This window comes from Bos mutus, chromosome 4 (genome assembly GCF_027580195.1).
Source record: "Bos mutus isolate GX-2022 chromosome 4, NWIPB_WYAK_1.1, whole genome shotgun sequence".
Taxonomy (NCBI): domain Eukaryota; kingdom Metazoa; phylum Chordata; class Mammalia; order Artiodactyla; family Bovidae; genus Bos; species Bos mutus.
Genome location: NC_091620.1, coordinates 107,208,253 through 107,280,341, shown reverse-complemented (window position 1 = coordinate 107,280,341; position 72,089 = coordinate 107,208,253). Strand labels below are relative to the sequence as shown.

The 72,089-nt window shown below is 38.8% G+C and overlaps 1 protein-coding gene across 1 annotated transcript; it reads right to left on the bottom strand.

Annotated features, from left to right (window-relative positions):
* Positions 1-39,174: 39,174 nt before the first annotated feature.
* On the bottom strand, positions 39,175-53,743 carry BET1 (Bet1 golgi vesicular membrane trafficking protein). Its single transcript, XM_005909694.3, has 4 exons — positions 53,569-53,743; positions 48,319-48,443; positions 41,775-41,831; positions 39,175-40,374 (listed from the first exon to the last, which is right to left on the bottom strand). The coding sequence occupies exons 1-4, from the start codon at positions 53,585-53,587 to the stop codon at positions 40,219-40,221; spliced, it is 357 nt and encodes a 118-aa protein (XP_005909756.1). The 5' UTR covers positions 53,588-53,743; the 3' UTR covers positions 39,175-40,218.
* Between the last annotated feature and the right edge of the window lie 18,346 nt (positions 53,744-72,089).

The following is a 72,089-nucleotide window of genomic DNA, read 5'->3' as shown; positions in this document are numbered from 1 at the left end:
TGATATTCAACAAGAGGCCGTGATCAAGACCATCCCCAAGAAAAAGAAATGCAAAAAGGCAAAATAGTTGTCTGAGTAGGTCTTTCAAACTGCTATGAAAAGAAGAGAAGTGAAAGGCAAAGGAGAAAAGGAACGATGTACCCATTTGAATGCAGAGTTCCAAAGAATAAATAGCAAGGAGAGATAAGAAAGCCTTCCTCAGTGAATCAATGTGAAGACATAGAGGAAAGCAATAGAATTGGAAAGACTAGAGATCTCTCCAAGAAAATTAGAGATGCCAAGGGAATTTTTCATGAAAAGATGGGCACAATAAAGGACAGAAATTTTATTGATCGAACAGAAGCAGAAGATATTAAGAGGTGGCAAGAATACACAGAAGAACTGTACCCAAAAAAAAAAAAATCTTTATGACCTAGATATTTACGATGGTGTGGTCACTTACCTAGAGCCAGACATCCTGGAATGTGAAGTCAACTGGGCCTTAGGAAGCATCACTACAAACAAAGCTAGAGGAAGTAATAGAATTCCAGTTGAGCTATTTCAAATCCTAAAAGATGATGCTGTGAAGTTCTGCACTCAATATGCCAGCAAATTTGGAAAAGTCAGCAGTGGCCACAGGACTGGAAAAGGCAGTTTTCATTCCAATCCCAAAGAAAGGCAATGCCAAAGAATGCTCACCCTACCACACAATTGCACTCATCTCACATGCTAGCAAAGTAATGCTCAAAATTCTCCAAGCCAGGCTTCAGCAATACGTGAACCGTGAACTTCCAGATGTTCAAGCTAGATTTATAAAAGGCAGAGGAACAAGACATCAAATTTCCAACATCTGTTGGATCATGGAAAAAGCAAGAGAGTTCCAGAAAAACATCTACTTCTGCTTTATTGACTATGCCACAGACTTTGACTGTATGGATCACAACAAACTGTGGGAAATTCTTCAAGAGATGGGAATACCAGATCACCTGACCTGCCTCCTGAGAAATCTGTATGCAGGTCAAGAAGCAACAGTTAGAACTGGACATGGAACAACAGACTGGTTCCAAATAGGGAAAGGAGTATGTTAAGGCTGTATATTGTCACCCTGCTTATTTAACTTTTATGCAGAGTACATTATAAAAAATGCTGGATTGGATGAAGCACTAGCTGGATCAAGATTGCCAGGAGAAATATCAATAACCTCAGATATGCAGATGACACCACCCTTACGGCAGAAAGCAAAGAAGAACTAAAGAACCTATTGATGAAAGTGGAAGAGGAGAGTGAAAATTTTGGCTTAAAGCTCAACATTCAGAAAGCTAAGATCATGGCATCTGGTTCCATCACTTCATGGCAAACAGATGAGGAAACAGTGAGAAACTTCATTTTGGGGGGCTCCAAAATCACTGCAGATGGTTATTGCAGCCATGAATTTAAAAGACACTTGCTCCTTGGAAGAAAGTTATGACCAACCTCGACAGCTTATTAAAAAGCAGAGACATTATTTTGCCAACAAAGGTCTGTCTAGTCAAGGCTATGGTTTTCTAGTAGTCATGTATGGATGTCAGAGTTGGACTATAAAGAAAGCTGAGCACCAAAGAACTGAGGTTTTTGAACTGTGGTGTTAGAAGACTCTTTGAGAGTCCCTTGGACTGCAAGGAGATCCAACCAGTCCATCCTAAAGGAAATCAGTCCTGAATATTCATTGGAAGGACTGATGTTGAAGCTGAAACTTCAATAATTTGGCCACCTGTTGCAAAGAAATGACTCATTGGAAAAGATCCTGATGCTGGGAAAGATTGAAGGCAGGAGAAGGGGACGAAAAAGGGTGAGATGGTTGGATGGCATCACCAACTCGATGGACATGAGTTTGAGTAAACTGAACAACTGAACTGAACTGATAGCTGATTGACGATGTTGTCATAGTTTCAGCTAAACAGTGAAGGGACTCAGCCATACATAAATATGTATCCATTCTCCCCCATACTTCCCTCCCATCCAGGCTGCCACATAACATTGAATGGAATTCCATGTGCTAAACAGTAGGCTTAAACTTTCATTTTGATGTATGGATACTATTCTGAACTAAGCTGCTCTCATCACCCAGCTGGAGTGGGTGATACTTACTACTGAAGTAGGTATCTTCCTTATTTGTTTAGCCACATGTACTCTGGTCCCTTTCATTCATTCTCCATGGGGTTGCCAGAGCATTAATCTCATGATGCTGGATCTGGTACCAATATGGCTACTTACCATCATTTTCTACCTCTCCTTCTGGGAGTCATCGAAAGGCAATGTATTGTCAGGGTTCTCCAGGGAAACAGAACCAATAGGATACACACACACACACACACACACATGATTTGTTTTTAGAAATTGGTTTATGCATTATGGGTGCTGACGTTTCCCATGATCAAATCATCCCTGGTATAATGTTTATAAGGAAAAACTGGCTTCTTGAACTTGCAACGTGTGTAGCTGTACAGAGTCCCATGTCCAGAAGGGCACATTTGGTTTAACGCTCTGCTAATGACATCTTGAAAAGCTTAATAATTTTATCTGAATTTATGTTTTGTAAGTGATGTCTGAAGAGACAATCTGCAAATATTTCACACATACACATAAATAATATGGTTGACAATGAACAGCAAATTTAAAAAATAGCATGGAAAATTCAGAAAGTGTCCTTGGAAAAAATGGAAAAAGCATTATATTTTATCACCTTTAATGGTATTTTTTTTTTTCTGTGTGGAGCACTATATTCTCATATCGTACAGAACCCTGCAGGTTAAGTAGTCAGTCCCCGAGAGGGAATTTTACAAAGGTATGAATATCCAGAGGTGGGAATTGTTTGAGGATTTCTTAAAGGCTGGCTACTTCACTAATTAATACAAGAGGATAATCCTCCCTGATGAAAAAAATATTTTTAACCTTGTATTGAACTTATATGTGCATACGTATATGTGTTGTATGTATGTGGTGGTTTGGTGGTTTAGTCGCTAAGTCATGTCCAACTGTTTGCGACCCCATGGACTGTGGCCCACCAGACTCCTCTGTCCATGGGATTCCCCAGGCAAGAATGCTGGAGAGGTTTGCCACTTCCTTCTCCAGAGGATCTTCCCGATCCAGGGATCGAACCCAGGTCTCTTGCATTGAAGGCAGATTCTTTACCCACTTAGCTATGAGGGAAGCCCTGTGTGTATATATTTACAAAATGTTGACTTAGCAAAATATTGTCACCAATAGGTACCCAACTATGGAGGAATGTTACCAAAGTAGATTTCAAAAAGGTTATATGTTTTTCACTGGAGTATATGTGTTTTAAAAAGTCAGTTTCTTCTAAAAAATTAGTTTCTTAATATTAGCATAGCTCAGTGGTTGTGGTCAACATAGTTTTGTTATAAAATATCACACTGTAAAATTAATACGGGGCCCTATGGAAATAATTCCAGTTCTAGTGCAAATGCTAAGAACTTCTTGCTGCTGCTGCTGCTAAGCTGCTTCAGTCGTGTCCGACTCTGTGCAACCCCATAGACAGCAGCCCACCAGGCTCCCTCGTCCCTGGGCAAGAACACTGGAGTGAGTTGCCATTTTCTTCTCCAATGCATGAAAGTGAAAAGTGGAAGTGAAGTTGCTCAGTCATGTCTGACCCTAGGTATTTCTAATTCATGCAGAGATCATTTCATACTGATATAGTCCTCAATGATCAATCTCCTAGTATTTTTATAGACTAGTTATATGCTGCTAGGGTTATAACAATGTTTTACATACGAGCCTTACTTCACGTATGAAAATGTAATTCATGGTCTGTATTCTGGATTTATAGTTTCCATAGCAGTGGATTTCTAGTCTCATTGAAGAGTTGTCATTGAAAATAGACCATAATAAAAAAAAAAAGTCAAGGGGAAATTATGCAAATTCAGTCATATTTTTTAAAAAATCTAAGTCTTCGTTTCGGGCTTCCTAGTAACTCAGCTTTTAAAGAATCCATCTGCAGTGCAGGAGACCCCGGTTCTATTCCTGGATTGGCAAGATGCCCTGGAGGAGGGCATGGCAACCCACTCCAGAATTCTTGCCTGGAGAATCCGCATAGAGAGAGGAGCCTGGTGGGCTACAGTCCACGGGGCCACAAAGAGTTGGACGCGACTGAGCGACAGTGCAGTCTTGGTTTCACTGTTCTTCTCTGTTCACTCGTAGTCTTAAACTACAGCTGACCGCAGGACAACACATAGTTCTTCCGTCCATAGTTCTTCAGGCAGTCTATCGGATCTAGGCCCTTAAATCTATTTCTCACTTCCACTGTATAATCATAAGGGATTTGATTTAGGTCATACCTGAATGGTCTAGTGGTTTTCCCTTGTTTCTTCAATTTCAGTCTGAATTTGGCAATAAGGAGTTCATGACCTGAGCCACAGTCAGCTCCCGGTCTTGTTTTTGCTGACTGTATAGAGCTTCTCCATCTTTGGCTGCAAAGAAACATAATCAATCTGATTTCAGTGTTGACCACCTGGTGATGTCCATGTATAGAGTCTTCTCTTGTGTTGTTGGAAGAGGGTGTTTGTTATGACCAGTGCATTTTCTTGGCAAAACTCTATTAGTCTTTGTCCTGCTTCATTCCGTATTCCAAGGCCAAATTTGCCTGTTACTCCAGGTGTTTCTTCACTTCCTACTTTTGCATTCCAGTCCCCTATAATGAAAAGGACATCTTTTTTGGGTGTTAGTTCTAAAAGGTCTTGTAGGTCTTCATAGAACCATTCAACTTCAGCTTCTTCGGTGTTACTGGTTGGGGCATAGACTTGGATTTACTGTGATATTGAATGGTTTGCCTTGGAAACGAACAGAGATCATTCTGCATTTTTGAGATTGCATCTAAATACTGCATTTCGGACTCTTTTGTTGACCATGATGGTTACTCCATTTCTTCTGAGGGACTCCTGCCCACAGTAGTAGATATAACGGTCATCTGAGTTAAATTCACCCATTCCAGTCCATGTTAGTTCACTAATTCCTAGAATGTCGATGTTCACTCTTGCCATCTCTTGTTTGACCACTTCCAATTTGCCTTGATTCATGGACCTAACATTCCAGGTTCCTATGCAATATTGCTCATTACAGCATCAGACCTTGCTTCTATCACCAGTCACATCCACAACTGGGTATTGTTTTTGCTTTGGCTCCATCCCTTCATTCTTTCTGGAGTTACTTCTCCACTTATCTCCAGTAGCATATTGGGCACCTACCGACCTGGGGAGTTCCTCTTTCAGTATCCTATCATTTTGCCTTTTCATACTGTTCATGGGGTTCTCAAGGCAAGAATACTGAAGTGGTTTGCCATTCCCTTCTCCAGTGGACCACATTCTGTCAGACCACATTCTCTCCACCATGACCCACCCATCTTGGGTGGCCCCATGGGCTTGGCTTAGTTTCATTGAGTTAGACAAGGCTGTGGTCCTAGTGTGATTAGATTGACTAGTTTTCTGTGATTATGGTTTCAGTGTGTCTGCCCTCTGATGCCCTCTTGCAACACCTACCGTCTTAATTGGGTTTCTCTTACCTTAAACATGGGGTATCTCTTCACGGCTGCTCCAGCAAAGCGCAGCTGCTGCTCCTTACCTTGGACGACGGGTATCTCCTCACCGCTGCCCCTTCTGACCTTGAACGTGGGATAGCTACTCTAGGCCCTCCTGCACCCACTCAGCCACTGCTCCTTGGAGGTGGGTTTGCTCCTCCAGGCCGCAGCTCCTGACTTCCGGCGTAGGGTAGGTCCTCCGGGCCACTGCCCCTGGCCTCGGGCATGGGATAGGTCCTCCCAGCCGCCTCCCCTGGCCTCGGACGCAGGGTAGCTCCTCTTGGCCTCCGCCCCTGACCTCGGATGCGGGGTAGCTCCTCCCAGCTGCCGCCCCTGACGTCAGACATGGGGTAGCTCCTCTCGGCCATTCCTGCACCGTCGCAGCCTGGCACTCTCGGCGGCTGCCCCTGACCTCGGATGTGGGGTAACTCCTCTTGGCCACCTCCTCTCCGGCATGGGGTCCTCCATGCTTCTGCCCCTGACCTCGGACGTGGGGTAGCTCCTCTGGGCTGTGCTAAATGTGCCCCTCGCAGCCGCCCACGCTAAATAGCTGTGAAAAGAAGAGAAGCGAAAAGCAAAGGAGAAAAGGAAAGATATAAGCATCTGAAAGCAGAGTTCCAAAGAATAGCAAGAAGAGATAAGAAAGCCTTCCTCAGCAATCAATGCAAAGAAATAGAGGAAAACAACAGAATGGGAAAGACTAGAGCTCTCTTCAAGAAAATTAGAGATACCAAGGGAACATTTCATGCAAAGATGGGCTCGATAAAGGACAGAAATGGTAGGGACCTAACAGAAGCAGAAGATATTAAGAAGAGGTGGCAAGAATACACAGAAGAACCGTACAAAAAAGATCTTCACAACCCAGATAATCACGATGGTGTGATCACTGACCTAGAGACAGACATCCTGGAATGTGAAGTCAAGTGGGCCTTAGAAAGCATCACTACGAACAAACCTAGTGGAGGTGATGGAATTCCAGTTGAGCTATTTCAAATCCTGAAAGATGATGCTGTGCAAGTACTGCACTCAATATGCCAGCAAATTTGGAAAATTCAGCAGTGGCCATAGGACTGGAAAAGATCAGTTTTTGTTCCAATCCCAAAGAAAGACAATTCCAAAGAATGCTCAAACTACTGCACAATTGCACTTATCTCACACGCTAGTAAAGTAATAGTCAAAATTCTCCAAGCCAGGCTTCAGCAATACATGAACCGTGAACTTCCTGATGTTCAAGCTGATTTTAAAAAAGGCAGAGGAACCAGAGACCAAATTGCCAACATCTGCTGGATCATCAAAAAAGCAAGAGAGTTCCAGAAAAACATCTATTTCTGCTTTATTGACTATGCCAAAGCCTTTGACTATGTGGATCACAATAAACTGTGGAAAATTCTGAAAGAGATGGGAATACCAGACCACCTGACCTGCCTCTTGAGAAATTTGTATGCAGGTCAGGAAGCAACAGTTAGAACTGGACATAGAACAACAGACTGGTTCCAAATAGGAAAAGGAGTTTGTCAAGGCTGTATACTGTCACCCTGTTTGTTTAACTTATATGCAGAGTACATCATGAGAAACTCTGGACTGGAAGAAGCACAAGCTGGAATCAAGATTGCGGGGAGAAATATCAAACACCTCAGATATGCAGATGACACCACCCTTATGGCAGAAAGTGAAGAGGAACTAAAAAGCCTCTTGATGAAAGTGAAAGAGGAGAGTGAAAAAGTTGGCTTAAAGCTCAACAGTCAGAAAACTAAGATCATGGCATCTGGTCCCATCACTTCATGGGAAATTGATGGGGAAATAGTGGAAACAGTGTCAGACTTTATTTTTCTGGGCTCCAAAATCAGTGCAGATGGTGACTGCAGCCATGAAATTAAAAGACACTTACTCCTTAGAAGGAAAGTTATGACCAACCTAGATAGCATATTCAAAAGCAGAGACATTGCCAACAAAGGTCCGTCTAGTCAAGGCTATGGTTTTTCCAGTGATCACGTATGGATGTGAGAGTTGGACTGTAAAGAAGGCTGAGCGCCGAAGAATTGATGCTTTTGAACTGTGGTGTTGGAGAAGACTCTTGAGAGTCCCTTGGACTGCAAGGAGATCCAACCAGTCCATTCTGAAGGAGATCAGCCCTGGGATTTCTTTGGAAGAAATGATGCTAAAGCTGAAACTCCAGTACTTTGGCCACCTCATGCGAAGAATTGACTCATTGGAAAAGACTCTGATGCTGGGAGGGATTGGGGGCAGGAGGAGAAGGGGACAACAGAGGATGAGATGGCTGGATGGCATCACTGACTTGATGGACGTGAGTCTGAGTGAACTCCAGGAGTTGGTGATGGACAGGGAGGCCTGGCGTACTGCGATTTATGGGGTTGCAGCGACTGAACTGACTGACTGACTGAAGATAAAGTTCTAAATTTTATTTCTTTATACACAAGGTTCAAACATTTCATGATTTACTGGTAAAAGTAAAACAGGATTCATTGTTTGAAATTCAGAATCTTGACTTAATGTGTTCCCTTTAGGTTACATCAGGGCTTTTCTGTTGGATCAGAGGTTAAAGCATCTGCCTGCAATGCGGGAGACCTGGGTTCGATCCCTGAGTTGGGAAGCTCCCCTGGAGAAGGAGATGGCAACCCACTCCAGTATTCTTGCCTGGAGAATCCTGTGGAGAGAGGAGCCTAGTAGGCTACAGTCCACGGGGTCTCAAAGAGTTGGACACGACTGAGCGACTTCACTTTCTTTTAGGTTACATCACAGAATAGCTAATCAGATTAAAAACACCTTGACTGAGATTAAAACTGGATATATTTGATTCTTTAACTATATCCCTGATACTTATTTCTATTTCTACAGAGCAACAACAACAACAACAAACAGATATTTTTGTACATTCACTTCCACACAAACAATTCCTCTGCAACTGATCTGATCTGATGTCAGAAAAACAGTACCTCAATCAGTATTGGCTGTGACTTTATCAATTATTTTCAATCAGTATTGGCTGTAATTTTATCAAGCTTGTGTCAAAGATGTTTATTCTCTAATAGGTCAAAAGAGGTAGTTACTATTGATAGAAGGGCCAGAAGGCAGTTAAATATTTAATATTTTTTCTTCTCCAACTATAACATTAATATAGTGATAGCACAGAAATGAGTAGACATTTTCTAAATCTCTTAAAGTTTAAAGAGCAAGCCAACATATTGCATGCTGAATCTATTCATCAGAATTTTTCTTCCATAGCACTAATTATCCCCTGACATATATATTTATTAGCTATTTTACTTATTTGTCTATTTTTTTGTTTCTTCTTTTAAAAGTTAATCATTCTCCAATGAAGGCAGATACTTTTTTAACTACTGTATCTGCAGAATTTAGAATAGTTGTGGACACATGGTGTGTGCATGCTAAGTCACTTCAGTCGTGTCCGACTCTTTGCGACCCTATGGATTGTAGCCTGCCAGGCTCCTCTGTCCATGGGATTCTTCAGGCAAGAATACTAGAGCGGGTTGTCATGCCCTCTTCCAGAGGATCTTCCTGACCCAGGGATCGAACCCAGGTGTCTTACATCTCCTGCATTGGCAGGCAGATTCTTGATCACTGAGCCATTTGGGAAGCTCTGGGAACACAGTAGCCATTTAATAAGTATTTATTGAATAAATAAATAAACCAATCTTTAAGTTGTCTTCGTTTTACTAAAAGATGATTTTTTAACTGTCTTATGGGCAAGAAAAGGCAGCATGAGCTTTTATATGATGACAGATTTCCTTTTAGGCTTCTACCTTGATTGTTTCTGTTGCTCTGTTTAAAATTAGCTTTTTAAAGACTTTCCTATATCTAAATGTAATAGAAAATTGTGTTAACAGTCAGTCAATATATTAATGTTAATAAGACATGTGAGGAGCCACATGTATTGGTTTTTTGACATTGGATTATAGTCATTTTACTGGGTTGCTTCCATGTTTAATTTACTTCAAGTTTCTAGGAACCTAAATGTTGATCTGTATACTTTGAGGAATTCCAGATTTGGAAAGGACAATTCTGGAAACTTCTATAATTTTTGAATAATAGAAAAAGTATGATGCTGATAGTGATGCTGTTTTTTCTAGACTAGACTCAATAAATCAGGATGATAGTATGTACTATCTTATGAATGCTATCTTCCAAAGATGAATATGTAAGTGATTTTAATGGTGATAAATAATGTGAGAAGGATAGCCACTATTGTATAGAACTGTGACTATTAGCTACTTTGAATGAATTAGGAGAAAAGTGTTCCTAATCTATGAATACCCATTGTGATTGTGAAATAAGTAAACACAAAGGCTCCTTGAGAGATTATGAAGATGGGGTGGCAATGGATAGCATTCCAAAAGTTGCCGTAAGGTTTGAGAATGCAGATATTTTTCACTAAAATACCTTCCACAACCAAAAGTGATTATTATAGAACATTTTTATATCCTTAACCATTTACTATGTATCAGCTAAGTCAGCTAAGTCACTTCAGTCGTGTCCAACTCTGTGCAGCCCCATAGACGGCAGCCCAACAGGCTCCCCCATCCCTGGGATTCTCCAGGCAAGAACACTGGAGTGGGTTGCCATTTCCTTCTCAATACATGAAAGTAAAAAGTGAAAGTGAAGTCACTCAGTCATGTCCGACTCTTAGCAACCCCATGGACTGCAGCCCACCAGGTTCCTCCGTCCATGGGATTTGCCAGGCAAAAGTACTAGAGTGGGGTGCCATTGCATAGAAGGTTACTAAGAATCAGAAATGGTTACTATTCCAGCTGCCATAATGGAAGGGCTGCAAGTGAGTCCATCCTTGAAGCTTTCCAATTCGTTGATCCATTTTTGGAACACATTTGGAAATCGAATATTTAGGAAAGTGAGAGACATATCAGTTCATAGATACTTTTGAATAAAATAGAACCAATGCACACACTATTGACCCAGAGTCCAGAGGTCAAGAAGTTCCAGGGATGTCTGATTCAGTTGTTCAAGGATGCCAACAAAAACCCAAATCCTTTCCACATTGCCAAACTGCCAACCTCATTGACTTGATATACCCCCTGTCCATGCCAGAGCACAATACTTTTCAAATGGCTGCATAAGCAAACCATAACATTCCCACCAAATGTCAAAAAACTAGAAGATAGTCTGTTCTTCCACCCCCACATCCCACCACCACCCCACTTGGTGGAACGTTCCCAGGTGCCTTTATAGGATTGTCATATCACATTGGCCAGAATTGCTTCATATGCCTATTTCTAAAACAAGCGCTAAAAGGGGAAGTGGGGCAATCTTAATTTGACTTTTGGAATCAAGAGTTGCCCCCTAAAGGTGGAGAGGGGTTCAAGTTATTCTGAAGCAGAGGGTGATCTGAGACCTGAATGCAAGGTTCTAAGAGTAAGGCATAAAGGAGAGGAACAGCTATTGTTGACACCACACAGTCTGTCCCTAGGCTGAAGTGGGATGAGCCCTTGATAGTAATGGTAAGGACTGCTTGAGAATTCACTTTGGGCCCGACGTTGTACTAAACACATTGCAGCTATCTGTTTTAATGACCAAACGTTGTTTTACTGCTGAGAAGAGAGGAGAGGTCAAAAGGAGAGTTGAGAAGCATCCCATTCTCTCTACTCCTTTTACTTGGGACCAATCAACCTATTGTTCATAACAGAGGAGGCGGTTCTTTACAAACATGAGAATCAGGTTAGTCATTTTAGCCATTGCAGGTAGTTTAACCTACTTCTTTTCAAGGCCAGTGATGAATGTTAATAGTATCCCTTTGGCTATTTTGACCATGTTCAACTGGTAAAAAAATATTTTGTTAATTATTCAGTAGTGGCTTGGCAAGCCAGGCAGGTGAGAGTCCACCCTAGATATAGACAGTAAAATTAGATCTTAGCTGGATGATGATGGGTTCTGGAAATCTAATGCTCAGTGTAGCAATGATAGTGAACAGTACTATATTATATACTTCAAAGTTACTGGGAGCCTGGATCTAAATGTCCTCGCCACAAAAGAGAAATGATAATTATGTGAGGTGATGGAGGTGTCAGTTAACTATGATGGTAATCATGTTGCTGTGTATAAATGTTTCAGGTCAACATGTACACCTTGAACTTATAAAATGTTATGTGTCAGTTGTATTTCAATTAAAAAAAGATTAGGCACCATCTGTAAAAAAAAATCTAAATAATAAAATCAAGTTAAGATTCATCTTACTTTTGTTAACACCATCCAGTAGCAGTTTTTAAAAATCAGTGATAAAATATTCTTTCTAGGAAAAAAAATCTTTTGTTGATCTAGTTTCTAAATTGCTTTTGTTACTGTTGGGTTTTAGTAATATATTAAAAGCCTCAAATTAGAATATTTTCATTATTGATATTTTGATAAGTATTGTATTTTGCACAAAAGTTCAGAGCACTCCCTGACAGTCAATCCCAACACCCACAGACTCAAAGACACACACTGTATACAAGAATCTGTTTGTGATGGTTCAGAATTATCTAAGGAATTATTCAAACTTGCTTTGGGTACCGATTATATCTCCAGTCTTTGTGGCACCCTATATTCCTGCTTTTAAACAGTAGATTAGAAATGAACAAAGATGTTAAAAGTATATTCATGTTTATATTATATATTTTGTAAACACATAATATTAATATATAGTATATAAATTTATATAACATATAAAGTCTTATATTTTATTAATGTTATCAATGAGTAGATGAATTATAATTATACAGGAATTCTCCAGGCAAGAATACTGGAGAGGGTAGCCATTCCCTTCTTCAGAGGATCTTCCTGACTCAGGTATCAAGCCCATGTCTCCTGCATTGCAGGCAGATTCTTTACCATCTGAGAGCCACCAGAGAAGCCCCAGATTACATCATAAAGATGAGGAAATACAACTTGAATTAATTCCATTCTGTTACTTTATATGACAATTTGGAGGGGTTTTTTTGTGTTTAAATTTTAAAACAGTGAAAGAGTATGAACCAGAGATGACATGGAGTTTCATTAATATTGTTGTAAATGTAAATTTTAATTCATACATGAAGTATTTTACTCAATTTGAATAATATTTAAATAGAACTTAAAAAAGTTATCTATGTGGGTATAACCACTTTGTAATGTCAATAACTAAATAGCATTCCATTATAAGTGTATACCATATTGTATTTAACTACCTCACTATTGAGAAATATTTAGCCTAAGTCTATCAACTTTAGCTGTCAAATTCCTGCATGACATATTACTAGTAGGGCTCAATTCTCACACAAGAAGATCTAAGAATTAATGAAGCTAGAGGAAAATACTTAGGATATATAAATGATATGTTTTTGCTTTATAACTGTTAAGAAGCTGAAACTAAATTTTATATCCATTTTTCAAAGCAGACTTGAACATTGCATTATAAGATCAATTAATAACTCAAAATTTCCATTTGTCTACAAACATTTAACAGTTTCTAATAAATTATCTTTCATTAAAGGAAAAGATGCTGTGTTATTCATAGAGGATTAAGAGCTGCCTTATTTTAGTTTAGTATTTTCCATTCCACAGAAACCAACAGAAAGAACAGAATCCAGTTCTATCTGTGACATCTTTGCAAAATAATCACTATATTCCATGAGTATTTGGAAAACCAAAGTAATAGTATGCATTTCCATTAAGAGTTTATTTGCCTATGAAGAACACAGCAAAATTTACTTATGGCAGAAACTTGTTTGACACATACTGACCAGAATATATTATCAGAGAATTGTTTGCATTGTGTGGAACATTAAAATGATATCCTATTTGATCTATTTCCTTAACAATAATAAGTAAGTGAAAGTCATTCAGTTGTGTCTGACTCTTTGCGACCCCATGGGTTATACAGTCTGTGGAATTCTCCAGGCTTTCCCTTCTCCAGGGGATCTTCCCAACCCAGGAATTGAACCCAAGTCTCCTGCGTTGTAGGTGGATTCTGTACCAGCTGAACCATAAGGGAAACCCAAGAGTACTGGAGTGGGTAGCCCATCCCTTCTGCAGCGGATCTTTCTGACCCAGGAATCAAACTGGGGTCTCCTGCATTGCCGGTGGATTCTTTACTAACTGAGCTATACGGGAAGCCCTAACATAATAATGAACACATTTAATTCTTGCATATTTCAATTTAGTGTTGAACCATTTCCTCCATGTTACTCTGGCCACCTCCACTTCAAACATACCATAACTCTTGGTGAGTTACATATCAAATCTACAAATACTGGTAAACATGATTGACCAAATATAATTTTTTTACTTTACTGAAATATAATTGACAAATAAAAATGGTACATCTTGAAAGTATACAGCTTGATATTTTGATAAACATCCTTTTTTCTTTTTTTGTGGTAGTGAGAACACTTCGGATCCACCCTCTTAGCAAATCTCAAGTATTCATTACAATATTGCTAACTATCACCACCATGTTCTACATTAGATCTCTTGATCTTAGTCATCTTTCATCAGTGAAACATTGTACCCTTTGTCATAAGCCTTCCATTATTGTTAAGAACAATTAACTGCAAATGCGCTTGCATAATTTTATGAAATACATCTAATTTGTAAAGCAGATTATTCCTAATTCCCAAGACTGGAGTATTCAAACACTAAAAATATACAGCTATGCCAAAATCATTCATATAAAAATAGTATCTGTTCAGTAGTGGCTCTCAAGACAGGTCAGCTGGAACTTAATATTCATTGTCATTTTACATCCCTGACAAAGTGCAGAAAACCATGCTACATACAGAATTCAAGAGATAACAAATGCCTTTTATGGGGCAAAAATACAAATGTCAGTGTGTCTAATGCACACTTAACATATATTTTATGTGAATTATTATTTGTATGCCCCATCCTAGGAGTTATACCTTTATATAGATAGATAGATTTTATAGATAAAGAGGCAAGCCTCAAAAGAGTTAATAACTTAGCCAAAGTCATGTACTCAGCTCAGTGCTCAGTCACTCACTCAGTTGTGTTGGACTATTTGTGACCCTATAGACGATAGCCCACCAGGCTTCCCTGTCTGTGGAATTTTCCAGGAAGGAATATGGGAGTGGGTTGTCATTTCCTTCTCTAAGGGATCTTCCTGACCCAGGGATCGAACCCACGTCTTTTGCATCTCCTGCATTGCAGGTGGATTCTTTACCACTGAGCCACCAGGTCCTATACATGGTAAATTGCAGAACTGGAATTTATACTCAAATATCTGGGAACCTAAAGCCCATATGCTTTTGCTGCACTATACTGTCTTCTTTTTGGAACTTATAATCTGTAACTGGAGAAAGATGACAGACACGTGAAGCATTTAAGTAACAGGAAAGTAAAAGATGACTTTGTAACAGGATGAGTGGGCCTGTGTGTGTCTGTGTGTGTGTGTGTGTGTGTAGCTAGAGAAAGTCATGTAACCTAGACAAAGGTAGTTGAAGTTTTTGTCTCTTATTGCCTTTAGTTTGCATACTGCTACATCGCTTTAGTTGTATCCTACTCTCTGCGACTCCATGGACTGTAGCCCACCAGGCTCCTCTGTCCATGGGATTCTCCAGGCAAGAATACTGGAGTGGGTTGCCATTTCCTTCTCCAGAGGATCTTCCTGACCCAGAGATCAAACCCGTGTCTCTCATGTCTCCTGCACAGGCAGGTAGGTTCTTTACCACTAGTGTTACCTGGAAAACCCAAAGATCTTTATTTTTTCTCACCTTCTGTAAGGTTGACCATAATTCCTTCTCATTCTTCCCCACCTGTTCACCAGTGACTTCAGCTCTCTGTGAAGGGTGAGACAGGACCAGCTCCTTTTCTTACAGAGGATGATTTATTTATCTAGCTGGTGTGTTAGCAAAAGCCCAAGAACTATACTGGTTTATGTCAAGAAAAATTAAAGTGTAAAATGTAGGGCTTGTGTTTCACTTGGCTTTCTGTCATCTTTCCTTCTGATCTTCTCTTGGCTCCAATTAGGAGTTCACATGTCTCACTCTCCTCCAAATGAAATGACCAGAAGGGAAGGCTTGTCCTGATGAGATGAAGCCTACAGATACTTGGCCCCACAACTGGGTGAATAGCTGGGCTGCAGAGAAGGAAGAATTAGAGGCATATTTTCATTCTTGGGCTCAAGAGAATGCTCTCATCTAGTTTTAACGAAGGGCTTCCCAGTGGCTTAGCAGGTAAAGAGTCTGCCTGCAATGCAAGAGCTAGAGGAGACACAGGTTCAAACTCTGGGTCATGAAGATTCCCTGGAGAAGGGAATGGCTACCTACTCCAATATCCTTGCCTGAAAAATGCCATGGACAGAGGAACTTGGGGGCTAAGTCCAAAGGGTCACAAAGAGTCAGATACAACTGAGCATAGCATAAATTTAATGAAATTTCAGTAGATAGTTTAATCACTATCTGACTTTCGAGTCCATTTTTCAACTCCTTGAGAAAGGAGAAGTATGCCATTATTTGGTAACACACAAGGAACTCCCGCACTGAACAGCTTTAGGAAGGAAGGATCGGACTCCTCTGGACAAAGTCCTTGTTTCCCTAATGAATAGTTTTTCCCAGGTAAATTATTATAAGTTGATAGTCACTCTCTAACCATCAATATAACAAGTAAGCTTATCAATTTGTCTATTATAGTGTTGGTGTATATGAGTGACAAGGAAGGAGTTACAGATGCTAGATGCTTGGATGCAAAGACTTATTTATGACCTGCTTTTATCTGAAAAGCTGAAGGAACCCAAGTTATAACACTTAAGGCAGTTACCTGAGGATATGCTAACTTCATATAGATATTTCCTACTTTCTCCAGTTCATAATATTTACTGACATTTCACACAGTGTATCTTCCTATTTTATTTTTGTGGTCATTTAAATTATTTTTATGCTTATTTTTCATATTGTTTCTATCCTTGACTCTCTAAAATAGTGGAAATGACCATTTGTTCTATTCCTACTTGGCTTATGATGGTTTTCAATGCCCTAGTCAGTTTCAGTGAGTTTATCTATGGATTTAAACATTGAGCTGCAGATATTTAATAGATATTATTTAAATCAACTTTAGATAATAATAATTAGCCAAATATTTACTAATTTGATGAATTTCTGCAAGATTTCTTTTGTCTTCATGGGAGGAGTATGAATTACTAACCATTCTCAGTCAGTGGTTCTTTATAAATGAAATATCTAAATTCATAATCGATCTGTTACATGAAATTGGTGTTTTATACGCACCTTTGTAGTAAAGATCTTTCACTCCAAAATTAAATTTTGTATAATCTAACATTCATGAAAAAGGTAAATACGTGTATTTTTCAAAGACTGTTTATCAAAACCTTCTTTTAATAGATGGATAAAGAGAAATAATTGAGTATTAGTGGATAATGGGGTTTCCCCCTTGGGAAATGCATTCATCCTGACATCACCCAGAACATTCAGTAAATTTAATACCTTCTCTTGTCTGTGTGGAGTGGCTGTGTGTGGAGAAGTTAATGAATGCATGACCAAATTGAACCTCCTTGGTTGGCAGATTTTCCTCCATCTCTATCAGCTCTTGAGAAGAAAACACTTTTCTTGACCTTTTAAATAGCTAGACTTCAAAATCATTTTAGAATTTGCATATTTTGAACATTTTTTCCTGAACCCTGGACACCTACCATCCAAAATATAATCTTTAGCCTGTCATCTTTCTCTAAATAACAAAAATGAGAAGGGGATAGTGCTTGCCTTGGAACAGGACACATGTCTTATTCCTTGTCACAGTGATAATCATGCTCAGCATGTAGAAAATGGTTCAAAAATACTACTTGGGTTATAAAATGAATGTCATACAAAAAATAAGAGAAAAATAAATTTACAAATGCAGTTGGGGATAAATGTGTTAAATAATATGTAGTAGCTGACTTTCAACAAAAATAATGCTAATCGCTGTCAAAATCCAATCATTCATTCTTTTTTCTAAACCTTTTTAGTGTCTCCAATAATGTATTTTATGATGAATTTTCAAAGTGAACATAGAAAGCTTGAAAAGGACAAACATAAAATAAATAGACCTTGTCTGAGCCCTAAAAAAGGCAAGATGCCATTATCAAAACATTTTGAGTAACTGTGAATTAGTTATAATAACTGCTATAGATATTTTTGTTATTATGTTATTTAGAAAATGACTTCGCAGAAAGAACACTCATGGTATTAGCAAAATTCCCAGTATACCTAAATGATAAATCTAATTTTATTTATACTTATTATATTTATACAGACTCACATACATACTGTATATTCTGTGAGTAATATTTAAACAGAAATATCTACAAAATCTAATATATACAGAGGTAGTTCTGTTTCCCCTCAAGGTTTATCTAAAAGCCCAGAATTGTCTTTTAACCATGTATCCTCACACCTGTAGAAAATGTGTCCCTTCATAGGGGAGGACGAGGGAGGTGCCATACAATGAGGTTTAAATCTAATAATCACAAAATTAACGTACTATCGCTAATACATTAGCAAACACTAGATCAAAGTCCAGGACATCAATGCAGGAGATCTATTCCTTCTTTGAAACTTGGGGACAATTTAGGTATACAGTTTTTCTTAATGTAACAGTTAATGCTCAAGCTTAAATGACATGCAAACATTCCATTCAGCACCAAAGAATTGATGCTTTCGAACTGTGGTGTTGGAGAAGACTCTTGAGAGTCACTTGGACTGCAAGGAGATTCAACAAGTCCATTCTGAAGGAGATCAGCCCTGGGATTTCTTTGGAAGGAATGATGCTAAAGCTGAAACTCCAGTACTTTGGCCACCTCATGCAAAGAGTTGACTCATTGGAAAAGACTCTGATGCTGGGAGGGATTGGGGGCAGGAGGAGAAGGGGATGACAGAGGATGAGATGGCTGGATGGCATCACTGACTCGATGGACGTGAGTCTGAGTGAACTCCAGGAGTTGGTAATGGACAGGGAGGCCTGGCGTGCTGCGATTCATGGGATCGCAAAGAGTCAGACACGATTGAGCGACTGAACTGAACTGAACTGAACTGAAACATTCCATTTCATGGGGGAAAAAAATTACAAAATGCTTCTGCTAAATCTAAACAGCTGCCTCACTTCTGCAGGACTCTCAGATACCAGTAATCAGACTAATCAATCTTTCCGGAAAGTTAGAGTGACCTTCTGTCCAGGTTTTTTCAAAGCCATCCCTAACTATGCTTCATGGTCCCAGCATAATTATTAATGAAGTGTACTTTCCCTCCCAAGTATCTCATCCTGGATAATAAATTATAGAGTTACCCTATTTTAGGTTAAAGCAACAAATAGGAAATTTTGTTAAAGATATGGGCTGGTTGCAAATGATATTTAAGTAAGAAATCTTTTCAATTATATACTAACTTTTTATGAAGTAAGTTGACTTTTAAAGGGGCAGATAAAAGCTTTATTAAATAAAAATTTTAAAGATTTTTTTAGCTCTTTTTAGCAGCTGCAGATTTTTTTTTTAAGTTCAATTGGAATTAAAAAAAAAAAAAAGAAGTCTTGAGAAAATTCCTAAGAGGCTTTGCTTTTCTTAAAATAGAGCTCTATTTGAGGTATAGGCTATGGTTATATTTCTTTCTGTCCAGAGAACAACACTCTATATATCAAGTCTTTGGCCATAATTCTACTGTAGACATTAGTGTATCATCCTGTCTGGGTGTGATTGAGTGTGAAGTATTAACTCTAGAACATGAGCTGTCAGAGACAAATTTTGTTCCTCCTGTGCTATGGTGTCCATGACAGTGCCTAAGTAGCCAGGCAACAAAACCAGTACACGCAAAAGGCAGAACGTGCTGACCCAAGGTTGTTTTCTGATTCAATTAACTTTTATAGAAAGCCTATTATGTGCCAGGCCTTTCGACACAACTTTTTTTATTTGATCCTAATAACAACGTGTGAGGTATGTGTTACATTACAGACAGGGAAAGAGAGCCAGAAAGATTAAGTGACTTCCTTAAAGTCACTTAGTTGGTAATTGATGGAAAGTTGATTCAAATCCAGGCGGATTGATTTAGTCTGTGTGCTCTTTCTGCCCCACCTCTGCTTATACCTCTGGCTCCAATCTTTGATGGTCTGGCTGAGAAGAGTTTTCAGATGGGTGGAACACCACTTCCTGCTACACTAACATATAATCCCTGCATGGAGGTAAAACTGAATATTCCTATTTAACTTGAAAATTTTTCAACACTTGCCTTTTCTTCTAAAATGTTTTCTGATGAAAAAGTTTTAAAACCTGAAACAAAATTTATCAGAGTATTAAAAGCAGTAATCTTTGGATGATGAAAAATCAAGATTATTTTCTCTTTTGTACTTTTCCAATTTCTACAATGAGTATGTATGTTCAGAAAAAGACATGTTTTTATTTTTGGTCAGGAAATTCCTTGTGTGTGTGGCTTTGATTATGGGCTTCCCTGGTGACTCAGACTGTAAAGAATCTGTCTGCAATGCAAGAGACGCGGGTTTGATTCCTGGGTTGGGAGGATCCTTTGGAGAAGGGAATGACAACCCACTCCAATATTCTTGTCCGGAGAATTCCATAGGCAGAGGAGCCTAAGGGCTACAGTTTTGCACAGACTTTGGTTTTAAAAAAAAAAATTAACGTATTTTTTTATTTTAAAAAGATAATGCAAAAACCTTTATACTACATGTTAGAAAATATCTGAAAACTTTAACAGCAACGCTTTGGCCTTTGATGGGAAAAATTTCCTGCCCATTAACATTGTTTTTGTACAGAAACTGAGATTGTCATTGAGTTCTTTATGTTCTCATTACAAGCAGACACACACCTTTTTTGAAAGCTAAAATGATCCCTGATATAATGAGCATATGTGGAAAATGCTTCAGTCTGTTGAATAGTTGAAGAATATCATGATACCATCTTTCAATATCATGCTCAACTATATCTCCATATACTGTTTCCAGTTTTCAAAGTATTGAGTGTCCACTAAGTACACTTGTTGTTGGTTTGTTTTTTTTAAAAACTTACATCTTCCTTGGAAGTTTTGGAAGGCACTGTAGAATTTCAAAGTGTCTCTGAGCCATTATTTTGACATGTTATTACATAGCTCTGTGGCTGTTGTAGATGGGCCTGAAAAGAAGCCTGTTTCCTTTTAGGCTTCTGGACAAGTGACAAGGAACTGATGAAATTTGCAGAGCCAGCCTTCTGTTGTGATCATTAGTTGGAACCTGAAGGGTCCACTGTGAAAACACCTATATATTCATTTCTAAGTAATTTGAAAATTTTGTTTAAAGTTGAAGTAAATGGAATTCAAGGAGAGCTGCAGAAAAACTGAGCAGACAATCAGTGAATTTATGGAAGGCTGATGGAATGGGAAACCTGAGTCATTCTTTGACCCTTGATCTTTCCCATTCCCCTCATATCCAGAATCATTTTTCACATTGTGAAGGATGGATGTTAAGTTTTTACTTTCAAAAGTGGAGTGAAGAAGATATGACAAGATTATTCTGAGGGCTTGACTAAATGGTACATGTGAAAGGTATCTGTATATAGTATATATATGCATATATATATATGAGACATATATGATATAGTCACAATAAGTGGTGTGATGACCATTTTAGAATTTATTTATTTATTCGCTTTTGGCTGTTCTGGGTCTTCATTGCTGTGCATGGGCTTTCTCTAGTGGCAAGCAGGGGCTACTCTCTAGCTGTGGTGTGCAGGCTGCTCACGGCGGTGGCTTCTCTCTTAAGAGAAGCACTAGTTCTGAGCACCAGTTCTAGGCTGTGGGCTCTGCAGTTGCAGCACATGGGCCTTTATTGCCCTGTGACATATAGGACTTTCCCAGATCAGGGATCAAACCTGATTAGCAGGAAGGTTCTCAACCATTAGACCACCAGAGAAGTCTGTGTAATGGTGACTTAAGAATACTCTGAGGCTATCAGCTCTATCTAGTAGGGGAGATGAATGCAGGCAGGATCTCTGAACAATAGCTTTCCAGATAACTATAAAAGAAAACATTTTTATTATACTTTAAAAATAGGAATTAGCTTATTATTATAGACTTTATTTTGGGGGGCTTCAAAATCACTGCAGATGGTGACTGCAGCCATGAAGTTTAAAGACGCTTACTCCTTGGAAACACAGTTATGACCAACCTAGACAGCATATTCAAAAGCAGAGACATTACTTTGCCAACAAAGGTCCGTCTAGTCAAGGCTATGGTTTTTCCAGTGGTCATGCATGGATGTGAGAGTTGGACTGTGAAGAAAGCTGAGCGCCAAAGAATTGACGCTTTTGAACCGTGGTGTTGGAGAAGACTCTTGAGAGTCCCTTGGACTGCAAGGAGATTCAACCAGTCCATTCTAAAGGACATCAGTCCTGGGATTTCTTTGGAAGGAATGATGCTAAAGCTGAAACTCCAGTACTTTGGCCACCTCATGCGAAGAGTTGACTCATTGGAAAAGACTCTGATGCTGGGAGGGATTGGGGACAGGAGGAGAAGGGGACGCCAGAGGATGAGATGGCTGGATGGCATCACTGACTCGATGGACGTGAGTCTGGGTGAACTCCGGGAGTTGGTGATGGACAGGGAGGCCTGGCGTGCTGCGATTCATGGGGTTGCAAAGAGTCGGACACGACTGAGCGACTGAACTGAACTGAACTGATTGTGCTTTAGTGCGTTTCACATTTTATCCTGGCGTGATCATTTGGCTGGTCTCCTGCAGATCTTCTTTTAATTCATAACATGGATTTAAGACTTGACCACTGGCTTCCATTTTCATTTAGTTTGTTTTCCAATTTCTCTTCTTTTTCCCCTGATGTTCTTTCTCAAGTTTAATAGGAAAACTTTTGTATGCATATATGTATATATAAATGAATATTATGTATAAGTTAGAAAACATGAATTTTTGCTTAGCTAAAAAAATTTATAATATTTTGATTCTACTTGTTTGACTTAGTTTGAAAGCTAGGTTTCTAATTTATATTCACTCAAAACTGATAGAGTTCCATGTATTTTGGCATCTAGTTTTACTACTAAAAGTCTAGAAAGTTTATTATCTTAATGATCTTTAAAAAAAACTTTTTTGAATGAGGCTTGAAACTTCTAATCCAATTCTGAGAATATAAAGAAATGCTATGTTGTTAAAAAAAAAAAAAAAAAACAACTAGCAAGTGATATAGTATTATTATAGTCCAGAGATACCTGTAGTAACAAGCAAGTTTGCTCTTGGAGTACAAAATGAAGCAGGGCAAAGGCTAGCAGAGTTTTTCCAAGGGAACGCACTGCTCATAACAAACACCCTCTTCCAACAACACAAGAGATGATTCTACACATGGACATTACCAGGTGGTAAATACAGAAATCAGATTGTTTACATTCTTTGCAGCCAAAGATGGAGAAGCTCTATACAGTCAGCAAAAACAAGACCGGGAGCTGACTGTGGCTCAGATCATGATAAAGATATTGCAAAATTCAGACTTAAATTGAAGAAAGTAGGGAAAACCACTAGACTATTCAGATATGACCTAAATCAAATCCCTTACAATTATACAGCAGAAGTGACAAATAGATTCAAAGGATTAGATCTGACAGACAGAGTGCCTGAAGAACTATGGACAAAGGTTCATAACATTGTACAGGAGGTGGTGACCAAAACCATCCCCAAGAAAAAGAAATGCAAAAAGGCAAAATGATTGTCTGAGGAGGCCTTACAAATGGCTGAGAAAAGAAGAGAATCAAAAGGCAAAGAAGAAAAGGAAAGATATTGTAATGTAATTAGCCTTCAATTAAAATAAACAATTAAAAAAAAGATATACCCATTGGAATGCAGAGTTCAAAGAATAACAAGAAGAGATAAGAAAGCCTTCCTAAGTGAATAATGCAAAGAAACAAAGAAAAACAATAGAATAGGAAAGACTAGAGATCTCTTCAATAAAATTAGTGATACCAAGGGAACATTTCATGCAAAGATGGGCTTAATAAAGGACAGAAATAGTATGGACCTAACAGAATCAGAAGATATTAATAAGAGATGGCAAGAATACACAGAAGAATTATGCAAAAAAAAAAAATCTTAATGACTCAGATAACCTAGATGGTGTGACCACTCACTTAGAGCCGGACATCCTGGAATGCAAAGTCAAGTGGGCCTTAGGAAGCATCATTATGAACCAAGCTAGTGGAGGTGATGGAATTCCAGTTGAGCTATTTCAAATCCTGAAAGATGATGCTGTGAAAGTGCTGCACTCAATATGCCAGCAAATTTGGAAAACTCAGCAGTGGCCACAGGACTGGAAAAGGTCAGTTTTCATTCCAATCCCAAAGAAAGGCAATGCCAAAGAATGCTCAAACTACTGAACAATAGCACTCATTTCACACGCTAGCAAAGTAATGCTCAAAATTCTCCAAGCCAGGCTTCAACAGAACATGAACCAAGAATTTCCAGATGTTCAAGCTGGATTTAGAAAAGGCAGAGGAACAAGAGACCAAATTGCCAACATCCATTGGTACATAGAAAAAGCAAGAAAATTCCAGAAGAACATCTGCTTCTGCTCTATTGGCTATGCTAAAGGCTTTGACTGTGTGGATCACAACAAATTGTGGAAAATTCTTCAAGAAATGGGAATACCATACCACCTCACCTGCCTCCTGAGAAATCTGTATGCAGGTCAAGAAGCAACAGTTAGAACCAGACATGGAACAACGGATTGGTTCAAAATTTGGAAAGGAGTATGTGAAGGCTGTATATTGTTATCCTGCTTATTTAACTTATATGCAGAGCACATCATGTGAAATACCGGGCTGGATGAAGCACAAGCTGGAATCAAGATTTCCAGGAGAAACATCAATAATCTCAGGTATGCAGCTGATACCACTATTATGGCAGAAAGTGAAGAGGAACTTAAGAACTTCTTGATGAAAGTGAAAGAAGAGAGTGAAAAATCTGGCTTAAAACTCAACATTCAAAAAACGAAGATCATGGCATCTGGTCCCATCATTTCATCGCAAATAGATGAGGAAACAATGGAAACAGTGAAAGACTTTATTTTATTGGGCTCCAAAATCACTTCAGATGGTATCTGCAGCCATGAAAATAAAAGATTGTTCCTTGCTCTTGCTCCTTGGAAGAAAAGCTATGACAAACCTAGACAGCATATTAAAAAGCAGAGACAACACTTTGCAAACAAAAATCCATCTAGTCAAAGCTATGGTTTTCCAGTAGTTATGTATGGATGTGAGAGTTGGACCAAAGAATTGATGCTTTTGAACTGTGGTGTTGGAGAAGAGTCTTGAGAGTCCCTTGGACCTGCAAGGAGATCCAACCAGTCCATCCTAAAGGAAATCAGTCCTGAATATTCACTGGAAGGACTAATGCTGAAGTTGAAGCTCCAGTACTTTGGCCACCTGATTCGAGGAGATGACTCATTAGAAAAGACTCTGATGCTGGGAAAGACTGAGGGCAGGAGGAGAAGGAGACAACAAAGGACAAGATGGTTGGATGGCATCACCGACTCGATGGACGTGAGTTTGAACAAGCTCTGGGAGATGGTGATGGGCAGGGAAGCCTGGCGTGCTGTAGTCCATGGGGTCGCAAAATCAGACATGACTGAGCAACTGAACAACAGCAAGAGTATTATTAACTAAATTTTGTTCAAATTTCACAGAATTTTATGCGTGTCCATTATTTCTTTTCATATCTTATTTGAGACTCCACATTGTATTTAACTGCGTTGAGTAACTTCAGCTGCATGCAACAAATTCTGGGAAATTTCTTTTCATTTTTATTCTATTACAAATATTTACTATTTCCTTGTTATGGCTTCTTGGATACACCCATCATTTAAAGTGGACATTTAATTTCCAAATACATGGGATTTTTATAGTTATCTCTGATATTAATTTTTCTTTTTTTTAAATTTTATTTTATTTTTAAACTTTACAATATTTTATTAGTTTTGCCAAACATCAAAATGAATCCACCACAGGTATACCCGTGCTCCCCATCCTGAACCCTCCTCCCTCCCCACACCCTCCCTCTGGGTCGTCCCAGTGCACCAGCCCCAAGCATCCAGTATCGTGCATTTGACATTAATTTTTAATTTTGATTTTAATTTCTCAATTAAACGCTTTCTTCTCTGCAATTACCCTCCAGTTTTCCAGTCTTCTATCTTTATTGAAGCTTTCAAGGGCTGAGTTAAAGATCTCTCTTGGGAAATGTCACATTGCGTTTGAAACTATGTGGGTTTTTTTCAAATATCTTTTGATATTTATCTCTAACATTATTCCACAGGGATAAGAGAACAGACACTGTGTGATTTCAATACCTTTAGACCGTTAAGTTTTTGCACCTGGATATTTTCAGGGTCTCCTAGCTTATAGTCTATGGGAACTCGAATAGAATTTATGTCCTGCTGTTGTGTGAAAAGTCTATAAATGTTAATTATGTTGAATTGGTTCATGGTGTTTTCAAGTCTGCTATGTCCTTCTACTTTTCTGTCTACTCATTCTATTAACCTGACAGTTTGATATTGAAATTCCAACTGAAAATCTTAATATATCTACTTAAGAAATAATTGTAATATACAGTGGAACTGTATGTAACTTCATTCTGTATTTTCCAAGTCTCCTCTAAATGTGTTATCATATTTTCATAAATTAAAAAATTAAAAAAGAAGCCCAAAAGAGTGCATAGACAAGCCAAAAAAATTTTTTAAATGTCCGTTTTTCATAGGACTTTTAGCTCAAAGGTGATGGAGTAATTGCGCTTGATAGTGACTTAGAATCTGCTTTAATCTAGACAGTAGGATGGTAGTTGGGGTGTGTCTTGTCTTTAATATGTGATTTTTCTCAAAAGTTTGAATTTTATGTAGGTTGAGTCAGGACACTATTGCCTGAAATGGACAGGCATACGTGATGAAACTTATAGAAGGAATTTAGTTGTAGAGCTTTGTTACTGAATCTTTTAAAGTCAGTTTTATTTGAATGGTCTGTTTTATTTGGCTGGCCTCTTTTGCTCAGAGCAATTTTTCAGTAAAAGTAACAAGACATGAAAAATACAGGAACACCTCAAGGGGCATCAAGGTGAAAACTTTTATAAGCAAGATATTTGTTCAGCTCATTCTAGATAATTTAGCAACTTTGTCTACCACCCTCTGAGATCATGTAACTGAATTTGAATGTTATTGAGACTACCAGGAATACACTGTCAGAATATGTATTTTGCTAATGATTTCATACAGAATGACTAACCAGTTAATTAAATTGTAGAAAGAAAACATCCCACTTGTTTTTCTTTGAGTGTTTTAGAATTGATGACCCATTCTGAAATTACACATTCCTAAACAACTGTATTCAAAATTATTTTTTCTCCTCTTTGAAAATATCTCAGGCAACTATGGTAGGCTACCGCCCACGGGGTTGCTAAGAGTCAGACACGATTGAGCAACTTCACTTTCACTTTTCACTTTCATGCATTGGAGAAGGAAATGGCAACCCATTCCAGTGTTCTTGCCTGGAGAATCCCAGGGACGGGGAAGCCTGGTGGCCTGCCGTCTATGGGGTCACGCAGAGTGGGACACGACAGAAGCGACTTAGCAGCAGCAGCCTCAGCAGCAGGCAACTATGCTTAACGTGTTATAGTCAGATTAATTATGGATTTTTTCCACAAGCTTTCATGAGTTGCTATTTTACTCACTAGACTTTGTGCCTTTGGAACTCACTATACCTGTTACCGTACAAGTGTTTGTGTCCAATCAAGTGTTCGTGTGCAAAGCAGAATGACTGTTAATACAAGAGGGTGTGGGTAAGGGGGAGGTGAGGCAGAAGTGTTGGATCGTCTGTAGATGCTTTTTACGAAGCATCTCTATGAGTCAGCCTCCCACCATCGCAATTCTGTCTGCAGCTCCAGTGGCCTTAACCCCAAGATCTTTGCTCCACTGGACTCATCTCTGTTCTCCCAACCTCAGCTTTTCAGTGAGACGGTCTCTGGCCATGCCCTCTAAAGTGGCATCCCCAGTAATTCTCACTCTAATTACCCGACTTATTTGCTTATTTATCAAAATATGCTTATTTTTATTATCCATGGGTTTAGCTTCTCTCTTGCCTGCTCTGTGCTATATTGCATCCCTAACATCCAGCAAAGTGCATGGCATGCAAAAGTGGCTTATTCAGTATTTTGCTAAGCAAATGAATGACAGATCCCTTCAACAGTCCTGGGACGGAGATAAAGGTACCCTCAGTTCACAGAAGAGGAAACAGTGCCAGAGAGATTATGCGACTTGCCACACAGCTAAAAATGGAAAAGCTAAAATTTAAACCTAAGTGTTTCTGACTCAGAACTTTTTCCTGCTCCATTAAAGCTTCAATTATTTGGCTTTTAAGACCTTTGGGTAAATGACATTCTTTTAATTGTCATAATATTATTGCTCTTTGTGCAGGCAATTGTGCTCCTATGTTAACCTCATATAAGCTGCACAGCACCTGAAAGAAAGTTAACGTTTAAATAAGCTAACAGCACATGCAGTTTAAGCAACAGAGGAACAATTTATTTGGCTTTCTTTCCCCTAAAAATATCTAGTGCTTTTAGTGACAATCTTGATATTCCCATTCAGATGTTTAGATCTTCTCTACACCAAGGCTATTTCATTTTTTCTCCATGTACTTCCCTGAAACCATGGTGAGTTTCCAATTGTTGTTCAGTCACTCAGTCAAGTCCAACTCTTTGTGACCCCATGGACTGCAGCACACCAGGTTTCCCTTCCTTCACCATCTCCTGGAGCTTGCTCAAACTCACATCCATTAAAACAGAAAAAATACCTATGGCATAAATTGTCTGCCTTACTTCATTATTAAATTGGGTAAAACGGAATTGAGGGGAAATGTAGCGTCTATGTACAAACTGTTTGTCTAGTAAATAAACAAGTGTGTTTCTGAAGAAACTGAATCTTCAAATCATATGGGTTTTTAAAAACTGGTTTAAAATTCTAGTTGTTACATCTTATATGTTATCCACTAAAAAACATCTATTTAATAACATATTTCATGAAGCAAGTAGGTATAATCAGGTATCAGATTTCATTAGCTGTCTTCTAGTAGCATTTTTTTCGGAGAAGGCAATGGCACCCCACTCCAGTGCTCTTGCCTGGAAAATCCCATGGATGGAGGAGCCTGGAAGGCTGCAGTTCATGGGGTTGCTGAGGGTCAGACATGACTGAGCGACTTCACTTTCACTTTTCACTTTCATGCATTGGAGAAGGAAATGGCAACCCACTCCAGTGTTGTTGCCTGGAGAATCCCAGGGACTGGGCATCCTGGTGGGCTGCCGTCTATGGGGTCGCAGAGAGTCGGACACAACTGAAGTGACTCAGCAGCAGTAGCATTTTTACAGATATAGGAATTATTCGGTATGCATAACGTATAATAAAGTGAATATTTTCCCTGCAAAGCTCAGAGGAATATGTATATATATATTGGACACGGAAATGGCAACCCACTCCAGTATTCTTGCCTGGGAAATCCCATGGACAGGCGAGCCTGGTGGGCGCAGTCCATGGGGTCGCAAGAGTCAGAACATGACTTAGCAACTAAACCACCACTATGTATATATATGTGTGTGTGTGTGTGTATATATATATATATATATATATATATATATATATATATAGCCTTCCCTGGTGGCTCAGATAGTAAAGAATCTGCCTACAATATGGGAGACCTAGGTTTGATTCCTGGTTGGGAAGATCCCCTGCAGGAGGGCTTGGCAACCCACTCCAGTATTCTTGCCTGGAAAATCCCCATGGACAGAGGAGCCTGGCATACAGTCCATGGGGTTGGAAAGAGCTGGATACGACTGAGTGGCTACGCACAGCACATACATGTGTGTGTGTGTGTGTGTGTGTGTGTGTATATAATGTAATCATCACTGCTGCTCACCAAATATTGTTCTTTTTTCTAGGCATATAGTAAGATTTCCCTCTCTGCCTTCTGATATTTGGGTTAGGCTTTGGCAGGGATGTGTGAACAGAATGTCACGTGTTACTGCCAGACCCAGAATAAAGAACTGTTTGCACATCCCTGTTTTCTTCCCTCAGTGATTATGAAGCTCAGAGATGGGGCCTCCCCCAGCTTAAGCAGAGGATAACATAGAGCAGAGCTCCCTAAACAACCTGTAATGGGCATGTGGCAAGGGCAAGAGATGGATCTTGGCCTTTTGAGCCCCTGAGAACTTCCTGTGGTTCGTTAAGCATCATCAAGCCTGTCTTGCCTAGTGTGTATGTTTTTGTTTTTAAACCAACAGAGAAGCCTGCTGTTCACTGTATTTCATCCACATGACAAAAGTGGCTGAAAAACCACATGGCTGAGGGAGAGTCTAGGTGGTGATATGGGTCCAAGCACTTAGTTAAAAGGTAACCTTATCTAGTTTCAATTTTGCCACCACCTACCTACCGCTGGGATCTGGCAACTCAAATCATGTGATGATCTAACTTAAATTAGATTCTGGTGGTTTGGATCCCATTGACCCTGAAATTTCTTTCACAACCATTAGCTTTTTTTTTTAAGTGTATTTTTTACTGTTTATTGTAATAGGAGGAGGCAGATGTCAGAAATAATAGTTTAAAGTTTAATTCTTGTAGAATAAATATTTACCGTGGCTTTAATTATTCTTAATGACATATCTTTTCATGAAATAGTTTATGTGGTTATAGACTTCAAAATTTTAAATGTTGATATTCTACTTATTAAATATATTTATCCTATGAATTAAAAAGTTTTATCAATTTCCCACATATTTTACAGTTCTTAACTTTTAAGGAGCAATTTGCCTTCTCTGGTGGCTCAGGTGGTAAAGAATCTGCAATGCAGGGGACCTGGGTTCGACCCCTGGGTTGGGAAAATCCCCTGGAGAAGGGAATTTCCACTCCAATATTCTTATCTGGAGAATTCCATGACCATAGGAGGCTGGCGGGCTACAGTCCATGGGCTGCAAACAGACACGACTGAATGACTAACACTTTCACTTTATCCAGATAGTAAGATTTATTGGATATTATCAATCCTGAAAACATTCATCTAGCCATTTACAACATCTTGGTATGTTATAGTACCCCATTTCCCAAACAGATCTTAACCAGTTGTTTCTATGTGCCAATTATTTTTTTAATTGTACTGTCAAATCATTATGCATAAGTAATATAAAATAGCTCCAAGTAAGTGGATAAGGGCTTTTGCATGGTAGGAATCATGCAGAAGTTTAATAACTGATGAAGGGCAATTAGGGAGAAGTCAAAGGAGAGACAGAGCCTCCATGCTTTAGATAGAGTACTGAAGCCAGTTAACAATGAATTCTTCCTTGATTAAGGAAAAGACATTCTATTCTCTGTTAGCACCTGAAATTCCTAATTCATAAAGATAGACTGAGAATCTAGTTATAATAAGGAATTTTTTTTCCAAAGAAACAGCAGAAGTAAAGTCATCATCTTACATTATCCAGGCTTATGGAAGACTTGACAGGTAGCACCTTCCCATATTACCTCCTCTCAGAAAGGAACTCCTAGACCTCATAGTTTGTGGAACAAGAAGTCTTCCGTATGACAAAAAATCCTATGGTGTTGCCAATAGGAATCAAGGTCAATATTTTTAATTTGGGTCCTTTGAAAAATAAACATTTATTTGATTACATCTTCCTTCCATTTAAGACTGAGAAGTTTTTGTGTATTTTTTCATTGTTAAAGTTTAAATTCCTCTTGATATGATGATATCTTAATGAATGAGTGAAAATAAATTTATTTCTTTTCAAAAACTCACCATTGAGAGTATTTGTAGAATTAGAATATGTTTATGTAATAGAACATATACATTATGTATATAATTCTTTTTTTTCCTCTCCTTCAGCAAAGGCAGAAAGTTAGATCTTTTGGAAAAGTATTCAGTTTTCTTTTCTAGACCTCTATGAGGATATGAGATTTTTAAATTACTTTAGCATGTACAAGTTAGTTTTTTTTTTATGTTTATGTATAACTCAGAAGGATATTCAAATGATGAATCAGATCGGCATGTTACTAATCAGCTGCTTAATTACTTATAACTTAAAGGCAAATAGCATCAATGTATAGATTAGAAACATCATCAATATCATACTCCCAAGAAATAAGTTACCTGGTTAAAAATGAAAAATGCCTTCGTAATAGGAAAGAATTATCTGAAAGGCAGTGTATGATATGGCAGTCAGATTTTGAGTCAAATATGAAGAGTCATTTGCAGCTGTTATGGTCTGCATTGCTGTCTATATAGATAATAGTTTATGTAGAACCAAGACATCAGGATTACTGCCTAACAAATTAATTAACTCACTGCACAATTATCAGACCTTTTTCTTCTCTGTGAGTTAAGGTGGCAAATATGTAAGGGACCACGTGTCCATTTTGTGTGTTTTCTCTCAGTAATACTAAAATTACTGTCATACATGGATCTGTGCCACAAATGGTGAGGTATATCAGTAAGTTTTATGCCAAGAAAATAGCTTGGGCTAACTTGATGAGAAAATGAACCTGGTTGCAGTTTGCCCATATAATCGTGCTGAAGTCCAGAGGATCAAGAACAGAAAGTGGATATGGACAAATAAATGAAGGCTGGCTAGAGAGCAGGAAGCATGTCTAATCACGACTCATGAACACCCTGGTTGGTGGCCACTGGCATTGCCACTTGTAGATACCAAGGCTGGTTTTTCACTGTCTCTGCCAGACTATTCAACATGGGACATTCAGGTTGCTGCCTTTGGACTGTGCATTGATCTCTGTTAGACAGTTGAGGCGGAGGCTTCTGCCATTAATAGTTTCTCAGCTGCTTGCATCTTTTGAAATCTTGGTTGGTCAAGCTTGGATTCTGAGCCTACGACCTAGTTACCAGAAGGGCAGGAAGAGAGTGTCTTCAGTCACTCTGGCTTCTGAACCAGGAAGCCACACTTACATAACCTGAGAACACCCCACAATAGGCAGTCCCTGGGAGCTGGTTACATAAAACAACCAATGTCCACCAATAAAGCCTACCTGTGTCAATTTTCAATGTAATAGGAAGGACATACAACCAACTGAAAGGTGCATTATAAAAACTTCTACTTAAAAATATGTTTTTATTATTCATCTGAAGACAGTAGTCTTTTCCCTTAAATGTCATGTCATAAATTAATGAACTCCAGCTTAACATGATCTCTTAATTTTCATAAACTCGTCCTCTTCTAATTATGATTACATAAAAATTCAGTAGTTAGATTCCGCTTATTTTAAATACTGTCTTGAGGAAGTATGGTGCATTTTGGAGTGATCTAAATTGCATGTTAAAGTTATAACTCACTCTGTGTTTCAGATTGCATTCATTCTCTCACTCAGTAAATATTTCTGGAGCACCTGGTCACTGGGAATAGACCAGGGCACACAGCAATCAGCCCTGATTCTCGTGGAACTGATTCTTTCCTTTGCTTATAATTATGTCCAGTTTTGGTCTTCCCTGTAGCTCAAACAGTAAAAAATCTGCCTGCAACGCAGGAGACCTGGGTTCGATTCCTGGGTTGGGAAGATCCTCTGGAGAAGGGAATGGCTACCCATTCCACTATTCTGGCCTGGAGAATGCCATGGACAGAGGAGCCTGGTGGGCTACAGTCCGTGGGATTGCAAAGAGTCAGACAAGACTGAGTGGCCAACACTACTACTACTACTGCTATGTCCAGCTTTAATCCTGTGTTCCTTAGACCCTTCAGCCTCAGGCATGGGAGTAAAACACTGCAGAGTCATTTCCATCCATTGCTGGGGAGTTTACTTCTTATCTGGGCAGCTATGAAACTGGTACAGCTTCTGATGTTAAAACTGAGTGAAACAAGTCTTAAATTACCATAATCCTACATGTTTTTCCCAGATTTGCCTTTCCAACTGTGTTTATTACCGTTTTTAAGGATCTTATTCTTTGCATTAGTGGGTATGAGGCTCTGAAAAGAAGCAGTGCACTTGAGGCCATATTATCTTCCTGTACAAGAGCAGGTGTGATGTAATTGCATGAATTTGGGGCATTTAAGCTTACTTCTTCTTCTCTGACCCCTGTTCCCATTAGTCCTCACCTGTGTGTCTGGAGTGATACTATTTCAGTCTCCATTATGGAAATTCTATAGATTGAAGTGATTTTATTCACAAGCCATTCCCCTCACCCCCCACCCTTATTTTTTTACTCTGTAAGATCTGAGAATAGGGCAAGGAACAGAAGGAACAGTTCAGTTCACACTGGCAAGAAGATGGCCTGAAAAATCAGGTACCTTTTTGTCTTTAAAATATTCCTCTTATGTTCATCTTCATTCTATGTCCAATCGTCCTCTTATTAAAGAAATGCATTTAAAACTTATTTTCTTCATCTTTAATGTTTTGCATTTTTAATATGCTGTGCCTGTGAGGTTTTGCTTCTTTTATTTTCTTCTTTTTTCTTTATAATCTCTTTGCACTGTAGTGTGGCATATTGATCAAAGAACTCATGTCATTTTTTTCAATTCTGGAGAATTTTCACTCATTGTCTCTTCAAAACTTGGCTCATTTCCATTTTGGCCATTTTCCCTTTGGGACTTTTAGATACATGTTGGAATTCTCATTTTACAAATCACCATAAATTCTATAATCCTGTGATCAGACCAGAAATTTTTAGCTCTGAAAATTCATGACAGACTGAAAGAGCAGAGTTACTGCTGCTGCTGCTAAGTCACTTCAGTCGTGTCCGACTCTGTGCGACCCCACAGACGGCAACCCACCAAGCTCCCCTGTCCCTGGGATAAGTTGCTAATATTTATCACTTGCCTTTCCTGAATAAGAATGGACTGCCTGTCCTGAAAGATATAAAATAAAGCTTCTATTTCCTCTGATTTCCTTTTTCAGCAGATATTAAGAGAACGGATGTGATGACTCTATTGTCAATGGTAACAAAGTGTAGGCAACCCAAGAACACTGTCTTAATTGGACAACTTCCTCCACTAGTAAATAATGTCCCACTCTCTGACCTTGATCTGTGTGCCAATGAAGTTCCCACCACTTACAATGACTAACTGGGTTACATATCTTGTTGTAGGGCTTTGAGTGATATGCATACATCTTGGCTAAGGATAGAAGTCAAGTCTAAATTACTCCGAGACAGAAAAAAAAATTCTTGAAAACACTAGGTTTTGTGGAATAGAATGCCTTACCCACCTGATCGACTTGGGTCAGAGACATTGATAAACCTCTTCTGTTTTTTCAATTTATTTTTTAAACTTGGTATTTTTGTATTGGGGTATATCCAATTAACAAACCATGTTGTGATAGTTACAGGTGAATAGCGAAGGAAGGGATAGTTAGGGAGTTGGGATGGACATGTACACGCTGCTATATTTACAATGGATAACCAACAAGGACCTACTGTACAGCACAGGGAACTCTGCTCAATGTTATGTGGCAGCCTAGGTGGGAGGGGAGTTTGGGGGAGAATGGAAACCTCTTCTGTTTCAAAATGTGATTGATGATGGATGGAAGAAAAGGAATATTAAGTGGCTTTCCTCAGATCCTCTGCTACTTGGGTCGGATTCGGTGTCATCTGTTCTCGACGTTTTAGGCAGAGCATTCTATTTTAGCCCATAAAATAGAATGGGCTTCAGCTTTCTAAAGTGAAAAACAAAAGAAGAATTTTACATTAGTGATGATTTTTGGCCCCTAATTAATTGAATGGCTACAGTATTGTGTCTCCAATATTCAGAGAAGTTCAGCTCGTAACTGGGCTTATAATGTTACTACTTACATTGCACATTTTTATTGAAGGTTTTCTATGATATCAGCACTGAAATTTTAGTGAGAGATAATTAAAAAAAAGATATGTCTTCTAATAGGAAACATCAACTTATTTACCGAAAGCTTCTTGAGATCTCCTGCTCTGCCAAGTGTCTGAGGGAAAATTCTAGTGTGTATCATAAGGTAGATGCCATGTCCTTGGCATTCAGTTCTCACCAATTTTTCAAACTGGAGGATATTTGTTTTACAATGTTGCAGTTGTCTCTGCTAGTTTTTCTTTTTAAGCATCATAGACACCTGGGTAGAATACTTACAATGGATAATGTGGTTATATTTTGCATTACCCTTTACTACTAAAGCTACAGATGATTAATTAAGCTTCTGTGAATTTTCAAGTCTAATATCAAATATATGGAATTTTTTTTTTGGTCCAAAATATTTTATGTGCATTTTGATCTTTCTGTTCACGTTGAAGATTAGGGAAGATTATTCTAAGACCTCTTTGCACCTCTCTTCAATTCATATGGTGAGTTGAAAGAGTTTTCACAAGAGTTTTTCTCATGAAAAACTCTTCTCAAAAGGCAAACAGGTAAGACTTGAACTCCTCAGCTAACCTTCATCTATAAAGAGAAATCTTCATAAAATATCCAGAACAATTCCTACACTCTGGGAAATTAATTGGAGGGAAAACCATAGAGAATAACAGCAATCATCTACCTTTACAATATACAATTTGTATACAGTATTTGAACGACCGGAAGATGGGAGATCAATATGTGTAGCATGCATTTACCCATAAATATTGAGAAAAGAAGGTGACATATGCCATTTGAAAAACATTATTCTGGTTAATCTATCAGTTTATGTTGCCTGAGCTTTTGTCTATTAAAATTTAAGCAAGAGATTCTCATTTAAGGAACAAATAACTTCTACATTTAAAAAATGGCTTTTAAAACTATTTTTTTTTTTTTAATGGTACGGGGAGGGAGATGGGAGGGGGGTTCAGGATGGGGAACACGTGTATACCCGTGGTGGATTCATATTGATGTATGGCAAAACCAATACAATATTGTAAAGTAATTAACCTCCAATTAAAGTAAAACTAATTTTATTTAGTTGTGCTGGGTCGTCATTGCTCTGTGGGCTCTTCTCTAGTTGCAGCGAGCAGGGGCCATTCTCCAGTTGGGTGTGCAGCTTCTCATTGCTGTGCAGCACAAGCTCTCGGGCACATGGGCTTAGGTGCCCCATGGCATGTGGGATCTTCCCTGACCAGGGACTGAAGCCACATCTGCTACTCTGGCAGGCAGACTGTTTACCACTGAGCTGCCAGGGAAGCCCTGACTTCTACATTTTTAAAAAGAATATTTATCATCAATATAACTAGTGGTGTACTAAAGCCAGTTTGTACCAGCTTATTAGAGCCAACTATCATATGTTTTCATAATTCTGTGTTCAGTGCTGTTCCATTCGGTAGCTTCAAATCAAAGGTGGTGGAAATATTTATACCATAGAAATTGAAAGTTACTAAAGCTCAGTCCCCTACCACTAACTGCAAGGAGCTGGTTTACCACTATATATCATTAAATACAAACAGAAAGTGAAAAATGTTAAATTTGCTTGGAGTCAAAATATAACATTTCAATAGGGAAACATTTGTTTTCTTTTTTTTTTTTTCCAGTGAAGATTATAAAATATGTGTTTATCAAAATCCACTATGCTTTATTAAAATACTATCAGACCACACTGAAGTTCATTGGAAATAATAAATTGAATAGAATAAATATGAAAAAGGAATGTGAAATAAATAAAATAAATAAGAAAAAAGAATAAATTGGTATGTGTTGTCTATTAAAATACTATGAAACTACAATGACGAAAATAGTGTGGTATTGGTACAAGGATAAAAAAATTGAGTACAGCAAAATATTATACATACACAAGAAAATGACTCTGTCATCTAACCACAATAACATATAAGGAGAGAAAGGTGTTAATATTTACTGTGGGAATAACTAATTGGTGTTTCATAAATTAAAAATAAAATCATTTGTGCCCCTTACCTCAACATTTCAAAATAGAAGAAAGTTAAATCTATATAGAAAAAGTAAAAAGAAATGAAATGTTTATAACTTTTTACCAAGCAGAAAACCTTCTAAGTTCTCTCCCTTCAAACTTCTGTTTTCAGAAAGCTGAAAAGTTTGTTCTCACTCCAATAACTCAAGGTTTTTTAAAAACGAAATCCCATGATTGCTGAAGATACAAACATTAAAAAAAAACTAAATTCCAGAAAATGATGACCCTTCCCAGAAAAGACAAACAGCTGCTTATATCCCTGGTGGGATTATGGGAGAGAGAAAGCAGCCAAAATTTATCAGCAACATGTGGGCTAGCATGACATTAAAATTCCCAAGCACCTGTCCATAGACCCACAAAGGCAACAGCCATCATTGAGTGCCAGGAACCCATTCGAAGTTCTTTACAAGGAATATCATTTATTTATCACAATAACTCTATGACTGTATTACTGCTACCTATATACGATTATTTTTGCTTTACAAATAAAGTAACTGAGGTGGAGAGGTCATCAGATCAAAGTTATGACATGAACAGGGGAGCCAGGATTTACGCTCAGGCAGTGTGACTGCATAGCTTTGTCTTCCTATGCTTTTGTGTTTCCCAGGAAATACTAAGTCAGTTTGTTCATCAATATGGCCTGATAAAGTTATTTACTGATTGAATGAACCCAAATTATCAAGCACTTTTCCCACGTTTTCTACAAGGATGCAAACTCAAGACACAAAATGAGAAATTTAAGAGCACTGAAAAATCAGGGAAACTAGGTTGATGGAAATAGATGGTTTTTATGGGTGCAGGTGCTATAGTTTTCTGCTCCTGAATTCTGATGTTTAAAATGTTGCCTATTTAAGATTTAACAACTCTTCTCTGCTTAAGTAGTATACAAGAACTAATTTGCATGTTAATTTAAAGTCTATCAGTATTATATGTAATTCTCTCTTTCCTCATTGTGGAAACCTATGCCTGGTATAGGGGATTCCCTGGTGGCTCTAATGGTAGAGTCTGCCTGCAATGCAGGAGACCTGGGTTTGATCCCTGGGTCAGGGAAGAGCCCCTGGAGAAGAAAATGGCAAGCCACTCCAGTATTCTTGCCTGGAAAATCCCATGGACGGAGGAGCCTGGCGGGCTACAGTCCATGGGGTTGCATGACTGAGTCAGACATGCAGAAAAAGTCAGACACGACTGAGTGACTTCACTTTCATGCCTGGTATCCATAGGGGATGGGGCAGGTAAATTAAAGTTTCTACCATTTGGACCAACTCCTAGTGAAATAACTAGGTATTTTTCAGAAAAAGTCTAGAGACTTGAGATTTTTCTGAAGCTTCCTTTATCATTTAAAGCACAGGGTTTACAGTGTATCACCCACCAAACACCTACAAGTCTCATGTTTGAATAAAAATAATAACATGAATATTTTGCTTATTCAGTTATTACAATCAACCTCCCAGACACCAAGAGCAATAAAGTCCTTTTCAGATTTAGCAATGAGTTTGTAAAGGATTATAAAAATATTAGAACTTTCCCATATTTGATGTTTTCCCCAAATTTTATTTCTGGAAGTACTTTTTCTTAGGGGTCCCCAAGCAGAAGGAAGAAAGAATTAAATAGATTTTTGAAATTGTTGTCATGATTTATCTCGTTTGTTTGAACCAAGTAGTGAAATAATACATTAAGCTTTCCTGAGTTTGTTGTGAGTTTTCAGAACCACTTCTTGGTTTGTGGGGGAAAAAAAAGACTTGAACAAAGAAGCAACAAAGTCAATTAATATATTTTATTAAAAGTTTTATTTTTGAAGCCCATCAATGAGCAAATTCCAAAACAGTAGCAATACAGACAATTTCACAACATTTTGACATCTACTTAGCAGTCCATTTTTGCAAATGTTTCCTATAAACAAATACACTGGATTAAAACAACTGTGCCCTTAACCCCAAGTTCAATGCCTGAGTATTTATTTTGAGCACATAATAAAGCAGAGGCAATTACTTTTCCTGAACATTTTATTTCCATTCAGAGCTTAGCAATTACTTTAGCTTCACATTATTCTGTCATAAATGATAACCAAATGCCCTATCTGAGTGGCTAAAATCATAAAACTATTATAAGCCAAGTCAATGTTATATATATATAAAGTTAATATAAAATGACAACTATACTGGTACACACTTGTTTTGGATCCTACTAGAAATATGCCAAAATAACAAGTTTTAGTAAAGACTGAGGTCCTTGGGTAGAGGGGGGGAAGAAGAGTCATATCATCAAAAATTATTAGGAAAACTGCAGGTTAAAAAAAAAATCAGCCTACAATTTAAACAAAATAAAGGAGGAAAGAAGAGTACAACATTGGGGCGATGACAATCCAGGAAACACACTCCCCATCCGTCACAGACTTGCTCACCACCTCAAGAGCACAGCACCAGGCTCTTTAGGCACTGCTACTCTCCCAGTAAGTTTCTTTATGTGGAACAGAAACCTACATTTATGATCACAACAGAATTTTATAACTGCTCTTTCATCTCACAGCAAAAAACAGGAAAAAAGTGTTAGGGCCAGAGTGAACCTCAGAACATCTCAGTACCCCTGAAAATAGGGGCAAAAAGTGAATCATTAAGAAACAGTATCCAAAGAGCACTGTATTATCTGGTGTGATTTATAAAACAAGATTCAGTACTCTTTGATGGGAAGAGCCATAGTAGCTGAAATTTAGGAATGTTTTGATGCTGATTTTTTTTTTTTTTTTACTGATGTGGTACTCCAAGCTGTTAAGTTGGAACAAATTCCAAACTCACACTGACTTGCATCACCTCAGTTTAATAATCCAGTAAATGACAAAAAAGACAAACAATGAGAACAGCATCATATAGCACAGCAACTTCGTTTGGCTTCCTCTGGACAAAAGCTTCAGTTTTCCCATAGTTTTACCTAGAAATCCAGTTGTAGAATCAAACTGTGAATCCTGTGAGGAAAAAAGGAAAACATAATGGTTGGATTCTAACATTCTACATATGCATATTTGAGTAATTTAATATACAGTTATTAGAATACACTTTTAATGACATATTCTGGAGCCTGTGTATAACTTGGATAATCAACCTGATTACTCCATGCAAAATAATTTTCTCAATAAATAAGCTCTTTCATTATCCAATAAACATTTTTTCAGCTCCAGAGTAATTCAAAATCCCAAAGTATTTAGGTCTTATTCCAATTATGTGGATTAAAAAACATTAACAATAAAAGTAAGAGGTTCATCTACCATCACACAGGTTTCCCCCTCATTTTGTTGGAGGTATCACTCTCCAAGGTTAAATTCCCAGTACAGCAATTTATCCACTGAATATGGTTAGCAGTTAAATCTACCTTTACTTTTCAGACCCTTTTGTTTAGGAAGCTGACTTCGAAGGTCAGCAGAATCTATTAAAAGTTAAGAGCCTATCATGCAGCGGTAGTAAACTGTGGCAAAGACTTCAAATATGGATGGGGAAAAGCTGCCACATTAAAACACAGCTAGAAAAGTCCTGAAGGGAGAGAACTGCGCATGATTTGGAAAGACCGCACTTTTTTAGAAATCTCAATAACCTGGGATGTAAGGTCCTGACATAACGATAGCCTCTGTACAGTTCAGTTCTAGGCAGCTTAAGCACTTTACATGAATAGTTCTTCCCTAGGGCTATGCAACAGAATCACCTGGGATGTAAAATATTATCAAAATACATATACCGAGCGACGCCCCCTCCCTAAAACTCTCAATCAGTATATTTCAAGTGAGAACCAGGCATGGATATTTTCAAAGTTCCTCAAGTGATTCTCATGTACAACCTTCACTAGAAAATTTTCAGTGCAATATTCATTTTTAAATAGTACAATTTTAAAAGCATTTGAAGAAACTAGGGACGGTCCAGAGGAGTTTGACGTCCAAAATGAACAGTAAGGAATAAAAAGAGCCTCTAGCAAGGAAAGGCATACCTTACTGAGCTTGCTTAGAGAGAAAAGGCTTGGGGATGTTACTATATTCAGTCCTATTGACTCGTTCACAGTGATCCTTAGGAGATCAAGCAGAAGACAGGTTTACATTAAGTGAAAGACATTTGGTTGACTGGATATAAAGCATTTACTTGGCAGTCTATATCCGCTGAGATCTTAAAGACGGCTTGAAATAGTCATTGTCCCGAGTCTCTAACAGTGTTCTAAATACAAGATAGAATATACACTCACTCCTGCCTCCTCCTCCTACTCATGTGGGTTAGGCGAGATGAAAAATGTAAAAATAGGGCAGAAACAACTCTTAGAGTTATTCCAAGCCAAATTTGAGAATATCCAGTCAAGTTTCTTAAAGTTAAAATCATAACCACTTACCATTTCAGCTAATAATTTATTTTGATGTTTAACTTCATGCCCTATTTCAATGGAAAGCTACAAAGAAGAAAGCATAAACATTATTACTTACCTAAATGTTTTTAAGTGTTATAAACTAAAAACAACAATGCCATTCTAAGCATAAATGTTTTCTCAAATAAAACTGTCTTAAAAATATAAAGTATACTTTATTCTTTGGTTATTTTTCCCACTGAAATTAATAAAAACTAACTTAGAAATTAAATGTCCACTTTTAAATGATGGGTGTATCTAAGAAGTCATAACAAAGAAAATTAGAAAATATCTGTAGCAGAATAAAAGTGAAGAGAATTTATCAGAATTTGTTGCATGCAGTGAAGCTGATCAATGCAATTAAATTCAACATGGAATCTTGAATAAGGGATGAAAACAAATAATGAACACTAGCATAAAATTTTGTGAAATTTGGATAAAAGCTGTAGTTAATAACACTGTATCATACGTTAATTTCCTTTTTTTTAACATAGTATATATGGGGTTTTTAAAGTATCTTTGATATTAAGTTCTCAGTTTGATATTAACTTCACATTTAAATGCTTTGCTCTCTGCAATCACCCTGTTTTTTCGATCTTTTAACTTTGTTGAGGCTTTCAATGGCCAAGTCAAAGATCTCTCTTGGGAAATGTCCCATTGCACTTGAAAATATGTGGGTTATTTTCAAATATCTTTTGATACTGATCTCTAACATAATTCCACAGTGGTAAGAGAACAGACACTGTATGATTTCAATACCTTTAGGCCATCAAGTTTCTGCACTTGGTCTTATCCTCTGGATATGCTTCAGGGTCTCCTAGTTTATAGTCTATGGGAACTTGATAGAATTCATATCATTATGTGTGAAAACTGTATAAATCTTAATTATATTGAATTGGCTCACAGTGTTTTCAAGTCTACTATATCGTTCTACTTTTCTGTCTATTCATTCTATTCATTTTTGAGAGTTTGATAGTGAAAATTCAACTAAAAGTCTTAATCTACATAATCAATTGTAATATATAGTGGAAATATTATTCATTCTGTATTTTCCAAGTCTCCTATAAAGTTACCTTAGTTTCATAATTAAAAAGAAAACCAATTTAGAATCTCTATTCCTTCTCAACTATAGACATTGTCTCTCTGTTCTTCATTTTGATTTAAACTTAATATTCAATTCCATCTTTTAATTTAGGTACATGTTTCTTTCCTGTCCTCTTATCCTTGAATTCTTTTTTCTCTCTTTATATCATTCACACAATAGCATTTGTTTGTATATTTCTTCATTTACATTTTAAAAATGTTATCTAAGTTCCCATATTAAGTTCAGATATAATAAGTAATATTTTCCTAATGAATGTGACATTACTTTGACTATAAGCCTAAATTAATTATTTCTTTAGATTGTAAAGGTATTGTTTCTTCAAAATTTGATAACAAATTGGAAAAAATTTACAAGTTAGTGTTACCCACATCATGAAGCTATGCAAAGAAGAGGCTGAGTCTGAATGAAGATTCAAATCAAAACCTATCTAATACTTCATATGATAAATTCATCAAAGACTTCACTTCTAAAATAGCTGAATAAATACACTACTACTAAATCTTGGAAACTACTAAAAATCATGGTAAACCACTGCAAATATTGTCCTCAACTTATTTTGTAAGTATCTGGGGTAATATCAACACAAAATCATTCTAGGATTCTATAGATCAGAATATAAGCTTTTCCACAAAATTTAACAATTCAGAAATAATAAAGCAACTATGAAACTAGCCAGCCCAAATCGCCGAACTACTTTTACAACTGTCATTCATGCCAGGGAAAGAAATATGCATGAGAAAAAGGCTTTCTTCTAACAAGGAGCCTAAAATATCAATATTGGAATTAAAAAAAATCATTTAATTCTTAATTTCCTCCAAAATGTTGTATTTTCTAAGTTATTAACATTATACAATATTGCTTAGTTCATAGATCAACTCCTTTTGATTTAATTAGACCTTGAAAACAATACTCATTTCAGGAGATAACAGTCTCTAGGCTGAAATACAATTCAATTTTCCAAAGACTAATGAACTATCAATTAAGTTTTGGCAACATAAGCTTCCAATGAATGCTCTATAAGTGTACCACACATGTTTATTTTAAGGCATAATCAAAACTGTCTTTTTGTAATTCCTTTATTTAATACATATTAACTCAATACACTATAAGGAAATACGTTAAGTGCTATGCAGAATGTAAAACTACAGTAGAAAACACTGTATTCTGATAATTTTTTTTTACATACAAATAATTCCAATGCAGATCGTTATGCAATAAGTGCTACAGAAATGGTACAAATGATCTTACGTTCACAAGGAAAAGGTTAGGTTTATGTGGTGATCAGGTGAAGCCTGGAGGAGAGAAGGTGAAAAGAAGAGATGGAGCCTTTCAGATGGGTAAGACTTCAGCCAGGGTCAGGAGGGAGAGGGTGCCCTAGGCAAGGGGACTGCATGACCCAAGATGCAGGAGTGGGAGGGCGACAGCGCGCACAGGGCACGAGGGATGCACAAATCCGTCTGGCGGCAGCACGCACACATTCTGAAGCACAGGAGGTGAGGTCTAAAACGCTGGGGCAATCTCTGCAGAACCTGTCTCATCAAGCTACAGAGTGGGAACTTCATTTCTTACATCATGGGAGGCCACTAAGACTTCTGGGAGTGTAGAATGCAATTTAAAAAATACTCTAAAAACCAAGGAGATGACTGTGATGACTACTGGGTGTAGCTCAGACCAAAACATACGAAAAATGGGAAACAGGTTAAAAGGCTTTCCCAATAGTCCACTGATGAAAACCCGGGCAAAGTATTAGAAACAGGAAGGTCAAAATAGGAACAGTAGAGAGAAAGAACATAGGACTTGGTGACTGACACGAGGTTCAAAGGCAAAAACACAAAAGACTGAGATTTGTAGCTTTTTGAGACTAGAAGAAGAAAAGTCAGAAGATGGGCTGCTTGGGGGTGGAAGGTAGAATGCTCTGAGATATTACTACATTGTAATTGTACTGTAGTATTGCAAAATACTACAAGCAGTATTTTAGATTTAACCACCAAAAAAGCTGAAGTTAAAAAAAAATATATATATATAACTTCAGCTTTTTTGGTGGTTAAATATATATATATATATTTATATATATAAATATATACACACCATAAGTTTTGACATTTTCTAATCTGTACTCAGATTGTGTTTAAATTTTGAGTCACGTTGCTAAAACTTAACTGATATTTCATTAGTTTTTGGAAAGTAGAATTGTATTCAGTCTGGAGACTGTTACATTCTGAAATTAATATTATTTTCAAGGTCTTAATAAATAAATAGGAATTGATTATTGAACTAACAATATCATATAATGTTAATAATTTGGAAAATACAACATTTAGAGGAAATTAAGAATTACTTGAGTTTTAATACCAATATTGATAATTTAGGCTCCTTATTAAAAGAAAGCTTTTTTTCTCATGGAAATTTCTTTCCCTGGAATAAATGACAGTTGTATTAAAGAAAGTACAGTACTTGCATGCAATCACAAAAATGTAAGAATGATCTGTTTGTTTCGAAGGCAAACCATTCAATATCACAGTAATCCATGTCTATGCCCCGACCAGTAACACTGAAGAAGCTGAAGTAGCTGAAGCAGAATGGTTCTATGAAGACCTACAAGGCCTTTTAGAACTAACACTCAAAAAAGATGTCCTTTTCATTATAGGGGATGGAATGCAAAAGTACGAAGTCAAAAAACACCTGGAGTAACAGGCAAATTTGGCCTTGGAGTACAGAATGAAGCAGGGCAAAGGCTAATGTAGTTCTGCCAAGAGAACGCACTGGTCATAGCAAACACCCTCTTCCAACAACACAAGAGAAGACTCTACACATGGACATCATCAGATGGTCAACACCAACATCAGATTGATTATATTCTTTGCAGCCGAAGATAGAGATGCTGTATACAGTCAGCAAAAACAAGACCAGGAGCTGACTGTGGCTCGGATCATGAACTCCTTATTGCCAAATTCAGACATTGAAGAAAGTAGGGAAAACCACTAGACCATTCAGGTAAGACCTAAATCATATCCCTTATGATTATACAGTGGAAGTGAGAAATAGATTTAAGGGACTAGATCTGATAGACAGAGTGCCTGAAGAACTATAGATGAAGGTTCGTGACATTGTACAGGAGATGGGAATGAAGACCATCCTCAAAAAAAGAAATGCAAAAAAGCAAAATGGCTGTCTGAGGAGGCCTTACAAATAGCTGTGAAAACAAGGGAAGTGAAAAGCAAAGGAGAAAAGGAAAGATATAGGCATCTGAATGCAGAGTTCCAAAGAATAGCAAGGAGAGAAAAGAAAGCCTTCCTCAGCGATCAGTGCAAAGAAATAGAGGAAAACATTAGACTGGGAAAGAATAGAGATCTCTTCAAGAAAATTAGAGATAGCAAGGGAACTTTTCATGTAAAGATGGGCTCAATAAAGGACAGAAATGGTATGGACCTAACAGAAGCAAAAGATATTAAGAAGAGGGAGCAAGAATACACAGAAGAACTGTTCAGAAAAGATCTTCATGACCCAGATAATCACGATGGTGTGATCACTCACCTAGAGCCAGACATCCTGGGATGTGAAGTCAAGTGGGCCTTAGGAAGAATCACTACGAACAAAGCTAGTGAGGTGATGGAACTCAAGTTAAGCTATTTCAAATCCTAAAAGATGATGCTGTGAAAGTGCTGCACTCAATATGCCAGCAAATTTGGACAACTCAGCAGTGGCCACAGGACTGGAAAAGGTCAGTTTTCATTCCAATCCCCCAAAAAAGGTAATGCCAAAGAATGTTCAAACTACTGCATAACTGTACTCATCTCACACGCTAGCAAAGTAATGCTCAAAATTCTCCAAGCCAGGCTTCAGCAATACATGAACCATGAACTTCCATATGTTCAAGTAGGATTTAGAAAAGGCAGAGGAACCAGGGATCAAATTGCCAACATCTGTTGGATAATCGAAAAAGCAAGAGAGTTCCAGAAAAACATCTATTTCTGCTTTATTAACTATGCCAAAGCCTTTGACTGTGTGGATCACAATAAACTGTGGAAATTTTTGAAAGAAATGGGAATACCAGTCCACCTAACCTGCCTCCTGTGAAATCTGTATCCAGATCAAGAAGCAACAGTTAGAACTGGACATGGAACATGGGTCCAAATAGGAAAAGGAGTATGTCAAGGCTGTATATTGTCACCCTGCTTATTTAACTTTTATGCAGAGTACATCATGAGAAATGCTGGGTTGGAAGAAGCACAAGCTGGAATAAAGATTTCTGGGAGAAATATCAGTAACCTCAGATATGCAGATGACACCACCCTTATGGCAGAAAGTGAAGAGGAACTAGAGAGCCTCTTGATGAAAGTGAAAGAGGAGAGTGAAAAAGTTGGCTTAAAGTTCAACATTCAGAAAACTAAGATCATGGTATCCAGTCCCATCACTTCATGGCAAATAGATGGGGACACAGTGGAAACAGTGGCTGACTTTAATTTTTGGGCTCCAAAATCACTGCAGATGGTGACTGCAGCCATGAAATTAAAAAACACTTACTCCCTGGAAGGAAAGTTATGACCAACCTAGACAGCGTATTATAAAGCAGAGACATTACTTTGTCAACAAAGGTCCGTCTAGTCAAGGCTATGGTTTTTCCAGTGGTCATGTATGGATATGAGAGTTGGACTGTAAAGAAAGCTGAGCGCCAAAGAATTGATGTTTTTGAATTGTGGTGTTGGAGAAGACTCTTTAGAGTCCCTTGGACTGCAAAGAGATCCAACCAGTCCATCCTAAAGGAGACCAGTCCTGGGTGTTCATTGGAAGGACTGATGTTGAAGCTGAAAATCCAATACTTTCGCAACCTGATGCAAAGAGCTGACTCATTTGCAAAGACCCTGATGCTGGGAAAGATGAAGGGCAGGAGGAGAAGGGGACGACAGAGGATGAGATGGTTGGATGGCATCACCAACTCAATGGACATGAGTTCGGGTAAACTCCACGAGTTGGTGATGGACAGGGAGGCCTGGCGTGCTGCAGTCCATGGAGTCACAAAGAGTCGGACACAACTAAGTGACTGAACTGAATTTAGGTGATTTGGGCTATCTAGGTGCTTTATTATCCCTGAATTGTTAAATCTAGGGGGAAAGCGCATATCACTGAACTATACCGTTTTGTGGGACTAAATCCCCTATGCCAGTAAAAATAAACATTTTTAAACTGTTTTAATTTGTACTGGAGTACAGCCAATTAACAATATTGTGACAGTGCAGGTGAACTGCCAAGGGACTCAATGGATACACATGTATCCGTTCTCCTGCATACAACCCTCTCATCCAGGCTGCCACACACATTGAGCAGAGTTCCCTGTACTATACACTAAGTCCTTGTTGGTTATCCATTTTAAATATAGCAGCGTGTACATGTCATGTACAAACTGAAAAGTACCTGTTATATACTTACAGATTTTATTGCAGTTACTTTGTTTCTCAGACTTTCCGTGAGTCTCTCGTTCTCCTCTTCACAGGCACTATACCCACTATTAGGATAGCCATAGTTCCCATAGTTGCCAGGGGGTACTCCTTCACCTGCAAGGATCAGTTCCGAGCAGAGTTGTAGCAAAAACAAGTCCCTTCTGAAACCCTGACTAGAAAGAACCGAAAAAGACCCCTGGAGGCCGCTGGCAGACAGACCAGGTATGTCTGTAATACTCACACTTCAAATGAACTTTAAAAATTAATAACCAGTGCCAGTGCACCAGCCCCAAGCATCCAGGATCGTGCATCGAACCTGGACTGGCAACTCGTTTCATACATGATATTATACATGTTTCAATGTCATTCTCCCAGAGGGATGGTATGGAGAGGGAGGAGGGAGGAGGGTTCCGGATGGGGAACACATGTATACCTGTGGCGGATTCATTTCGATATTTGGCAAAACTAATACAATATTATAAAGTTTAAAAATAAAATAAAATAAAAAAATAAATAAAAATTAATAACCAAACAGAGTTCAGAACAACTCTAATAACCTCTCTTAAGCAAAGGATACTGAATTCAGCTCAGTACGCATTGGTTGACTGCTTACTGATTGCCCACAAAACTGTGAAATACACACTGATATATAAGGGTATTCTGGACATATTTCCTGCTCTCTAGAACTACACCATTAAACACACACCCCTAAAATTAGTAACATCAACTACCTATGGAAGAATCTTGGCTGTGCAGGGAAAGGCAGAGTCAGGATAATACAACAGGACGGAGTTAATGGTAGAGGGAAGGTCCTTTATGGGCAGCTCTTTTAAACAGAAGCGAGCGAAAATAACTTATGGAGAATATTAACTCAGATTTAAGAGGAAGACTCATTCATTCTTCAACAAATACTTGATAAACTATCATGCATCAGATCCCTTGTTCTTTCTAGGTGCTATCAATACTTTTCAGAGCTCTTCTTCTAGGGAAGAACATTGGGATACAGGACAACAGTCCCAGGCACTGCCCAATATAACTTGATATTCATCAGGTACTCCAACAGGTGGAGTGAGCCTTGAACAGTGAATACATGTACTAACACGTTGGAGGACTGAGAAAGGAAAGCATAGTTGAGGGTATTATTTAACTGCATTTAAAAGAGAAAAAAAAAAACTGTTGACAATTTTCTCAGTGAAATAAGAGAAAAGCCTGTCTTTGAAAAATGGTGATCTTTTGGGGGAAAAAAACTGTAGAGAATAATGGAGGAAAATAACTGGGGTTGTACAGGATTACTACAGGGGTAAAGCAATTGTGGCTGAGGCAATTATACTGTAGTGTGATTTTTCACCTGGATGTGTGATTTTTCTGCAGAAAAACTGATCAGCCTATATCAGCCCATGAGAACCTGGAGGGTTAGACTGAAACAAGAGTTGGAGTGCAGTGCTGGGGCTGCTGAAGAACAGAGCCCCAAGACGTTGAGATTCCTTGTCAAAAGAGTAGGTGATATATATGGATTCTGGGGACTAGACTGGACAAGGATTGTACTGGCAATGGAAGCCCGGCTCTATGGAGGAAAGGGATAATACAGAGACTAGAGGCCTCCATCTACTCAGAGTGAATGAAGTGGCTCTGACAGTAAGATGGAAGTGCAGAAAGTAGCAGGCATCACTGGTGACTGATGGAAGTGTCGGAAAGTGAACAGAAAGCTCTTTCCAGGCATAGTAAAACTCACTTTCTCTAAAAAGCAAAATCCTCTTTTGAATTCTTACAGTTCTGACTATACATAACACTAATATCATGCTCTGGACTGCACTCCAAGGGCAGAAACTAAATTTGTTCTGCCCATGGCTATAGATCCCCCCCAAACATATATACACAGCAAGGCATAGCCAGTAAATACTTATAAATGAACCAACTAATGAACAGAATCTGAAATCAGTTATTCAGCTTTGAATGTGTCTGCCTTTGTCAACAGTAGGGTCATAAGCTTCTTTGAGGACAAAAGCGGCATCTCAGCCTGTTTCTGTATCCCTGTATCTAACAAGTACTTCGAGCAGGAGACACACAATCTCTACCACCACAAAAACCACAACAAAATGTTAAACAAGTATATTACTGAGGAGAAAGAGTTGCCTTCCTCAAATTTCCAACTGCTGATCCATCATCTACAAAGTTCTCTAAGTGTGCCATTGTACAACGGAAGGACAAGTGACTACACATAATATTTCCCTCTACTCAACAATTAAAAGAATCATTTAAAAAATGCATTCTCATCCTATTCACCAATGATATGCTATACAAAGTCTACTTTAATAAAGACCAAAATCCTTAAAGGAAATAAAAATCTCTTCATATTTTATACGATTAATATGCTACATAAATAATGTTCACCAGTAAGTCATTACTGACTGGTTGAATTAACCACCTGACAACTTCCCCAAGGAATTCAGTTCTAAATTAGTGGCTATTTGTTTCCATTTCCTTCATTATTATTTTTGCATATCTTATTTTTATTTTTAGAGTTCTTCTGCACTGTTCCATTTATTAAAAGTGAAATTCCCATTTTATTTATTGTCCAGAAAGCTTTCAAAGCACCTTCTCCTATTAAAGAGTTAATCTTCCCCCACACTATCATCCATTCCCAGTATTTAAAAAAAAAAAATCAAAAGTTAGGAGTTGTTATTCCAAGTTTAGCCACTTGTTTTGTGACTTACTGGCATGAAAATTTGTAGGAAAGCTAATGGGGGTCAAAGATAATCCTCACACTGTGTCCATAAGCAAATGCTACTTCTGCATAGTTTGTATCATAAATGAACCGAGTCACTTAGACAGTCATGTGAACTGTGGGCCTGCAGAGGGAAATGGCAACCCAGTCCAGTATCCTTGCCTGGAAAATTCCCTGGACAGAGGAGTCTGGCAGGCTATAGGTCTTGGGGTCACAAAGAGTTAGGCCCGACTGAGGCACCAAGCATGCAGATGAAGTGCGGGGGGCTTCTCTACATGAATATTTATCAGATTAATGACCCCAATACACATTGATACTTAAAAAAGAAAAAAAGCTCTTGTCACATCATGTCATATCACTCCAATGTAATTTACAACAACAGACACCTAAGGAATCATCTTTCCTCCTCTCAACTACAGGGGAGTTTAAAAACAAACTAAAACAAAAACACTCTATCCTAGAGATTCTAACTTAGTTGGTCTGGGCTGGGGTCCAGGTATTCAAGCCTTAAAAGCTCTCTAGGTGATTCTAGTGCACAGTCAGGGCTCAGAACCACCATCTCTCAAGTTCTTCTCTCTGCACTTTCACAGCATACTGCTGCACAAAACTTTCAAAAAGGCCCAAAGACCTACTGATGAGATCCAAATTCTTTGACCTGGTACTCAAAGGTCTCCACATGGTTGGTTTTGGTTCTATGTCTCCTACTTCAACCGAATTGGTTTAATCATAATCCCTTAAACACATTATTCATAATTCTAGATTCTAGTCCTACAATTGTTTTGGTGCAAGGAGAGGGTCACCCTTCCAACTGGAAACAAACTCTCCTACACTTTGCTATTTAAGCTGCAGTTGAGGCTTCTATGTCCACACAAATTACCAAGCACTCTCTGTGAAATCCCTGGGATATTCACGGCCTGTAGAACTTATTTGGTATTTGGTTGTATAGCTACCACCTTGTACTATAACTTATCTTTGTACATATTTCTACTCCTCAACTAGATTAGAAGCTTGGGGAACATGAACAGAGCTACACAGGACTGCGTGTGAGTGCTCAGTCCTGACTGACTCTTTGTGACCCCATGGACTGTAGCCCGCCAGGCTCCTCTGTCCATGGGATTTTCCAGGCAAGAATACTGGAGTGGGTTCTTTCTTCAGGGGATCTTCCTGACCCAGGGATCGAACCTGCATCTCGTGTGCACCTCCAGCACTGGCAGGTGGATTCTCTACCACTAAGCCACAGGGAAGCCACAGAGGACTGTATACCTACAGCTTACGCAAATACACAATAAATGTTTGCTGTCATTAATGATAAAAAGGAAACTCATTTAGGCATATAAAACTACACTTACCCATGGTGGATTCATGTTGATGTATGGCAAAACCAATATTGTGAAGTAAAAAAATAAATAAATAATAAAAATGCAGTACACACACACACAAAAAAACTATACTTGTTCAAAATGAGTTATTTTTTTTTCTATACAATTTACCCAGCCAATTTTCCTTTTATGACCCAAGTATTCACAAAAACTACATTTTTCAAGAGCTTTTTCTCATACTATAATTTACTAATCAATGTACATGCCTAGAGTTACTGGCAACTTTCACTAACTTTAAATACCTGACACTTTTGAATAACTTTTTTTCCATCGAATTATAAGAATTGAAAAAGGTAACAAACATTATCCTTTTTCAAGTATTTCATATATTTTCTCAGGTCTACTGTATACTAATATGGCAGGTTTCTTCTTCTCTTTTTTCCCAGTCATCTCTTAATAGTTCCAGAACCAGAAAATGCTGTTTTAATGGATTTGTGCTGTAACAGCCCACTGTAAATTCTTGTGCCTAATTTGTTCTGCTGCTTGGTGAACTACTTTCTAGGCCAAAAGTCAAGAACAAATGCTAAGTCACCAGGTATTACTACATTCTACCGTCTTACCAGTGGAACAAGGGTGAGATAAGAAATGTTCTGGGTAAAATGGCCTTTGACTCCGAAGATGCACATCACGGCCTTTAACAAAAATGACACTTGGGTTTACCTGTGAAACTCACTGTTACCAGGCTAATACGGTTATTATCAGTGTGCTTTGCATGCAACAGTCTTCAAACTTCACTTCTGAAGAAACTAACATTAGGTCCAGTAGAGAGAAGCGAAGACAGACTTCAGCAACTATGGAAACTCAGCAATTTCCATAACCGCGCTCAGTCAGTAACACTACAAAAAAACTCCTCACTGCATTGGTACCTGTACATACCTCACCCCGAGTTCTCCACTATTCCATCTAAACCTACCATCCATAACTTGAGACAGAACCAAACTTAAGGAACCCCCTAGGATCTGGAACAAACGGTGGTGTTTCCACTTGACACCACTTCCAAAGACTCCTCCATACACCCTGCTCTCTGCCTCAGGTTCCAGAGACAAGAGGCCAGTCCGATTTCCCCCCCCGCGCCCCTGCGCCCAGCACCGCCAGTTCTAGGGTCCCGGAACTTCGAATCTCAGCCTCTTCTTACCCAGGCCTGCACGCCTCATCCTGCCAGAGGAGCGGGGGAAAAGGCGAGCAGAGGGGTGGGTAGGAAGAGGCCAAGGACCACCTCAGGACCAGTGCCCGGCGAAACAGCAACTTCTTCCTCCAATGCGCCACGACATCAGTAGAGTCTAAACACCGCGCTGGCTGATGGCGTCACCCAAGGCGCTTACTGGCGCCCTGCGCAGCGGCTTGAACGGCATTCTGGGAAATATAGTTCGCCGCCGAGGCCGACCGTGAGGCCGGGACTTGGAGTGAACCCGGGTGAAGAAGTGGGCGGGGCTCCCGGCAAAGGGGCGCGTCTGCTTCAGCTGCCACTCAGGACCTGGGACTCAGACTCCGGACCTGGGACGCTGGATCTCCGCTCCTGGACTGGCTCTTTCTCTCAGCTGCCGGACCCCGAATTTAAATCAGTACATCTGTCCTTCCCAGACCATGAGAGGATGGTTAACTTCTCTTTCCTGATTCCGCCTCTCACTGCCTGTCACCACGAGTTAGTTCAGGTAAAGTCGAAGAAAACTTTATCCAAGTTTCTGGTCTCACACATAAGTAATCTAAGAGCCATTGAAGGGACGGAAGAGGGGTAACCAGTTGGTGCCCGGGTCACCCAGTGGTGTAGAGTAAAACCAAGCCCCTAGTACTAGGATCCTGCTCTATTGAACTAGTCGATCAAATTAGTAACTGGGTCTCCTCAGAGGCAGTGGAGGTTTCATTTGCTTTACTGAGTTGGTTGCATTTCTAGAAAGAATCACAGCCATTAGTTAAGGGACTGAAAGACCCTTAAACATCCCCCTACTTAGATCTTTTAAACTTAGACAAAGGATACCAAAATCTGTCTAGTCAAGGCTATGGTTTTTCCAGTGGTCATATATGGATGTGAGAGTTGGACTGTGAAGAAGGCTGAGCGCCAAAGAAGTGATGCTTTTGAACTGTAGTGTTGGAGAAGACTCTTGAGAGTCCCTTGGACTGCAAGGAGATCCAACCAGTCCATTCTGAAGGAGATCAGCCCTGGGATTTCTTTGGAAGGAATGATGCTAAAGCTGAAACTCCAGTACTTTGGCCACCTCGTGCGAAGAGTTGACTCATTGGAAAAGACTCTGATGCTGGGAGGGATTGGGGGCAGGAGGAGAAGGGGACGCCAGAGGATGAGATGGCTGGATGGCATCACCAACTCGATGGACATGAGTCTGAGTGAACTCCGGGAGTTGGTGATGGACAGGGAGGCCTGGTGTGCTACGATTCATGGGGTCGCAAAGAGTCGGACACGACTGAGCGACTGAACTGAACTGAAGGTGCCAATTTAAAGAGTTTATAAGCTTGTTGGTGGAGGTGGAGTAGTACTGGAATGGTGATTATTCCTAGAATGTCATTGTACCTCACAGGATTATGGTGAGGATTGAATGAGAAATTAAAAAAAAAAAAAGAATCTGATACACAGTAGATGAAGAAAGGCATTGGATCCTTGCAGTTTTGTCATTGCTGCTGTATGACAGTGAGATAATCTCTGTATGAGAGAGTTCTGAGAAGGAAATCTCTGATCACTTCAGTCAGTTCAGTTCAGTTCAGTCACTCAGTCATGCCCGACTCTTTGTGACCTCATGAACCGCAGGACGCCAGGCCTCCCTGTCCATCACCAGCTCCCGGAGTCTACCCAAACCCATGTCCATTGAATCAATGATGCCATCCAACCATCTCATCCTCTGTCGTCCCCTTCTCCTCTTGCCCTTAATCTTTCCCAGCATCAGGGTCTTTGCAAATGAGTCAGCTCTTCCCATCAGGTGGCCAAAGTATTGGAGTTTCAGCTTCAACATCAGTCCTTCCAATGCACACCCAGGACTGATCTTTAGAATAGACTGGTTGGATCTCCTTGCAGTCCAAGGGACTCTCAAGAGTCTTCTCCAACACCACGGTTCAAAAGCATCAATTCTTCAGCGCTCAGCTTTCTTCACAGTCCAACTCTCACATCCATACATGACTACTGGGAAAATCATAGCCTTGACTAGACGGACCTTTGTTGACAAAGTAATGTCTCTGCTTTTTAATATGCTGTCCAGGTTAGTCATAACTTTCCTTCCAAGGAGTAAGCGTCTTTTAATTTCATGGCTGCAATCATCATCTGCAGTGATTTTGGAGCCCCAAAATTAAAGTCAGCCACTGTTTCCACGGTGTCCCCATCTATTTGCCATGAAGTGATGGGACCGGATGTCATGATCTTAGTTTTCTAAATGTTGACCTTTAAGCCAACTTTTTCACTCTCCTCTTTCACTTTCATCAAGAGGCTCTTTAGATCTTGTTCACTTTCTGCCATAAAGGTGGTGTCATCTGCATATCTGAGGTGTTTGATATTTCTCCTGGCAATCTTGATTCCAGCTTGTGCTTCTTCCAGCCCAGCATTTCTCATGATGTACTCTGCATATAAGTTAAATAAGCAGGGTGACAATATACAGCCTTGAGGTACTCCTTTTCCTATTTGGAACCAGTCTGTTGTTCATGTGTTCCCTTATAGTTTCTCAGTGGGAACATTGACTATAGTAGTGGCAGAGTGAGTCTCTGCCCTAAGGTTGTTTTTTTAAAACACACACAAAACCATTTTTTGAAACTTTATTTTATATTGAAATACAGCTAATTAACAATGTTGTGATAATTGAGGTGCACAGCAAAGTGACTCAGCCATACATATACTTGTGTCTGTTCTCCCCCAAGCTCCCTCGCATTCAGCCTGCACATGTTGAGCAGAATTCCCAGTGATATACAGTAGGTCCTTGTTGGTTATCCATTTTAAATACATGAATTTAAACTGTGTACATGTCAAAAAAGCCAATTTTTAATAAAAGTTATTAACCTGGGAAATAAGCTTAATCCAATAATGTTTTGAGAGGAAAACAGTCTTCATAAAATTATACAACCATTCTCTAAAAACACAAGAATTAAATAAAGATTTTATCAGAAATAGTTATTCCAAATAAACACTGAATTTTCAATAAGAGAAATGATGGCATTTTATCTTACAGTCTGTGACAGTTCCTTCTTTTGTAAGAAGTACATGTGTTCTATAATCAAAACATGTCAGAAAAATCATCTTACTTAGAAAGCTTTCTCATGCTAATGTAATTTTTTTAAATCGAGAGTTAAGTTTACCAAAGCAGACTGTTTAAATTACAAAAGTACTTATCCTCTTAAAAACTGCTTCCCCTACATGGTACTGTGCTATGTTTAGTTGCTCAGTTGTGTCCAACTCTTCACAACCCCATGGACTATAGCCTGCCAGACTCCTCTCTCTATGGGATTCTCCAGGCAAGAATACTGGAGTGGGTTGCCATGCCCTCCTCCAGGGGATCTTCCCAACACAGGAATCCAACCCGAGTCTCCCTCATTGCAGGCAAATTTTTTACCATCTGAGCCACCAGGGAAACCCCAGAATACTGGAGTGGGTAACCTATCCATTCTCCAGGATAACTTTTTGACTCAGGAATTGAACCAGGGTTTTCCTGCATTGCAGGCAGATTCTTTACCAACTGAGCTACCAGGGAAGCCCCTGCCCCTACTTGATAGGGAGATATAATAATAAAATGTAAAAGGGAGAAAAAATAAAATAATGAAAGGTACTAAGAATATAATGTCAGACAGGCAAAGCTGGTTTTTAGTGAGCTGGTGACCTAAAAATCCAAATAGTTACTTTCTCCTTTCTGCAAAAGAATTCTGGTTCATGTGCTCTTTCAGGGTTGTCAAGGCCCACACTTATTCAGTCATGGACTTAACACACTGTACTCACTTTAAAGTGAGTTTTGCTGAATTTTCATGCATTATTGGTCCTGGCATTTTGTGCTCATGGGGCGCCATGTATGTTACATGTGAATGAGATGGCAAGCAATGATAAACATGTATATTGCACTGGCCCTTGTCTGCGGAGGTAAATCTTCCAAGATAATGGGGACATAATTGGTAAATGAAAAGGAAGAGAGTGAAGGAATATAGAGGACATACATATCCATACAGGGACTATTTTTGTGTGATGTTAGGAGGTGTTCTAATTTCATTCTTTTACATGTAGCTGTCCAGTTTTCCCATCACCACTTACTGAAGAAGCTGTCTTCTCCATTGTATACTCTTGTGTCTTTTGTCAAAGATAAGGTGCCCAAAGATGCATAGGTTTATATGTGGGCTTCCTACCTTGTTCCATCTGTATTTCTGTTTTTGTTCCAGTACCATACTATCTTGATAACTATAGCTTTGTGGTATAGTCTGAAATCAGGAAGGTTGATTCCTCCAGCTCCATTTTTCTTTCTTAAGGTTGCTTTGGCTATTCAGGGTCTTTTGTGTTTCCATTACAAACACTGATCAAGGTGACATAACTGAGAAGTGAAATTTTCAGGGAAACGAGAAAATAGAGTATGTGATGCCCCAAGCAAAAGGAACGAAGGAATGAAAGGGGTTGTAATTTCCACCATTTTCCCAAACCACCCGCCACGTTGGCTTTTGTCTTAAGTGGATAATGAACTGTAGGAGAGTGAATTTCATGTGACTTGGTGGGTATAGGCAGTAGAAAAATTTTTTATCATGGTGGGCATGATATCAGAGAACATGAAAGATAGAGTGTAATTGTAGAGATAAGACTTTTTCTCATGTTTCACTCTGAGATATTTCAATCGTCCAGCAATTCTGATGTATTACTAAGACCTCATTCTGGGAAATGACTCCTTCCTTAATGTCAGTGAATCAGTAGCTTTGATTTTTTTTTTTCCTGAATATCTGGACCCATAGCAGAGCTGAATTTCAAATGGTGCTTTGCATAGGCTGCCCTTATGATAGTCCAATTTTAGAGACATTCTTAACATTTATAAAACAGTGTTTTAGGTTAAAGATGATAGATTTAATTTCTATTGCTTAGAAAATATCAATGTCTGTTTCAAAAGACTCTGCATTATGTCTCAAAGTTAGAAACCAGAGTATCTAACTTACAAATTGCTTTACAAGGTAGTATTTTTTAATGGACACTAAAGTTAACAGTGAGTAAAGTTGGCATGATGTTATATTTTTGCAGGGCTTTTTGCTTTTTGCATTTGGGGACAGGTAGGAAAACAGAATTTCAAGGTGGACATTTTGGAATCCAGCTGCACAAAGTACAACCTAATTTCTTTGTGGAAAGACCAGATGCAGCTTATTTTGTCCCTCTGGGGCTATGTGGTGCCTCCTCTCTCTATCTCTCACCTAGTTTACTCTTCTCTTTGAACACTGGATTCCTTTATCTGTTATAGAACAAAAGCCTCTGCATCATGTCTCTTTGATGGTCCAGTTTGATCCCTGTACCACAGTATTCTCAGTCCCAGTTTTCTGGAAGAGAAAATCTGATTAGTCAACCATGGATAAGGGGTCTCTCCCTGGTTGGTCCAAGCAGTTGATGCTGAGTGTTAGGGATTCCAGTACTTTGGGCAGAGCAGATTCTCCAAGTGCAAGCGGGCGTAGGGGGAAAAGTTATTTCTTAATACATTAAAGCATGTGTGTGGTTTGAGCACTTGCATAAAAGGTGTTCATCTCTGTTCTGAGTAATAAACAGGTTTCATGGAATAGCTTAGGGCTAGGTGCTCACTCACATCACTGAGGCCTTTATCACTATCATAAACTGGCCATGAAAGTTATGGTTCGTTAGGGCGATGATTTGTGTTCTGAACTCAGACGTGTTTGGCCACATGCTTTCACTCCTGTTTATCTTATGTTGTTGAATTTTCTTTATTGCAATTAGAAGACCATCTTCTCTTGGAAGGCAAGGATAAAGACCTGATCTTATTTGAAGCAAATCTTTATGGGAGATGCTAAGAATTTGATTTTTTCTCTTGCCAAAGGCCTCCCTCCACTGCCTCCTTTAAAATTCTCTATAAATAGGGCCTCAAGGTCAAAAACATAATCTGAACAATAACTATTAGCAAGGAATTATGTGGAAATAACAATTCTTACAGAGAAAATTAGAAAAACTGATTTCGTAGAAAAAGGGAGAGAGAATTTGCCTTCATAGCCCCCAACACCTCAAACTTTATTAAAGTGTGAATATGGCACTTCTGGGCCTTTAGCCTGGATGTCTAGTTCTAGGCTACTGTGACTTTTTCTAGCTCAATTAGAAAGGTTTGAGAGATTTTAAAAAGTGTTTCTAAATGATAGTGTTACATAAATATTCATGATTTGCAGTCCTCTGATATCTGGACCATTTAGAACTTTCTTCCATTAAATAATGACTTTTTTTTTTTTTTTTGCTACAGGTGCCATCCATTAGCTAGTGACCAATGACATCCATTATGCATGGCCATGAATATTTATCTAGTGCCTTATGCCCGTACCAGAGAGGACAGGGAAAGAGGAGTTACAAAGAAGCTTTTCTTCCACACCAGTTGACCAGCTCAACTGAAGAAACTAAGTGGATCCATCTTCAGGTAAGCCTTCATAAAGGTAAAAGATGCATGCTCAGTTGTGTCCAAGCCTTTGAGACCCCATGGACTGAAACCCACAAGGCTCCAGTGTCCATGGGATTTCCCAGGGAAGAATACTGGAGTCGGTTGCTATTTCCTCCTATAGGGGCTCTTTCTGACCCAGGGATCGAACCCGGGTCTCTTGCATTTCCTGCACTGGCAGGCGGGTTCTTTACCCCCGCACCACCTGGGAATCACAGGTGAAGCTTCATCCATTGATATTCTGCTGGGTGAGGGTTAGCTTAACTGTTGAGAGAAAGCACGTGACAGACTCCAATGCTCGCGGAATAATGGAGTAGTTTGCCAGAATCTATTAATACATCTCTTTATCTGGAAGGCCTTAAGACAAGCTCAGTTCAAAATTTTGCTCAGTATCTGTGGGACTTAAGAGTTACTCACAGGCAGCCTTCTGAAGAATTGTCTGTTCCCGTTTTTACCAGCACTAGCTTTCCCTTCCTCTCCAAAACCAGCTGGTCTTATGCAGATGACACCACAGTCATCACTCAGTGAATGGATGGGAGAGAATTGGGACAGACAGTGAGTAGCCAGCCATGTGTCATTTATCTGCAGACATTACCGACATTCTACTCTATCACTCTAGACCTGGCCCCTTTCTTCACTTCCAGTAGCTTATTTCTACCATCATTTTGAGCATTTCTCTTTGGATATCCTACCATCAACTCAAACTCAATCAGTATCTGCCCCAAAGCAGCTTACCTTTCTGATTTTCTGCCCTTGTTAATGATATCATTAAGCCTCAGAACCTATGAGTCATTATGACTTTTCCCCATTTTGCCAACACTATCAACCCAATGGCCAAGTCCTCTTGAAATGTCTTTTTGATGTGCACCTTTCTCTCCATTTCAAAACTAACAACATTATTTAAAGTTTCAAAACCTCTTGCTAGGGCTTCTTCATTTCCTTGCTTTCACATCCACTCCCTTCAAACACATCAGACTAAAATGTCCAGACTCTAATTTTGTCTTACAACTGTTTCCCCCTTTTTTTTTTTTTTTTTTTTTTTTGGTCTGAACTGGGTGGTTTGTGGATTCTTAGTTCCCAGACCAGGGATGGAACCTGGGTCCCCTGCAGTGAAAGCTCAGAGTCCTAACCACTGGGATGCCATGGAATTCCTGGCTTACCACTGTGTGATGGCAGTTGAAAGCTTCTGCAGGATTTATTAGGGGAGAGGTGGAGAGTTATGTTTGAGTTTCCATGAAGTCATCTGAAGATGCCCAGAAAGTTGTGGCTGTGTATGGTCTTCAGTAGTCACAGTTTTGAGGAACAATGTAATAGACATCTGAATCTTTCTGGCATTGTAAATTATTAGTGTTTTGTCATTCACATATCTCTACTTTAACTGTAATTAGTTTTGTGTATGGTATGAGATAGTAATCAAGTTCATTTTTTCCTATATGGATACCCGATTTTTCCATTATCATTATTATTACAAACACTGTTCTTTTTCTATCCCCCCCCCCAGTTCCTTCTCATAAACCAAACACCCCTATACCTGTAGCCTTTTTATACAGCTATCTATTTATTCCCTTGATCTGTTCTTTTATCCTTGCTTCAGCAACGCACTCTCTCTTTTTTTAGAAATATGTATTTGTTTATTTGGCTGAGCTGGGTTTTAGCTGGGGCATGCAGGATCTTTAGTTATGGTATGAGGGACCTAATTCCCTGATCAGGATAGAACCCAGGCCTTCTGCACTGGGAGTGAGAACACACTCTCTTAAATAGCTTTATAATGAGACTTGCTGATGCTGCTGCTAAGTCGCTTCAGTCGTGTCCGACTCTGTGTGACCCCATAGACGGCAGCCCACCAGGCTCCTCCATCCCTGGGATTCTCCAGGCAAGAACGCTGGAGTGGGTTGCCATTTCCAATTCTCCAATACATGGAACTGAAAAGTGAAAGTGAAGTCGCTCAGTCATGACTCTTAGCGATCCCGTGGACTGCAGCCTACCAGGCTCCTCCATCCATGGGATTTTCCAGGCAAGAGGACTGGAGTGGGGTGCCATTGCCTTCTTGCAGTCAGTAAAAATAAGTCCTCCTGCAATGTTCTTCTTCATCGAGGATGTTTTAACTAAGACCCCTTTGCATTTTTCCATGTAAGTTTTAGAAACAGCTTGTCAAGTTTCATTTTAAAATATCCTATTGGTATTTTGACTGAGCTTGCATTGCAGTGGGGGAACAATGATATTGTCAACATTGAGTTTTCCAGTTCTTAAATGCAATGTGCTTTTCTAATAATATTGAATTTCCTTAATTTCAAACAAGAATGTTCTATAGCTTTCTGTGTAGACATTTTGAAAAATTTTTACTAGATACATCCCTATGTATTGATATTTTTGATGTTATTATGAATGCTATCTGTCTTAAGAATTTCATTTCTAATTATTACTAGTGTATAGAAATGCAATAAAGTTATTCTGATAGATTACCCACTGCTTCAATTACATCATCTATAAAAAGTAGATATTTTATTTGTTTATTTACAATCCCTAATCCTTTCTCTTTCCCTATTTTTTCTTTTTTCTATTGGTTAGGATCTCCAGTACAGTGTTGAACTTATGTCCAAAGTCACGGTGACGACTTTCAATATTATAACTTTGCATATAAATGTTTTCTTAGATACCTTTTATAAATGCTTTGTCAGATTCAAGAATTTTATATTCCTATTACCCCAATTTTTTTTTTTTTTAATCATTAATGGCTATAGGATTTTACTGTATTCTTTTTCTGAGTTTTTTGAGATGATCAGCTTTTTGAGTTCTTCTTTTAATGTGGTGACTTAAATTAATTTTTAAATGTTAAACCAACTCTGCATTCCCAGAATAAAACCAATTTGATCATGATATAGTATTATTTTTTCATATACAATTTACTTTGACAATATTTGTTAAAAATTTATATATCATTATGAGAAAAATTTGCCTGGAATTTTCCTTTCTAGTTATGACTTGTCAGGTTTTATTGTCAAAGCTAGCCTAATTCCTCACATATTTGGAAGAAGTCATTGTGAAATCATTAATATCTGATGATTTTTTACCTGTTTTCTTGAAAATATTTATTACGGGTTACTAATGCATGGGTTCAATATCTGAATCACCTCTGGGTCTGTTTATGTTCCCTTTTTTCTCTTTGTTTTTAGTCACAGGTCTTGTTAGCATATCTATTAATTCTTAATTGAATTGTAGAATATATGTAATATCACTTCATAAAATTTTAAATATTTTTACTGGAAAAAAAATCACACAAATTCAGCCTTTTTCATCTCAGAATATGGTGTGATGCATTTTCTGGTTTGTTCAATGCTTTCAAAGCACAAAATGAATTCTGCTTTGGAAATATGCATGGGCTTGAAGCATCAAAGATTTAGATAAACAGATGAGAATCTCAGTAAAAATTAAAATGGAATGAGTTAGTATAAAGACAGAGCATATCTATTATACATTTGAAAAGTAACATACCCATAAAATTGAAATCTGTACTAGTAAAATAAAATGATTCTCAAACTGATCCACCACGAATTTCTGAATTGGTTCTGTTACAAAAAGAATGGGGGTGAAATTAGCAAACTTTCCTTAAACTTTTAAAATCTAAATAGAACAGAAATCCACACCTTAAAAATGTATTTTTTTCCTCTACTTTATGGTGAGTCAAACAGTTCTGTTTAGGAACTAACTATGAAATGTTTCAAATAAATACAAAATTTAAAAAAACCTCTTTCATGAAAATCCTTAAGACAATAGTAAACTCAAAAGTAGTTATTTTGTCCCCCAGTGGCCCCACAGGGTTTAGTTCACTTTTATAGGACACAGTTTTTATGTTTATCGAAATGTCCAGCTATTTTCAGTTGTATTTGACACGCATTTAATTTCTGTATGTGCTGGAGAAGATGGAGGACTCTATTTCAGATCAGACAATTTGTTTTGATACCACTAATGACCTTAAATTTTAAATTGACTCTTACTTTTTGTACAGCATTCATACAATGTAATTCTAATACGCTGTACACAAGCTGAAATACAATAGGATGGCAATACAGTGTAAAAAGGGCTTGGCACTTTTTGTCATGCCTTCCATTTCCAGAATCTCACATTATTATATTTCTTAAAAACCCATTTTGCTGAAGAAATAAAGTTGATTTACCAAGGTGTAATTAGAAATTAATTTTTTTTTCCCCAAAAACACATTATACAAGCAGATTTATTCCCTGCTTATTTGTTAGAAGTAGAAAAGGTTTCAGCTTCCATGGCTTTTTCCCTCTTCAGATTTTTTCTAAAAAATGTAAATGGAAGGTATTTGTAGAATGTAACAAAAATAAGTTTTTTAAAGTAAAACTGATTTAAAAACAAGAAAATTAGCACATTTAGTGTTAATGACAAAAAGCAGGTGTGGAACATGTAGAGTTGAGGAGAATGCATTTTTGCCCCCAGTTATATAGTAGCATTAAAATCAAGGAACGGGACTACATTTTCATATCAAATACCTAAACCAGTTGCAAATACCTAAATAATTGTTTTACAATTTGTTTTTAGATGGCAGTAATAAATTCTTTATTTGTAAAAATTCCAGCTTATAACCAGAGCCAAATCAAATGTGAACCCCCAACTGTCCCAGAATTGTAGGGTCTCTGTGGCCCACAAAAGGTAAAGAGGAAGAAAGAACACTTTTTTGGGGTGGGGGGCAGTGCATGCAATACACACAGGCTGCTTAACTCACAGTAGGACAAGCAAATCATGTCCTCTGGAAAATAAAAAAAATAAGCAAAAACAAATAACCTTACATCTCCAAGGCAGTTAGCCAGCATTCTTTCAGTGTTCCAAGTAAAACCAAAAAATGAAGGAAGGAGAAAGGAAAGTATTGAATCATTCCTGGTTCCCTGTAACCAGTTTATCTCTCTAGTCATAAATAGATATGGAGAGCTTTCCATGGCATTACCAGATATTAATTTTAAGAAATTTAATTTTATTCTGGTAGGCAGTTATAGCTGGTTAAGCTCCTCTGTTTTTGATCTGCTGTTACTTCTAGAGATAGCCCCTTCAGGCTCTCATTCCTTCTCGACCTGGGCCATTGCTCCCTGGTGAGCTCAAAATTCCATCTTCCTGGAACCATCTAATCACTGTGTTCTTTGCTTAAAGGATTAGCCTTTAAGAAGCTGTTTTCTGCGTGGTTTCTCAGAGCCCTCACCATGCTTTCACTGGTTAAGGGGTCAGTAAATCACTGCAGATGGTGACTGCAGCCATGAAATTAAAAGACGCTTACTCCTTGGAAGGAAAGTTATGACCAACCTAGATAGCATATTCAAAAGCAGAGACAGTACTTTGCCAACAAAGGTCCGTCTAGTCAAGGCTATGGTTTTTCCTGTGGTCATGTATGGATGTGAGAGTTGGACTGTGAAGAAGGCTGAGCGCCGAAGAATTGATGCTTTTGAACTGTGGTGTTAGAGAAGACTCTTGAGAGTCCCTTGGACTGCAAGGAGATCCAACCAGTCCATTCTGAAGGAGATCAGCCCTGGGATTTCTTTGGAAGGAATGACGCTAAAGCTGAAACTCCAGTACTTTGGCCACCTGATGCGAAGAGTTGACTCATTGGAAAAGACTCTGATGCTGGGAGGGATTGGGGGCAGGAGGAGAAGGGGATGACAGAGGATGAGATGGCTGGATGGCATCACTGACTCGATGGACGTGAGTCTGAGTGAACTCCAGGAGTTGGTGATGGACAGGGAGGCCTGGCGTGCTGCGATTCATGGGGTCGCAAAGAGTCGGACACGACTGAGCAACTGATCTGATCTGATCTGATCTGATCTGAAATGTACTGAGGGCAGGATATCTAAAGAAGGGTGGACTTTGTTTTCTGTAGGTTCCCTTTTTTCCTGGGATCTTGATCTTTTAAGTCCTGATTGCCCTGAAAAGCTCTGAACTCCAATTACTGTCTCCCTAGCCCAGTGAGAGAGAAGACTGTTGCAGGTTCTAGGTTACCACTTTCTGCTCAGTCTCCATGCTCCCATGCAGTGAATCTGAAAATAATTAGCAAAGAAAAAGAATGATTGATTTAACTTCATAAAACTTTGAAACTTCTGCTTGCCAAAATAGTTCAAGTGAGTTATATCAGAAATTGTATCTATGGAACTTCCCTGGTGGCACAGTGGATAAGAGTCTGCCTGCCAATGCAGGCACACGAGTTTGACTCCTGGTCTGGGAAGATTCCACATGCTGTGTTCCACAGCTACTGAGCCCTTGAGCCCTAGAGTGTGCACGCTGGAACTGCTGAGTCTGTGCTCTACAATTACTGAAGCATGTGTGCCTAGAGTGCATGTTCCACAGTGAGAGAATCCCATGAGGCTCAATAAGAAGCTTGCTTCCTGCAACTAGAGAGCAATCCCTGCTTGCTGCAACTAGAGAAAGTCTGCTCAAAGCAACAAAGACCCAGGGTGGCCAAAAATTTAGAAATGTAAATAAATAAATAAAAATTTAAAGAAATTGTATCTGTTTTCCTAAATTTTATCCATCCTTTCTGTAGTATACAGTTGTACATGGAATGTAACAGCCCAATCAGGGACTAAATTTCCCCATCACATTTGCCACTAAGTGTGGTCAGTGAAATATAAGTGAAAGCAATGCATGCTGATTTCTGGGCCAAGAATCATGAAAGGCCAGTGTACTTCCCCCATGCTCTCTTCCCACCTCAGCTGAAGGTAGATGATGGTAAGGCAGATGTCACAGATGCTTGGGTCTTTTTCTGACAGTAAAGTCACAGGATCCAAGCATCTAGGTCCCAAAATCACTTCACTGAAGAGCCATTATAAGTTTAGAGATCTAGTTGTTAGAATGATTTAGTCTATACTAGCTAAAATGTAAGGTTAAAGTTATAAACGGAAAATATATGTTGTCAGAATATATAACTTGCTATAATTTGAAAAGAGCCTTGAAATTCAATTAATAAAAGAAATATTTCAATAAAGATTAGAATAGAGGCACTTATCAAAAGAAGGTATTTTTAAGTTAACAATGATGTTCAAACTGACTACTGAGATTAATATCATGCATTAACAATAGGGTCTGGTATATAACCTATGAGATTAGCAAAAAAAACCTTAATGCAAGTGTCCAGTGGTTAAATGTCCAACAGAAATATGCTTGATGTTGATATACAATGTTGAATAATGACTTTATACTTCTTTTTTTTTTGGCTGCACCAGGTCTTAGTTGCATTACTTGGGCTCTTAGTTATGACATAGGGGATCTAGTTCCCTGACTAGGGATTGAACCTGGTCCCCCTGCATTGGGAGAGAGGAGTCTTAACCACTGGACAATCAAGGAAGTCCCCATAATTTTATACACTGAAGCAGAAATAACATCCTGACATTTTTTCCGAAGGAGAAAATGACTGTAAAATGATGTAGCCACTATAATGTTCATTTTATCATTAAAAAAAAATGCCAACAGAAAATAACATTAGTGAGACCAACCATATATAAATTGTGCCAGTATCATAAAATTTGATTTATAACATATTTTGAGTATTCTTTCTATGAAAAGTTATTCTTATGTAAATATATACATTTAACCTGTATGGATGTGAAAGTTGGACCATAAAGATGGCTGAGCACCAAAGAATTTATGCTTTCGAATCAGTGCTGGAGAAGACTCTTGAGAGTCCCTTGGACTGCAAAGAGATCAAACCAGTCCATCCTAAAGGAAATCAACCCTGAATATTCATTGGAAGAACTGATGATGAAGCTGAAGCTCAAATACTCTGGCCATGTGATGTGAAGAGCCAACTCATTGGAAAAGACCCTGATGCTGGAAAAGATTGAAGGCAAGAGGAGAAGTGGGCAACAGAGGATGAGATGGTTGGATGGCATCACCAACTCAATGGACATGAGTTTGAGCAAGCTCCAGGAAATGGTAAAGGACAGGGAAGCCTGGCGTGCTGCAGTCTGTGGGGTCGCAAAGAGTCAGACATGACTGAGCAACTGAACAACAACCACCTCTGTGTGTGTGTGTGTGTACACGTGAGTGTGTATAGAGATAGAAAGAGAGATGTGAGAATCTGAAAGATATTTACCAAAATGTGTATGGTGATTCTCAGTTGTGATGGTGTTCCTGCTTTCATGCTTGTACATCTTTGAACTTCCAGCAACACATCATTATCACCCAAAGTCTATAACATACATTAGAGTTCACTCTTGGTGTACAGTCTGTAGGCTTGGACACATGTATGATGACATGGATCCGCCACTATACTATTGATGCTTATGGTGTACAATGTCGGTTTGGTGATCTCCGAAGAAGAAGATTTAGCTTCCGGACCAAGGACCAGGCTTGATCACTTAAGAGCTTTTGTGTAGCAGAGTTTTATTAAAGTATAAAAGGGGACAGAGAAAGCTTCTGACACAGATATCAGAAGGGGAATGGAGAGTGCCCCTCTCGCTAGTGTTAGCCAAGGAGTCATATAGTTTTTGATTTTTACAATAAATCAAAAGAAAGTCTCAAGTTTGTGAAAATTTTACCAGACCCACTCCCATAATATACATTTTAAGATATCAGGATTAGTCAGAAGGTTTTCAGGAAGGAGAAACTGTCCTCAAGCAGGATACATTGTTATTATATAATACCTAGTACAATGGCACCCCACTCCAGTACTCTTGCCTGGAAAATCCCATGGATGAAGAAGCCTGGTAGGCTGCAGTCCATGGGGTCGCTAAGAGTCAGGCATGACTGAGTGACTTCACTTTCACTTTTCACTTTCATGCATTGGAGAAGGAAATGGCAACCCACTCCAGTATTCTTGCCTGGAGAATCCCAGGGACAGAGGAGCCTAGTGGGCTGCCATCTGTGGGGTTGCACAGAGTCAGACACTACTGAAGCGACTTAGCAGCAGCAGCAGCAGTACAGAGTTTAAACTGAGTTGTTTGTTGTGTAATCATCAGTTCTGAGTTTAAAGAAAAAACGTTTTATGTGACTAAGACTAAGGAATGTAGAGGGAAAAAAAAAAAAAAGATTTTGTCCTTTCTTCCTCCTTGAGAACCCCAGACCCCTATCTCCACTTCTAGAGCCCCAGACTCCTTTCTCCTTCTCGGGGACCCCAGACTTCTTATCAATCTGCCTAGGAATTAACTCACTATCATACAGTTTTACTGCCTGAAGAAGCTTATGCTTTTTAAAGTGAGAATTCTTTGATTAAAGCCACAATCTCCTTCTCTCAAAACAATGGACCTGGAAAATGGACTTACATGGACATTAACTTTTCAGGTAATGTCAGGAATTTCAGGCTGCCTGAGAACCTCTTCGGCTCAGAGAATTGCATTTAAACCCAAAATAGTAGTCCCTTCTAGAGTCTTCCCAAGGGCAAACTAAGCAAGTTATCTTATGTACCAGTGATCTTCCTGGGTGTCTTTCAGAACATTTTAGATGCCAAAGAGGAAATATTTCTGCATTGCAATTTCTGTGTAATGTTTTCTCATAATGATAAATTATCCTTTAAAAATTATTATCATATCAAATAGATAAAAAGTAGTTTGCCTGGGTAAGAAAAATAACACAGAAACTTTCCTTTCTCCTACTAAAAGCTCTTCATCTATCATGTAGTTTTCAAGCATAGTGACCTTTCTTCTATTGATATTTCTGGCAGAAATCTTGGAAACCTCAGTCTAACTGTAAGTATTCCCAGCAATAGATAAATCATTATTAGGAAGTGAAATGGACACTTTGAGAGTTGGATATGTCTGCCCATTACCTGTTTAAAAGTTTTGGAGGATGTTAATTTTAATATGATCCCAGCATATATTGGTGGCTTATTTTTGTTTTCATTAATCTCCTCTGTCAAAATTACGATTATAATTCATTTGTTTACAAATGTGTGTCTTCTGGCGACCCTGTCTCCTGAATGCCATCCTCCTCTTTCACCATATTTTCCTTCACTTTCTTACTCAGATCCCACTGTAGTTGGCTCACCTTTTTAAATGCCATGCTCCTGTCATGCCCTGGGTCTCCACCTGCATATGTTGTTTATGGAACAACACGTGTTTAGAGTGTTCTTTCTGTTCTTTTACCTCTGCTAAGTTCATGCCGTCTGTAGTAAGCAAAATGTCATTCGTTAAAAATGATAGTATCCTCACTTCCAGGCTTCCCTGGTAGAGAATCTACCTGATGATGTAGGAGATACGGGTTAGATCCCTGGGTCAGGAAAACCCTCTGGAGAAGGAAATGGCAACCCACTCCAGTGTTTTTGCCTTGGAGAATCCCAATGACAGAGGAGCCTGGTGGGCTACAATCCATGGAGCTGCAAGAGTCTGACATGACTTAGCAACTAAAGGACAACATTCTTAACCTCCAGAATTCGTGTGTGTGTGTGTGTGTGTGTGTGTGCGTATGTGCGTGCACTCGTGTGCACTTAGGGATATAAGTGCAGATAGAATACAGTTGCTGATCAACTGACCTTAATCAGCCTGGATTATCCACATGGGCCCAGTGTCATCTGAAGGATCCTTAAGAGTGGACAAAGGAGGAGAAAGAGGAGAGTCAGAGGACAATGAGACCCTAAAGAAAGGTACGTGCATAGAGATACAGCGTTGTTGGTATTGACTACAGAGGGAGGGAGCCATGAGTCAAGGATGAGCACAGACTCTGGGAGCTGAGAAGGGCGAGGACGCAGATTCTCTTAGAGCCTCCAGGGAAGAGTAGAGTTCTGCTAGTGCTTTGATTTTTATCTCGTGAGATCCATATGGGAATTCTATCCTAAGGAACTGTACTACAATAAAACATTATGTGATAGTTTCTACCGAACACCAACAGGAATCAGTCATAGTTTACTCTACCACTTCCCTCCCCATCTCACCCCCCTAGGTTGCTACTGAGCCCCTGTTTGAGTTCCCTGAGTCATACAGCAAATTCCCATTTGCTATCTGTTTTACATATGATAATGTATGTTTCCATGTTGCTCTCTCCATACTTCCCACCCTCTCCTTCCTCCCCACCACAGTCATGTTTATAAGTCTGTTCCTCCAGATAGTCAGGTTTCCCTCTTAGACACTGCATTAGCACAGCACTTATTCATTTTGACACCCTAAAGCTTGTAAAATAGCCATAACTAAAATGTATTGTTTTACAAACTTATGGTTGCCATGGGGGAAAGAATGGGGAGAAGGGGTAGTTAGGGAGTTTGGGATGGCCATGTACACACTGCTGTATTTTAACTGGATAACCAACAAGGACCTGCTGTATAGCACAGGGAACCCTGTTCAGTGTTAGTGGCAGCCTGGATGGGAGGGGAGTTTGGAGGAGAATGGATCTGTGTATACGTATGACTGAGTCCCTTCACTGTACACCTGAAACTGTCACAACATTGTTAATCAGCTATACTCCAATATAAAATAAAAAGTAAAAAAAATGTATTGTTTGTCTGTGTGTATATATATATAGTCATTGTCCCCTGCTGGTGTGTGAACTCCAGGATATGGTCCTTGTCTTTCTCGTGCTTGCCACAGAGTAGGTGTCATATGAGTGTGTGTTCCAGGATTGACTCTCCCCTTTTCTTCCCTAAGTGTGCACACATCCAAAGGAAATCAGATAAGTTCCCCTGACAAACTCATGGGACAAAGAGAGTCATCTTGCATTTAGTAACCCATTTAATTCATATGGTATTTCTTTTGTCTAGGACATCAGTTCAAAAAGTGTGGTCCCCAGACCCAGCAGCTCCAGTGTCGCCTTGGAACTATTGCATTAGGGTCGATCCCTGCAATGGGTGTCCAGATGGTGCCATGTACTAAAATTTGAGAACGAAGGATCCAGGCCCTGCTCACAGAATTTCTGACTTAGGAGGTCTCCAATGGGGCCTCAGAACTTTCCCACCAAATTCTTAAGAGATTCTGGTGCTGCCAGGGCTGGGACCTCAGTGTGAGAGTAACTGACCTAGCCTACAGGTAGGCCAGGGAATTTCTGTTAGTAGAATTTGATCAGAAGAGATCTGACAACTTAGTCTTTATCCACCTACTGTTCTGTGGTCTGTGTGCCATCCTTAGCCAGAGATTGTCACTGT

Coding starts and splice junctions, on each gene's coding strand:
- BET1 (XM_005909694.3), bottom strand. Junction 41,832..48,318: donor AAGTAACTGCAATAAAATCT/GTAAGTATATAA, acceptor TCTTCTTTGTAG/CTTTCCATTGAAATAGGGCA. Junction 40,375..41,774: donor ATAAATTATTAGCTGAAATG/GTAAGTGGTTAT, acceptor TTTTCCTCACAG/GATTCACAGTTTGATTCTAC.